General features: G+C 45.8%; 1 protein-coding gene across 1 annotated transcript; it reads left to right on the top strand.

Annotated features, from left to right (window-relative positions):
• Positions 1-25,246: 25,246 nt before the first annotated feature.
• Positions 25,247-47,277, top strand: LOC116967784 (galectin-9-like). The gene is made up of 8 exons (XM_033014393.1): positions 25,247-25,324; positions 28,838-28,926; positions 31,648-31,849; positions 36,070-36,189; positions 39,301-39,333; positions 40,763-40,848; positions 43,555-43,720; positions 46,976-47,277. The coding sequence occupies exons 1-8, from the start codon at positions 25,295-25,297 to the stop codon at positions 47,120-47,122; spliced, it is 873 nt and encodes a 290-aa protein (XP_032870284.1). The 5' UTR covers positions 25,247-25,294; the 3' UTR covers positions 47,123-47,277.
• Positions 47,278-72,089: the final 24,812 nt, after the last annotated feature.

Raw genomic sequence — 72,089 nt, 5'->3', positions numbered from 1 at the left:
AAGACTACAAATAGAACGTGCTAAAAAATGTTTTTACGTACAGTGGAATACTTTGTAACTTTCTTGGTGCCCTTTATGTGGCAACTCTTTGCATACATAGTTATTTAAGAAAGAACTGCAGATGCGGGAAAAATTGAAGTAGACAAAAATGCTGGAGAAACTCAGCAGGTGAGGCAGCATCTATGGAGCGAAGGAAGAGGTGACGTTTCGGGTGGAGACCCTTCTTCACACTGGAGGGTATGCAAAACAAAGAATATCACTGTGACTTGTCACATGTGACAATAAAGTATCATTCATTCATTCATTCATTCATTCATTCATTCATTCATTCATCAGAGCTGTTAGCTGACACCTGTAAGCCAAAGACAATGCAGATACAGTTTGACCTCCTCAACCATGGGCCAGTCCTTTCTCCAAGAACACATATAATTGTATCAAGATATCCCTGCTGAGAAACTCAAAACATAGAAACATAGAAACATCGAAACATAGAAAATAGGTGCAGGAGTAGGCCATTTGGCCCTTCGAGCCAGCACCGCCATTCAATGTGATCATGGCTGATCATCCACAATCAGTACCCCGTTCCTGCCTTCTCACCATATCCCCTAACTCTGCTATTTTTAAGAGCCTTATCTAGCTCTCTCTTGAAAGTATAGAAACATAGAAACATAGAAAACAGGTGCAGGAGTAGGTCATTCGGCCCTTCGAGCCTGCACCGCCATTCAATATAATCATGGCTGATCATCCAACTCAGTATCCCGTGCCTGCCTTCTCTCCATACCCCCTGATCCCTTTAGCCACAAGGGCCACATCTAACTCCCTCTTAAATATAGCCAATGAACTGGCCTCAACTACCTTCTGCGGCAGAGAGTTACAGAGATTCACCACTCTCTGTGTGAAAAATGTTTTCCTCATCTCGGTCCTAAAGGATTTCCCCTCTATCCTTAAGCTGTGACCCCCTTGTCCTGGACTTCCCCAGCATCGGGAACAATCTTCCTGCATCTAGCCTGTCCAACCCCTTAAGAATTTTGTAAGTTTCTATAAGATCCCCCCCTCAATCTCCTAAAACCTCTTGCAATGATGGGCATTGTACCATTTTTCTTATCTGTTTGGATAGAAGCATATAAAATTATGAGAGGCATTGAGAGGAATAGACAGTCAGAACCTTTTTTTCCCAGGTGGGAATGTCAAAGACGAAAGGGCATAGGTGTATGGTAAGGGAAAGAAGATGTGTGGGGGCAAGTTATTTTACACATAGGGTGGTGAGTAACTGGATTATCGTAAAGGATGACTCGTTACCTCAGAGGAGACAAAGACAGCCTCTCCGCGGCCTCCTCCACGAGTAGCTTACAGGCTCATAAGCCCACAAAGCGAAACCAATGTCTTTACCGCGCCTGCAGACCGCTAAAAGCCATGCCTCCCCAAGCCAGGCGGCGCCGTTAAATGCCGCCATCTATCGAGGTTTAGCGGTACTGCAGCTCAATGTTGAAGGCCTTACCACCGCCAAGCTCAACGTCATCGAACAATTACCACGCGATCTCTCTCCCAGTTTCATCTTGTTTAGCACGGAAACAGGCCCTTCGGCCCACCGGGTCCGCGCCGACCAGCGATCCCCACAAATTAACACTATCCTACACCCACTAGGGACAATTTTTACATTTACCAAACCAATTAACCTACAAACCTGTATGTCTTTGGAGTGTGGGAGGAAACTAAAGATCTCGGAGGTCATGGTGAGAAGGTACAAACTGTACAGACAGCACCCGTAGTCGGGATCGAACCCTGGTCTCCGGAGCTGCCTTTGTTGTAAGGCAGCAACTCTACCGCTGCGCCACCTTATAATCTCCAGCCTGTAGGGGGCGCTCCTCTGTGTGCAGCCATGTCAGCAGCGCGTCAGTTTTTCCAGCTTTTTTAAATTTTTTAGTATGTTTTAAAATGTGTATTTTGTGTTTCTTCGTGTGTTTTGTGCGGGGGGGTAAGGGGGAAACCGCTTCGGTCGCCTCCTCCATGGAGAGGCGACTTTTTCCAGGTCGCCTCCCTCGTGGCCTAACATCAAGGATCGGCGCGGCTTTTCCCGGAGACGCGCCCGGGGCTTCAGCGGCGGGCGCAGCGTGGACTCTCGGCGTGGAGCGGGTGAGCCCTCGCTGGGGCTCGCTGGAGGGGAGCGCTCCGTTTCGCTGGCCCGGGGCAGCCGGCAGCCTGAAGTCGCAGCCTGAAGCCGCGGTCTGCAGAGCTCCAGCTGGTGCGGCGTCTACAGCCCGGGATCTCACGTTGGGGACCCGGGGGAAGAAGAAACCATCACTGCCGGCCCGCGGCCAATTTCTACCGCGGGTGCGGCATGGACTTACCATCACCCCTGGAGGGGAGCTTCGACCGCCGGCCCTGCAGTCTACGGTGCTTCTGGCTGCGGCGGGGACTTTAAATCTCGACCGCCGGCCTGCGGCCTACAACAATCTAAAGCCGCGGTCTCTGGTGAGGAAGAGCTGATCCTGGACTGACTGGACTCTGGTCCTGTACACGAGGGGGAAATGGAGGCGGACTGGCCAAATTTTTGTGCCTTCCACCACAGTGATGAATGCTGTGGTGGATGTTTGTGTTACAGTTTTATTGTGGTTGTGTGTTCTTTATTATTGTACTGCTGCTGACAACCCAAATTTCCACCAACCCTGGTTGTGTGGCAAATAAATTATATCTTATCTTATCTTATCTTATCTACTCTACTATTCCTTCATTATCGTTGTGTGAGAGATTGCAACCTTCACATGGCCCACCCTGTTTCGACTAATGCAATCAACCCGACGTGCACAAACAAAAGATCAAATAGAACAAGTTGACCCACAACTTTAGGCTGCGCACGCCATGCGCAAGCAGAAGATTCTTGTACTTTGGTAAGATTGGGCTTTTGTATCGTAAGATTTTACAGAATTATATATAAAAATGTTTCCCTGCATCTCGGTACACATGACAATGTTGTCCCATTGAACCGCTGAACTGTTTGAGGAATTTTGTGATTCAACTCATAAAGTCATAAGTGATAGGATCAGAATTAGGCCATTCGGCCCATCAGGTCTACTCTGCCATTCAATCATGGCTGATCTATCTCTCCCTCCTAACCCCATTCTCCTGCCTTCTCCCCATAACCCCAGACACCCATACCCTGAATCTAGTTTTCACTTGGGGCCACGTTAATTTTAAGTTAAAAGAGTGTGCGGGTGGATAGGATAAAGGGGAATATCTCTGAGAGGTGAGGCTGTGTCGCCCAGGTGATTCCAATGTTTATGATGGCATCTGGTAAGCACTTTAATGAAGATGGTTTAGGTTTATTACGGTAATGTACATGGAGGTATACTGAAAGCTTTATTTTGCATGCTATCCAATCCGATAAGATAATACTTATCTGTATTATTGTGATTATCTGATACTATACAATTAAGTCATACTCAAGTACAATCGATAGAGCAAAATAAATGATAAAGAGTGCAGAATGTAGTTCTTGGTATTGTAGTGCATCATTTCCAAAGACAAAGTCCAATATCGGCAATGGGGTAGAGGTGAATCAGACAGGATCCTAGCTTATGGAACAGTCATTCAGGAGCCTGACAACTGAGGGAAGAAGCTGTTCCTGTTTGGTGGTGCATGCTTTCTAGCTTCTGTATCTTCTGCCTAGAGGAAAAACATGTAAGGGGAATGAAATAAATAGTAGAGACATGACTAGTACACAAATTAAAGACAGAATTCAATTCAAAATGAGGCAATTCAAGCACAGATGAAAAGGGAGGGGGACTTGGGGCTAAGGATAGGCAGAGGTGAAGAGATGGGTCTTGAGGCGGGACTGGAAGATGGTGAGGGACACGGAATTGCGGATCAGTTGGGGGAGGGAGTTCCAGAGCTGCCCTGGAGAAGACTCTGTCCCCAAAACTGCGGAGGTTGGACTTGTGGATGGAGAGGAGACCGGCTGATGTGGATCTGAGGGACCGTGAGGGTTGGTAGGGAGAGAGGAGGTCTGTGAGATATGGGGGGGCCAGATGGTGGAGGGCTTTGTAGGTGAGGACCAGGATTTTGTAGGTGATCCGGTGGGAGATGGGAAGCCAGTGAAGTTGTTTGAGGACTGGAGTGATGTGATGCCAGGATTTGGTGTGGGTGATGAGTCGGGCGGCTGCGTTCTGGACCAGTTGGAGTCGGTTGATGTAGGTGGAGCTGATGCCAAGGAGAAGTGAGTAGCAATAGTCCAGTCGGGAGGAGATGAAGGCATGGATGAGTCTTTCAGCAGCGGGAGGTGTGAGAGAGGGTCTGAGTTTGGCGATGTTGCGGAGATGAAAGAAGGAGGTTTTAATGACATGGCGGATGTGAGGCTCAAGGGAGAGGGTGGAATCAAAGATCACGCCAAGGTTGCGGGCCTGGGGAGATGGGGAGACAGTGGTGCCGTCGATGGTGAGAGTGGGAATGACCGAGGTGGGCCTATAATTTGGTTTTGCTTGCAGCATGACATGTAGATGGAGTCAATGGTGAGGAATCATATTCTGTGTGATGGACTGGGCTGCATCTACATCTTCCTGCAATTTCTTGTGGTCTTGGGCAGAGCTTAGTTGCAAGGTGCAAGCAATCACAGGTTGAAGACTACAAATAGAACGTGCTAAAAAATGTTTTTACGTACAGTGGAATACTTTGTAACTTTCTTGGTGCCCTTTATGTGGCAACTCTTTGCATACATAGTTATTTAAGAAAGAACTGCAGATGCGGGAAAAATTGAAGTAGACAAAAATGCTGGAGAAACTCAGCAGGTGAGGCAGCATCTATGGAGCGAAGGAAGAGGTGACGTGGCGGGTGGAGACCCTTCTTCACACTGGAGGGTATGCAAAACAAAGAATATCACTGTGACTTGTCACATGTGACAATAAAGTATCATTCATTCATTCATTCATTCATTCATTCATTCATTCATTCATTCATTCATTCATTCATTCATTCATTCATTCATCAGAGCTGTTAGCTGACACCTGTAAGCCAAAGGCAATGCAGATACAGTTTGACCTCCTCAACCATGGGCCAGTCCTTTCTCCAAGAACACATATAATTGTATCAAGATATCCCTGCTGAGAAACTCAAAACATAGAAACATCGAAACATAGAAAATAGGTGCAGGAGTAGGCCATTTGGCCCTTCGAGCCAGCACCGCCATTCAATGTGATCATGGCTGATCATCCACAATCAGTACCCCGTTCCTGCCTTCTCACCATATCCCCTAACTCTGCTATTTTTAAGAGCCTTATCTAGCTCTCTCTTGAAAGTATAGAAACATAGAAACGTAGAAAACAGGTGCAGGAGTAGGTCATTCGGCCCTTCGAGCCTGCACCGCCACTCAATATAATCATGGCTGATCATCCAACTCAGTATCCCGTGCCTGCCTTCTCTCCATACCCCCTGATCCCTTTAGCCACAAGGGCCACATCTAACTCCCTCTTAAATATAGCCAATGAACTGGCCTCAACTACCTTCTGTGGCAGAGAGTTACAGAGATTCACCACTCTCTGTGTGAAAAATGTTTTCCTCATCTCGGTCCTAAAGGATTTCCCCCTTATCCTTAAGCTGTGACCCCCTTGTCCTGGACTTCCCCAGCATCGGGAACAATCTTCCTGCATCTAGCCTGTCCAACCCCTTAAGAATTTTGTAAGTTTCTATAAGATCCCCCCCTCAATCTCCTAAAACCTCTTGCAATGATGGGCATTGTACCATTTTTCTTATCTGTTTGGATAGAAGCATATAAAATTATGAGAGGCATTGGGAGGAATAGACAGTCAGAACCTTTTTTTCCCAGGTGGGAATGTCAAAGACGAAAGGGCATAGGTGTATGGTAAGGGAAAGAAGATGTGTGGGGGCAAGTTATTTTACACATAGGGTGGTGAGTAACTGGATTATCGTAAAGGATGACTCGTTACCTCAGAGGAGACAAAGACAGCCTCTCCGCGGCCTCCTCCACGAGTAGCTTACAGGCTCATAAGCCCACAAAGCGAAACCAATGTCTTTACCGCGCCTGCAGACCGCTAAAAGTCATGCCTCCCCAAGCCAGGCGGCGCCGTTAAATGCCGCCATCTATCGAGGTTTAGCGGTACTGCAGCTCAATGTTGAAGGCCTTACCACCGCCAAGCTCAACGTCATCGAACAATTACCACGCGATCTCTCTCCCAGTTTCATCTTGTTTAGCACGGAAACAGGCCCTTCGGCCCACCGGGTCCGCGCCGACCAGCGATCCCCACAAATTAACACTATCCTACACCCACTAGGGACAATTTTTACATTTACCAAACCAATTAACCTACAAACCTGTATGTCTTTGGAGTGTGGGAGGAAACTAAAGATCTCGGAGGTCATGGTGAGAAGGTACAAACTGTACAGACAGCACCCGTAGTCGGGATCGAACCCTGGTCTCCGGAGCTGCCTTTGTTGTAAGGCAGCAACTCTACCGCTGCGCCACCTTATAATCTCCAGCCTGTAGGGGGCGCTCCTCTGTGTGCAGCCATGTCAGCAGCGCGTCAGTTTTTCCAGCTTTTTTTAATTTTTTAGTATGTTTTAAAATGTATATTTTGTGTTTCTTCGTGTGTTTTGTGTGGGGGGGTAAGGGGGAAACCGCTTCGGTCGCCTCCTCCATGGAGAGGCGACTTTTTCCAGGTCGCCTCCCTCGTGGCCTAACATCAAGGATCGGCGCGGCTTTTCCCGGAGACGCGCCCGGGGCTTCAGCGGCGGGCGCAGCGTGGACTCTCGGCGTGGAGCGGGTGAGCCCTCGCTGGGGCTCGCTGGAGGGGAGCGCTCCGTTTCGCTGGCCCGGGGCAGCCGGCAGCCTGAAGTCGCAGCCTGAAGCCGCGGTCTGCAGAGCTCCAGCTGGTGCGGCGTCTACAGCCCGGGATCTCACGTTGGGGACCCGGGGGAAGAAGAAACCATCACTGCCGGCCCGCGGCCAATTTCTACCGCGGGTCCGGCATGGACTTACCATCACCCCTGGAGGGGAGCTTCGACCGCCGGCCCTGCAGTCTACGGTGCTTCTGGCTGCGGCGGGGACTTTAAATCTCGACCGCCGGCCTGCGGCCTACAACAATCTAAAGCCGCGGTCTCCGGTGAGGAAGAGCTGATCCTGGACTGACTGGACTCTGGTCCTGTACACGAGGGGGAAATGGAGGCGGACTGGCCAAATTTTTGTGCCTTCCACCACAGTGATGAATGCTGTGGTGGATGTTTGTGTTACAGTTTTATTGTGTGTTCTTTATTATTGTACTGCTGCTGACAACCCAAATTTCCACCAACCCTGGTTGTGTGGCAAATAAATTATATCTTATCTTATCTTATCTTATCTACTCTACTATTCCTTCATTATCGTTGTGTGAGAGATTGCAACCTTCACATGGCCCACCCTGTTTCGACTAATGCAATCAACCCGACGTGCACAAACAAAAGATCAAATAGAACAAGTTGACCCACAACTTTAGGCTGCGCACGCCATGCGCAAGCAGAAGATTCTTGTACTTTGGTAAGATTGGGCTTTTGTATCGTAAGATTTTACAGAATTATATATAAAAATGTTTCCCTGCATCTCGGTACACATGACAATGTTGTCCCATTGAACCGCTGAACTGTTTGAGGAATTTTGTGATTCAACTCATAAAGTCATAAGTGATAGGAGCAGAATTAGGCCATTCGGCCCATCAGGTCTACTCTGCCATTCAATCATGGCTGATCTATCTCTCCCTCCTAACCCCATTCTCCTGCCTTCTCCCCATAACCCCAGACACCCATACCCTGAATCTGGTTTTCACTTGGGGCCACGTTAATTTTAAGTTAAAAGAGTGTGCGGGTGGATAGGATAAAGGGGAATATCTCTGAGAGGTGAGGCTGTGTCGCCCAGGTGATTCCAATGTTTATGATGGCATCTGGTAAGCACTTTAATGAAGATGGTTTAGGTTTATTACGGTAATGTACATGGAGGTATACTGAAAGCTTTATTTTGCATGCTATCCAATGCGATAAGATAATACTTATCTGTATTATTGTGATTATCTGATACTATACAATTAAGTCATACTCAAGTACAATCGATAGAGCAAAAGAAATGATAAAGAGTGCAGAATGTAGTTCTTGGTATTGTAGTGCATCATTTCCAAAGACAAAGTCCAATATCGGCAATGGGGTAGAGGTGAATCAGACAGGATCCTAGCTTATGGAACAGTCATTCAGGAGCCTGACAACTGAGGGAAGAAGCTGTTCCTGTTTGGTGGTGCATGCTTTCTAGCTTCTGTATCTTCTGCCTGACTGGACCAAGGAGACGAAGGAATAATAATAATAATAATAATAATAATAATAATAATAATAATAAATTTTATTTATGGAAAGCCTGCTTGTGTCCTTGGATGGAAGCTGGGTGACCTGGTGGGGTGTATGTATTGTGCGTGCAGTGTACGTTTAAAACTAATGCCCCTGTTTGAGTTCTTTATGGCTGTGACTCGTTAAAATAGATATGGGGGAACAGTGGATGTGATGTCTTTGGATCTTTGGAAGGCATTGGATAAGGTCCCATGTAAGAAGCCCAGGTTTTTGGACAGTTGTAATTTAGTTTAGTTTAGTTTAGAGATACAGCGCAGAAACAGGCCCTTCGGCCCACCGAGTCCATGCTAACCTATGTTCTCCACACACTAACACTATCCTACACACACTAGGGGCAATTTACAATTTTACCAAGCCAATTAACCTACAAACCTGTGCGTCTTTGGAGTGTGGGAGGTAACCGGAGCACTTGCGGCAAACCCAAGCAGGTTATGGACTATTGTCTATTGTCTATTGTCTATGGGAGGAAGGTACAAACTTTATTCACACAAGATGAATGGCAGTAGACCATTGGAAAGTAATTACCCAGATTAGATTTATCTTGCCTGTTTTTGACAATGACTTACCTAGAAAATGTATTATCAGTGCTGTATGTTTAATCTGGATGAGTATAATAATAATAATAATAATAAATTTTATTTATGGGCGCCTTTCAAGAGTCTCAAGGACACCTTACAAAAATTTAGCAAGTAGAGGAAAAACATGTAAGGGGAATGAAATAAATAGTAGAGACATGACTAGTACACAAATTAAAGACAGAATTCAATTCAAAATGAGGCAATTCAAGCACAGATGAAAAGGGAGGGGGACTTGGGGCTAAGGATAGGCAGAGGTGAAGAGATGGGTCTTGAGGCGGGACTGGAAGATGGTGAGGGACACGGAATTGCGGATCAGTTGGGGGAGGGAGTTCCAGAGCTGCCCTGGAGAAGACTCTGTCCCCAAAACTGCGGAGGTTGGACTTGTGGATGGAGAGGAGACCGGCTGATGTGGATCTGAGGGACCGTGAGGGTTGGTAGGGAGAGAGGAGGTCAGTGAGATATGGGGGGGCCAGATGGTGGAGGGCTTTGTAGGTGAGGACCAGGATTTTGTAGGTGATCCGGTGGGAGATGGGAAGCCAGTGAAGTTGTTTGAGGACTGGAGTCATGTGATGCCAGGATTTGGTGTGGGTGATGAGTCGGGCGGCTGCGTTCTGGACCAGTTGGAGTCGGTTGATGTAGGTGGAGCTGATGCCAAGGAGAAGTGAGTAGCAATAGTCCAGTCGGGAGGAGATGAAGGCATGGATGAGTCTTTCAGCAGCGGGAGGTGTGAGAGAGGGTCTGAGTTTGGCGATGTTGCGGAGATGAAAGAAGGAGGTTTTAATGACATGGCGGATGTGAGGCTCAAGGGAGAGGGTGGAATCAAAGATCACGCCAAGGTTGCGGGCCTGGGGAGATGGGGAGACAGTGGTGCCGTCGATGGTGAGAGTGGGAATGACCGAGGTGGGCCTATAATTTGGTTTTGCTTGCAGCATGACATGTAGATGGAGTCAATGGTGAGGAATCATATTCTGTGTGATGGACTGGGCTGCATCTACATCTTCCTGCAATTTCTTGTGGTCTTGGGCAGAGCTTAGTTGCAAGGTGCAAGCAATCACAGGTTGAAGACTACAAATAGAACGTGCTAAAAAATGTTTTTACGTACAGTGGAATACTTTGTAACTTTCTTGGTGCCCTTTATGTGGCAACTCTTTGCATACATAGTTATTTAAGAAAGAACTGCAGATGCGGGAAAAATTGAAGTAGACAAAAATGCTGGAGAAACTCAGCAGGTGAGGCAGCATCTATGGAGCGAAGGAAGAGGTGACGTTTCGGGTGGAGACCCTTCTTCACACTGGAGGGTATGCAAAACAAAGAATATCACTGTGACTTGTCACATGTGACAATAAAGTATCATTCATTCATTCATTCATTCATTCATTCATCAGAGCTGTTAGCTGACACCTGTAAGCCAAAGGCAATTCAGATACAGTTTGACCTCCTCAACCATGGGCCAGTCCTTTCTCCAAGAACACATATAATTGTATCAAGATATCCCTGCTGAGAAACTCAAAACATAGAAACATCGAAACATAGAAAATAGGTGCAGGAGTAGGCCATTTGGCCCTTCGAGCCAGCACCGCCATTCAATGTGATCATGGCTGATCATCCACAATCAGTACCCCGTTCCTGCCTTCTCACCATATCCCCTAACTCTGCTATTTTTAAGAGCCTTATCTAGCTCTCTCTTGAAAGTATAGAAACATAGAAACATAGAAAACAGGTGCAGGAGTAGGCCATTCGGCCCTTCGAGCCTGCACCGCCATTCAATATGATCATGGCTGATCATCCAACTCAGTATCCCGTGCCTGCCTTCTCTCCATACCCCCTGATCCCTTTAGCCACAAGGGCCACATCTAACTCCCTCTTAAATATAGCCAATGAACTGGCCTCAACTACCTTCTGTGGCAGAGAGTTACAGAGATTCACCACTCTCTGTGTGAAAAATGTTTTCCTCATCTCGGTCCTAAAGGATTTCCCCTCTATCCTTAAGCTGTGACCCCCTTGTCCTGGACTTCCCCAGCATCGGGAACAATCTTCCTGCATCTAGCCTGTCCAACCCCTTAAGAATTTTGTAAGTTTCTATAAGATCCCCCCCTCAATCTCCTAAAACCTCTTGCAATGATGGGCATTGTACCATTTTTCTTATCTGTTTGGATAGAAGCATATAAAATTATGAGAGGCATTGGGAGGAATAGACAGTCAGAACCTTGTTTTCCCAGGTGGGAATGTCAAAGACGAAAGGGCATAGGTGTATGGTAAGGGAAAGAAGATGTGTGGGGGCAAGTTATTTTACACATAGGGTGGTGAGTAACTGGATTATCGTAAAGGATGACTCGTTACCTCAGAGGAGACAAAGACAGCCTCTCCGCGGCCTCCTCCATGAGTAGCTTACAGGCTCATAAGCCCACAAAGCGAAACCAATGTCTTTACCGCGCCTGCAGACCGCTAAAAGCCATGCCTCCCCAGGCCAGGCGACGCCGTTAAATGCCGCCAACTATCGAGGTTTAGCGGTACTGCAGGTCAATGTTGAAGGCCTTACCACCGCCAAGCTCAACGTCATCGAACAATTACCACGCGATCTCTCTCCCAGTTTCATCTTGTTTAGCACGGAAACAGGCCCTTCGGCCCACCGGGTCCGTGCCGACCAGCGATCCCCACAAATTAACACTATCCTACACCCACTAGGGACAATTTTTACATTTACCAAACCAATTAACCTACAAACCTGTATGTCTTTGGAGTGTGGGAGGAAACTAAAGATCTCGGAGGTCGTGGTGAGAAGGTACAAACTGTACAGACAGCACCCGTAGTCGGGATCGAACCCTGGTCTCCGGAGCTGCCTTTGTTGTAAGGCAGCAACTCTACCGCTGCGCCACCTTATAATCTACTATTCCTTCATTATCGTTGTGTGAGAGATTGCAACCTTCACATGGCCCACCCTGTTTCGACTAATGCAATCAACCCGACGTGCACAAACAAAAGATCAAATAGAACAAGTTGACCCACAACTTTAGGCTGTGCACGCCATGCGCAAGCAGAAGATTCTTGTACTTTGGTAAGATTGGGCTTTTGTATCGTAAGATTTTACAGAATTATATATAAAAATGTTTCCCTGCATCTCGGTACACATGACAATATTGTCCCATTGAACCGCTGAACTGTTTGAGGAATTTTGTGATTCAACTCATAAAGTCATAAGTGATAGGAGCAGAATTAGGCCATTCGGCCCATCAGGTCTACTCTGCCATTCAATCATGGCTGATCTATCTCTCCCTCCTAACCCCATTCTCATGCCTTCTCCCCATAACCCCTGACACTCATACCCTGAATCTGGTTTTCACTTGGGGCCACGTTAATTTTAAGTTAAAAGAGTGAGCGGGTGGATAGGATAAAGGGGAATATCTCTGAGAGGTGAGGCTGTGTCGCCCAGGTGATTCCAATGTTTATGATGGCATCTGGTGAACACTTTAATGAAGATGGTTTAGGTTTATTACGGTAATGTACATGGAGGTATACTGAAAGCTTTATTTTGCATGCTATCCAATCCGATAAGATAATACTTATCTGTATTATTGTGATTATCTGATACTATACAATTAAGTCATACTCAAGTACAATCGATAGAGCAAAAGAAATGATAAAGAGTGCAGAATGTAGTTCTTGGTATTGTAGTGCATCATTTCCAAAGACAAAGTCCAATATCGGCAATGGGGTAGAGGTGAATCAGACAGGATCCTAGCTTATGGAACAGTCATTCAGGAGCCTGACAACTGAGGGAAGAAGCTGTTCCTGTTTGGTGGTGCATGCTTTCTAGCTTCTGTATCTTCTGCCTGACTGGACCAAGGAGACGAAGGAATAATAATAATAATAATAATAATAATAATAATAATAAATTTTATTTATGGAAAGACTGCTTGGGTCCTTGGATGGAAGCTGGGTGACCTGGTGGGGTGTATGTATTGTGCGTGCAGTGTACGTTTAAAACTAATGCCCCTGTTTGAGTTCTTTATGGCTGTGACTCGTTAAAATAGATATGGGGGAACAGTGGATGTGATGTCTTTGGATCTTTGGAAGGCATTGGATAAGGTCCCATGTAAGAAGCCCAGGTTTTTGGACAGTTGTAATTTAGTTTAGTTTAGTTTAGAGATACAGCGCAGAAACAGGCCCTTCGGCCCACCGAGTCCGTGCTAACCTATGTTCTCCACACACTAACACTATCCTACACACACTAGGGGCAATTTACAATTTTACCAAGCCAATTAACCTACAAACCTGTGCGTCTTTGGAGTGTGGGAGGCAAGCGGAGCACTTGCGGCAAACCCAAGCAGGTTATGGACTATTGTCTATTGTCTATGGGAGGAAGGCAAGGCAAGGCAAGGCAAGGCAACTTTATTTATATAGCACATTTCATACACGAGGCAGACTCAAAGTGCTTCACATAAAAACATGTCATACAATAAATGAAATAATAAAATGAAATAAAATAGAAGAACTAAAAGAAAAGAAAAACAAAATTAAAAATGCATTATAAAAAGTGCAAAAGTTAAAAGTGCAATGTAGTTAAGATTTAGCTGAAAGCTAAAGTAAACATAAAAGTTTTCAGTCTTGTTTTAAAAGTGGTCAAAGTTGAGGCAAGTCTTAAATCTTCAGGAAGTTTATTCCAGCTATTTGTTGCATAGTAACTAAATCCTGCTTTCCCATGTTTTGTATTTACTCTGGGAATCACTAGCAGATTGGTTTCAGAAGATCTTAGCGGTCTAGAAGGCTTATATAGTGGAAGCATGTCAGTGATATACTTTGGCCCTAAACCATGTAGTGATTTATAGGTGAGCAGCAGGATTTTAAAATCAATTCTCTGACATACAGGGAGCCAATGTAAGGATTTAAGAATTGGTGTAATATGCTCAAATTTTTTGGTCTTTGTTAGAACTCTAGCAACAGCGTTCTGAACAAGCTGTAGCTGCCTGACAGTTTTTTTTGGAAGACCTGCAAGGAGACCGTTGCAATAATCTAGCCTACTATTAATAAAGGCATGTACAAGTTTTTCTAAATCTTGAGCTGACATGAGTCCTCTTAATCTTGCTATGTTTTTGAGGTGATAGTAGGCCGATTTTGTTACTGATTTGATGTGACTGTCGAAATTTAAATCTGAATCCATAATGACCCCAAGATTTCTGGCTTTGTTTGAAGTTTTCAGGGACAGAGAGTGAAGGTGTTGGGTTACTTTAAGCCTTTCTTTTTTAGCACCAAAAACAATTATCTCCGTTTTGTCCTTATTTAGTTGGAGAAAATTTTGGCACATCCAGTCTTTGACTTGCTCAATGCACTGGCACAACAGATCTATGGGGCGATAATCATTTGGTGATAGCGCTACATAGATTTGAGTGTCATCGGCATAGCAGTGGTGGTCAATATTATTATATCGCATGATTTGCCCTAGTGGGAGCATGTAGATGTTGAATAAAGAGGGCCCTAAGATCGAACCTTGCGGTACTCCACACGTCACGTTGGTTGGTTCTGATACAAAGTCTCCAATGGAAACAAAATAGTTCCTATCTTGTAAATATGACCTGAACCAACTTAAGACTGTGCCTGAGAGCCCCACCCATTTTTCCAACCTGTCCAAAAGTATTGAGTGATCAACAGTGTCGAATGCAGCACTGAGATCTAATAGCATTAATATTGAAACTTTGCCAGAGTCTGTGTTAAGACGGATGTCGTTTACAACTTTAATAAGAGCGGTCTCGGTGCTATGAAGAGGTCGAAATCCTGACTGGAAGTTGTCGTAGCAGCCAGTTGAAGCCAGGAATTGATTAAGTTGCTGGAGGACAACTTTCTCAATGATTTTACTTATGAAAGATAGGTTTGAAATTGGTCTATAGTTGTTAATAATAGAGGCATCTAGGCTCCGCTTTTTTAAAAGAGGTTTAATAACTGCAGTTTTCAAGGCTTTTGGGAAATTGCCTGATTGAAGAGAGCTGTTAACTATTTGCAGTATGTCTATTGCTAGGCAGTCAAAAACATTCTTAAAGAAGTTGGTAGGTAAAGCATCAAGGCAGCAGGTGGATGGCCTTAGTTGTGTCACCGTTTCCACAAGAGTTTTAGAGTCTATGACATTAAAGCATGTCATCATTGCCACGTTACCTTTGCCTAAACAGGGTGGTGATCCAACATTTTTGTTTGAAGCAGTGATATTGATGGCACGTCTGATGCCTTCAATTTTATCTGTATAGAATAATGCAAACTCATTGCATTTCTGCGTGGAATGGAGTTCAGGTGGTAATTGTGTTGGGGGGTTGGTCAGTCTGTCAACAGTTGCAAATAAAAGGAAGGTACAAACTTCATTCACACAAGATGAATGGCAGTAGACCATTGGAAAGTAATTACCCAGATTAGATTTATCTTGCCTGTTTTTGATAATGACTTACCTAGAAAATGTATCATCAGTGCTGTATGTTTAATCTGGATGGGTATAATAAAAATAATAATAATAAATTTTATTTATGGGTGCCTTTCAAGAGTCTCAAGGACACCTTACAAAAATTTAGCAAGTAGAGGAAAAACATGTAAGGGGAATGAAATAAATAGTAGAGACATGACTAGTACACAAATTAAAGACAGAATTCAATTCAAAATGAGGCAATTCAAGCACAGATGTAAAGGGAGGGGGACTTGGGGCTAAGGATAGGCAGAGGTGAAGAGATGGGTCTTGAGGCGGGACTGGAAGATGGTGAGGGACACGGAATTGCGGATCAGTTGGGGGAGGGAGTTCCAGAGCTGCCCTGGAGAAGACTCTGTCCCCAAAACTGCGGAGGTTGGACTTGTGGATGGAGAGGAGACCGGCTGATGTGGATCTGAGGGACCGTGAGGGTTGGTAGGGAGAGAGGAGGTCAGTGAGATATGGGGGGGCCAGATGGTGGAGGGCTTTGTAGGTGAGGACCAGGATTTTGTAGGTGATCCGGTGGGAGATGGGGAGCCAGTGAAGTTGTTTGAGGACTGGAGTGATGTGATGCCAGGATTTGGTGTGGGTGATGAGTCGGGCGGCTGCGTTCTGGACCAGTTGGAGTCGGTTGATGTAGGTGGAGCTGATGCCAAGGAGAAGTGAGTAGCAATAGTCCAGTCGGGAGGAGATGAAGGCATGGATGAGTCTTTCAGCAGCGGGAGGTGTGAGAGAGGGTCTGAGTTTGGCGATGTTGCGGAGATGAAAGAAGGAGGTTTTAATGACATGGCGGATGTGAGGCTCAAGGGAGAGGGTGGAATCAAAGATCACGCCAAGGTTGCGGGCCTGGGGAGATGGGGAGACAGTGGTGCCGTCGATGGTGAGAGTGGGAATGACCGAGGTGGGCCTATAATTTGGTTTTGCTTGCAGCATGACATGTAGATGGAGTCAATGGTGAGGAATCATATTCTGTGTGATGGACTGGGCTGCATCTACATCTTCCTGCAATTTCTTGTGGTCTTGGGCAGAGCTTAGTTGCAAGGTGCAAGCAATCACAGGTTGAAGACTACAAATAGAACGTGCTAAAAAATGTTTTTACGTACAGTGGAATACTTTGTAACTTTCTTGGTGCCCTTTATGTGGCAACTCTTTGCATACATAGTTATTTAAGAAAGAACTGCAGATGCGGGAAAAATTGAAGTAGACAAAAATGCTGGAGAAACTCAGCAGGTGAGGCAGCATCTATGGAGCGAAGGAAGAGGTGACGTTTCGGGTGGAGACCCTTCTTCACACTGGAGGGTATGCAAAACAAAGAATATCACTGTGACTTGTCACATGTGACAATAAAGTGTCATTCATTCATTCATTCATTCATTCATTCATTCATTCATTCATTCATTCATTCATTCATCAGAGCTGTTAGCTGACACCTGTAAGCCAAAGACAATGCAGATACAGTTTGACCTCCTCAACCATGGGCCAGTCCTTTCTCCAAGAACACATATAATTGTATCAAGATATCCCTGCTAAGAAACTCAAAACATAGAAACATAGAAACATCGAAACATAGAAAATAGGTGCAGGAGTAGGCCATTTGGCCCTTCGAGCCAGCACCGCCATTCAATGTGATCATGGCTGATCATCCACAATCAGTACCCCGTTCCTGCCTTCTCTCCATACCCCCTGATCCCTTTAGCCACAAGGGCCACATCTAACTCCCTCTTAAATATAGCCAATGAACTGGCCTCAACTACCTTCTGTGGCAGGGAGTTACAGAGATTCACCACTCTCTGTGTGAAAAATGTTTTCCTCATCTCGGTCCTAAAGGATTTCCCCTCTATCCTTAAGCTGTGACCCCCTTGTCCTGGACTTCCCCAGCATCGGGAACAATCTTCCTGCATCTAGCCTGTCCAACCCCTTAAGAATTTTGTAAGTTTCTATAAGATCCCCCCCTCAATCTCCTAAAACCTCTTGCAATGATGGGCATTGTACCATTTTTCTTATCTGTTTGGATAGAAGCATATAAAATTATGAGAGGCATTGAGAGGAATAGACAGTCAGAACCTTTTTTTCCCAGGTGGGAATGTCAAAGACGAAAGGCCATAGGTGTATGGTAAGGGAAAGAAGATGTGTGGGGGCAAGTTATTTTACACATAGGGTGGTGAGTAACTGGATTATCGTAAAGGATGACTCGTTACCTCAGAGGAGACAAAGACAGCCTCTCCGCGGCCTCCTCCATGAGTAGCTTACAGGCTCATAAGCCCACAAAGCGAAACCAATGTCTTTACCGCGCCTGCAGACCGCTAAAAGCCATGCCTCCCCAGGCCAGGCGGCGCCGTTAAATGCCGCCAACTATCGAGGTTTAGCGGTACTGCAGGTCAATGTTGAAGGCCTTACCACCGCCAAGCTCAACGTCATCGAACAATTACCACGCGATCTCTCTCCCAGTTTCATCTTGTTTAGCACGGAAACAGGCCCTTCGGCCCACCGGGTCCGCGCCGACCAGCGATCCCCACAAATTAACACTATCCTACACCCACTAGGGACAATTTTTACATTTACCAAACCAATTAACCTACAAACCTGTATGTCTTTGGAGTGTGGGAGGAAACTAAAGATCTCGGAGGTCATGGTGAGAAGGTACAAACTGTACAGACAGCACCCGTAGTCGGGATCGAACCCTGGTCTCCGGAGCTGCCTTTGTTGTAAGGCAGCAACTCTACCGCTGCGCCACCTTATAATCTCCAGCCTGTAGGGGGCGCTCCTCTGTGTGCAGCCATGTCAGCAGCACGTCAGTTTTTCCAGCTTTTTTAAATTTTTTTGTATGTTTTAAAATGTGTATTTTGTGTTTCTTCGTGTGTTTTGTGTGGGGGGGTAAGGGGGAAACCGCTTCGGTCGCCTCCTCCATGGAGAGGCGACTTTTTCCAGGTCGCCTCCCTCGTGGCCTAACATCAAGGATCGACGCGGCTTTTCCCGGAGACGCGCCCGGGGCTTCAGCGGCGGGCGCAGCGTGGACTCTCGGCGTGGAGCGGGTGAGCCCTCGCTGGGGCTCGCTGGAGGGGAGCGCTCCGTTTCGCTGGCCCGGGGCAGCCGGCAGCCTGAAGTCGCAGCCTGAAGCTGTCTGCAGAGCTCCAGCTGGTGCGGCGTCTACAGCCCGGGATCTCACGTTGGGGACCCGGGGGAAGAAGAAACCATCACTGCCGGCCCGCGGCCAATTTCTACCGCGGGTGCGGCATGGACTTACCATCACCCCTGGAGGGGAGCTTCGACCGCCGGCCCTGCAGTCTACGGTGCTTCTGGCTGCGGCGGGGACTTTAAATCTCGACCGCCGGCCTGCGGCCTACAACAATCTAAAGCCGCGGTCTCCGGTGAGGAAGAGCTGATCCTGGACTGACTGGACTCTGGTCCTGTACACGAGGGGGAAATGGAGGCGGACTGGCCAAATTTTTGTGCCTTCCACCACAGTGATGAATGCTGTGGTGGATGTTTGTGTTACAGTTTTATTGTGTGTTCTTTATTATTGTACTGCTGCTGACAACCCAAATTTCCACCAACCCTGGTTGTGTGGCAAATAAATTATATCTTATCTTATCTTATCTTATCTACTATTCCTTCATTATCGTTGTGTGAGAGATTGCAACCTTCACATGGCCCACCCTGTTTCGACTAATGCAATCAACCCGACGTGCACAAACAAAAGATCAAATAGAACAAGTTGACCCACAACTTTAGGCTGCGCACGCCATGCGCAAGCAGAAGATTCTTGTACTTTGGTAAGATTGGGCTTTATTATCGTAAGATTTTACAGAATTATATATAAAAATGTTTCCCTGCATCTCGGTACACATGACAATGTTGTCCCATTGAACCGCTGAACTGTTTGAGGAATTTTGTGATTCAACTCATAAAGTCATAAGTGATAGGATCAGAATTAGGCCATTCGGCCCATCAGGTCTACTCTGCCATTCAATCATGGCTGATCTATCTCTCCCTCCTAACCCCATTCTCCTGCCTTCTCCCCATAACCCCAGACACCCATACCCTGAATCTGGTTTTCACTTGGGGCCACGTTAATTTTAAGTTAAAAGAGTGTGCGGGTGGATAGGATAAAGGGGAATATCTCTGAGAGGTGAGGCTGTGTCGCCCAGGTGATTCCAATGTTTATGATGGCATCTGGTAAGCACTTTAATGAAGATGGTTTAGGTTTATTACGGTAATGTACATGGAGGTATACTGAAAGCTTTATTTTGCATGCTATCCAATCCGATAAGATAATACTTATCTGTATTATTGTGATTATCTGATACTATACAATTAAGTCATACTCAAGTACAATCGATAGAGCAAAAGAAATGATAAAGAGTGCAGAATGTAGTTCTTGGTATTGTAGTGCATCATTTCCAAAGACAAAGTCCAATATCGGCAATGGTGAATCAGACAGGATCCTAGCTTATGGAACAGTCATTCAGGAGCCTGACAACTGAGGGAAGAAGCTGTTCCTGTTTGGTGGTGCATGCTTTCTAGCTTCTGTATCTTCTGCCTAGAGGAAAAACATGTAAGGGGAATGAAATAAATAGTAGAGACATGACTAGTACACAAATTAAAGACAGAATTCAATTCAAAATGAGGCAATTCAAGCACAGATGAAAAGGGAGGGGGACTTGGGGCTAAGGATAGGCAGAGGTGAAGAGATGGGTCTTGAGGCGGGACTGGAAGATGGTGAGGGACACGGAATTGCGGATCAGTTGGGGGAGGGAGTTCCAGAGCTGCCCTGGAGAAGACTCTGTCCCCAAAACTGCGGAGGTTGGACTTGTGGATGGAGAGGAGACCGGCTGATGTGGATCTGAGGGACCGTGAGGGTTGGTAGGGAGAGAGGAGGTCAGTGAGATATGGGGGGGCCAGATGGTGGAGGGCTTTGTAGGTGAGGACCAGGATTTTGTAGGTGATCCGGTGGGAGATGGGAAGCCAGTGAAGTTGTTTGAGGACTGGAGTGATGTGATGCCAGGATTTGGTGTGGGTGATGAGTCGGGCGGCTGCGTTCTGGACCAGTTGGAGTCGGTTGATGTAGGTGGAGCTGATGCCAAGGAGAAGTGAGTAGCAATAGTCCAGTCGGGAGGAGATGAAGGCATGGATGAGTCTTTCAGCAGCGGGAGGTGTGAGAGAGGGTCTGAGTTTGGCGATGTTGCGGAGATGAAAGAAGGAGGTTTTAATGACATGGCGGATGTGAGGCTCAAGGGAGAGGGTGGAATCAAAGATCACGCCAAGGTTGCGGGCCTGGGGAGATGGGGAGACAGTGGTGCCGTCGATGGTGAGAGTGGGAATGACCGAGGTGGGCCTATAATTTGGTTTTGCTTGCAGCATGACATGTAGATGGAGTCAATGGTGAGGAATCATATTCTGTGTGATGGACTGGGCTGCATCTACATCTTCCTGCAATTTCTTGTGGTCTTGGGCAGACCTTAGTTGCAAGGTGCAAGCAATCACAGGTTGAAGACTACAAATAGAACGTGCTAAAAAATGTTTTTACGTACAGTGGAATACTTTGTAACTTTCTTGGTGCCCTTTATGTGGCAACTCTTTGCATACATAGTTATTTAAGAAAGAACTGCAGATGCGGGAAAAATTGAAGTAGACAAAAATGCTGGAGAAACTCAGCAGGTGAGGCAGCATCTATGGAGCGAAGGAAGAGGTGACGTTTCGGGTGGAGACCCTTCTTCACACTGGAGGGTATGCAAAACAAAGAATATCACTGTGACTTGTCACATGTGACAATAAAGTATAATTCATTCATTCATTCATTCATTCATTCATTCATTCATTCATTCATTCATTCATCAGAGCTGTTAGCTGACACCTGTAAGCCAAAGGCAATGCAGATACAGTTTGACCTCCTCAACCATGGGCCAGTCCTTTCTCCAAGAACACATATAATTGTATCAAGATATCCCTGCTGAGAAACTCAAAACATAGAAACATCGAAACATAGAAAATAGGTGCAGGAGTAGGCCATTTGGCCCTTCGAGCCAGCACCGCCATTCAATGTGATCATGGCTGATCATCCACAATCAGTACCCCGTTCCTGCCTTCTCACCATATCCCCTAACTCTGCTATTTTTAAGAGCCTTATCTAGCTCTCTCTTGAAAGTATAGAAACATAGAAACATAGAAAACAGGTGCAGGAGTAGGCCATTCGGCCCTTCGAGCCTGCACCGCCATTCAATATGATCATGGCTGATCATCCAACTCAGTATCCCGTGCCTGCCTTCTCTCCATACCCCCTGATCCCTTTAGCCACAAGGGCCACATCTAACTCCCTCTTAAATATAGCCAATGAACTGGCCTCAACTCCCTTCTGTGGCAGAGAGTTACAGAGATATTCACCACTCTCTGTGTGAAAAATGTTTTCCTCATCTCGGTCCTAAAGGATTTCCCCCTTATCCTTAAACTATGACCCCCTTGTCCTGGACTTCCACAGCATCGGGAACAATCTTCCTGCATCTAGCCTGTCCAACCCCTTAAGAATTTTGTAAGTTTCTATAAGACCCCCCCCTCAATCTCCTAAAACCTCTTGCAATGATGGGCATTGTACCATTTTTCTTATCTGTTTGGATAGAAGCATATAAAATTATGAGAGGCATTGAGAGGCATTGACAGTCAGAACCTTTTTTTCCCAGGTGGGAATGTCAAAGACGAAAGGGCATAGGTGTATGGTAAGGGAAAGAAGATGTGTGGGGGCAAGTTATTTTACACATAGGGTGATGAGTAACTGGATTATCGTAAAGGATGACTCGTTACCTCAGAGGAGACAAAGACAGCCTCTCCGCGGCCTCCTCCACGAGTAGTTTACAGGCTCATAAGCCCACAAAGCGAAACCAATGTCTTTACCGCGTCTGCAGACCGCTAAAAGTCATGCCCCCCCAGGCCAGGCGACGCCGTTAAATGCCGCCAACTATCGAGGTTTAGCGGTACTGCAGCTCAATGTTGAAGGCCTTACCACCGCCAAGCTCAACGTCATCGAACAATTACCACGCGATCTCTCTCCCAGTTTCATCTTGTCAGTAACTTGCATTCAGTTCCTTCATGCGCAAAACTTTGGTCAGGGTGGCAATTGTTGCAGTTTCAATCACTTCCTCCAAAACCCAAGCAGGTTATGGACTATTGTCTATTGTCTATGGGAGGAAGGCAAGGCAAGGCAAGGCAAGGCAACTTTATTTATATAGCACATTTCATACACGAGGCAGACTCAAAGTGCTTCACATAAAAACATGTCATACAATAAATGAAATAATAAAATGAAATAAAATAGAAGAACTAAAAGAAAAGAAAAACAAAATTAAAAATGCATTATAAAAAGTGCAAAAGTTAAAAGTGCAATGTAGTTAAGATTTAGCTGAAAGCTAAAGTAAACATAAAAGTTTTCAGTCTTGTTTTAAAAGTGGTCAAAGTTGAGGCAAGTCTTAAATCTTCAGGAAGTTTATTCCAGCTATTTGTTGCATAGTAACTAAATCCTGCTTTCCCATGTTTTGTATTTACTCTGGGAATCACTAGCAGATTGGTTTCAGAAGATCTTAGCGGTCTAGAAGGCTTATATAGTGGAAGCATGTCAGTGATATACTTTGGCCCTAAACCATGTAGTGATTTATAGGTGAGCAGCAGGATTTTAAAATCAATTCTCTGACATACAGGGAGCCAATGTAAGGATTTAAGAATTGGTGTAATATGCTCAAATTTTTTGGTCTTTGTTAGAACTCTAGCAACAGCGTTCTGAACAAGCTGTAGCTGCCTGACAGTTTTTTTTGGAAGACCTGCAAGGAGACCGTTGCAATAATCTAGCCTACTATTAATAAAGGCATGTACAAGTTTTTCTAAGTCTTGAGCTGACATGAGTCCTCTTAATCTTGCTATGTTTTTGAGGTGATAGTAGGCCGATACAGTGAAAAGCTTTTTGTTGTGTGCTAACCAGACAACGGAAAGACTATACGTAGACACAAAAAGCTGGAGTAACTCAGCGGGATGTGCAGCATCTCTGGAGAGAAGGAATGGGTGACGTTTCGGGTCGAGACCTTTGTTCAGACTCAACACATCTAAGTCTGAGGAAGGGTCTCGTCCTGAAACTGCACCCTTTTCTTCTCTCCAGAGACGCTGAGTTACTCCAGCACTTTGTATCTATTTTTGGTTTAAACCAGCATCTGCAGTTCCTTCCTACATGAAAGACTATACATGATTGCAATCAAGCCGTCCACAATGTACAGATACATGATAAAGGGATTGACGTTTAAGATAGTCCGAGGATCTCCAATGAGGTAGGTAGTAGCTAAGGACCGCTCTCTAGTTGTTGATCGGATGGTTCAGTTGCCTGATAACATCTGGGAAGAAACTGTCCCTGAATCTGGAGGTGTGCGTTTTCACACATCTGTGCTTCTTGCCTGATGGGAGAGGGGAGTAAAGGGAATGGTTGAGACTCGTCCTTGATTACGATGCTGGCCTTGCCGAGGCAGTGTGAAGTGTAGATGGAGTCAATGGAAGGGAGGTTGGTTTGGTTGATGGTCTGGGCTGCGTCCACAATTCTCTGCAATTTTTTTGCGGCCCCATTCCCAAACCATACATCCCAATAAAATGCTTTAGACAGCACATCTGTAGACATTGATGAGAGGTGTTGGGTACACACCAAACCTCCTAAACCTTATGAGGAAGTAGAGGTGTTTATGTGTTTTAACTTAGAAACATAGAAACATAGAAAATAGGTGCAGGAGTAGGCCATTCGGCCCTTCGAGCCTGCACCGCCATTCAATATGATCATGGCTGATCATCCAACTCAGTATCCCGTACCTGCCTTCTCTCCATACCCCCTGATCCGTTTAGCCACAAGGGCCACATCTAACTCCCTCTTATATATAGCCAATGAACTGGCCTCAACTACCTTCTGTGGCAGAGAATTCCAGAGATCCACCACTCTCTGTGTGAAAAGTTGTGTGTTGAAGTTTTCAACCACCTCTATTTAGGAGCTGTGAATGTATACCGGGGCATGCGTACCACTTTGTTTCCTGAAGTCTGTCACTAACTCCTTTGTCTTGCAGGCATTGAGAGAAGGGAGCTGAGAACGCACCCTTGCCGAGCACCAGTATTGAGGATTATCGTAGAGGATGATTTGTCCACCTTCAACACACTAGGGGCAATTTACAGCAGGCAATCAACCTTCAATATTGCACAACCTGCACATCTTTAGGAGGAGAAGAGGAGGGAAGAGACTGCAGACCTAAGACTTTTGCCTCCATCACAGTGAGGAGGTGCTAGGTGGACTCACTGTGGTGGATGTTAATATGTGTTTATTGCTTTTTTTTAAATTGTATTGTATGTATAACTGCAGGCACGAAATTTCGTTCAGACTTCGGTCTGAATGACGATAAAGGAAACCCTGTAACCCTGTATGTGGGTGGAAACCAGAGCACTCGGAGAAAACCCATGTGGGCACTGGTAGAACGTGCAAACTCCACACAGAAGGCATCCAAGGTGAGGATGAAACCTCAACCCAATAGTTTGCTTTTACATGGAGCATCTATAAAACTTTGTAGAAGTTAAGAATATAAGGCGTGCTGAAAAAATAAGATCTGAGTGGCACAGATGGTAATGAGAACAAAACAAGTTCTTTGGAATCATTGTCAAGTAATCTCTGACTTCCACGAATAGATTGTATCTGCCATAAAAAAATTCCATTCAATCTGCAGAGGTTGAACTTTAAGCAAAACATAAAATACTGGAGGAAATTAACATGTTAGTTCCGGGGATGTTCCCACCCCACGTTTTTTTCTCCTGCTGTACTATATAAGAGATACTACACAATACTCATAAGTTCAATCCGTGTCCCGGAGTCCCCAGAGCAGAAAGAAGGAAGACGAGAGCCAGCAAGATGATGAAACAGCTGCCCATCTATAACCCGGTATGAAACAGCAATCCCACCCTGTCGGACCCTGTCGTTGTTTTGTTCATTGGTTGTTTTCCCTGACAATGTCCGCGATGATTATTTCATTGTTTCTCCCACTTTTTAGGATATTGAGTCAAAGGCTCAAATGGGGATGAGGGTTTGGATGAGGTTCTGGGTTATTGGAGAAGTGTGGGAGAGCTGGGGAATGCAGGGAGTAGGAGCGAGGGAGGGAGTGAAAGATAGTGAGGGGGAAGAGTGTGAGAGGAACATAGGATGTGAGAAATGAGGTAAGGGGGAACAAATTAAGGGAGTGAGGAACAGAGAAAGCTGGGGAAGATTGAGAGGGAGTGGGGAGAGCGAGAGAAATGTGAGGAAGCATGAGAGGGTTTGGGAAATGGACTGGGGAGAATAGGAGGGTCTGGGGAGTATGAGAGTGAGTGGGAGAAATTGGGAGAGTGAGAAGGATTGGGGCAAGTGATAGAGGCTGGGGAGTGTGAGAGGATGATATGCAATCTTCCTATGGAACTGTGGTGAGTAAAACAGCACCAAAGGGGACAGCAGTTAATGAGGAAGGAGCCATTTGCCTGTGCGGTTGGGCTGCCATGTGCTGGAACTCGAGTAGGGTTGCCAACCAAAGATCATAGAGCGGAGCAAGATGGTTCACTCCTGCGAAATCCAATGGACTGACGTGTAGTACGCAACGGAGCGTAACTTCCGCCATTTCAGTAACCCGACCCGACTTCAGTTATGCCTCTCGCAGTGTAATCAGCGTTGCGTGGGAACAGTTTGTGTGTGTGATGTAGCTCATCTACCAAATTCATCATTTTGTTCATTTTCTTTTAAAAAGAAAGTTTAAAAATATATTTTAAATGGCTCATGTCCTGTGTTTGAATTGATTTTTGTATTAAACTTGCACTCTATAATTCATCGAATCCCATTGTTCACAACTGCTTGTATGCACCCTTCAAAGGAAAATGTTAAAACCTCTTCAAGAAACGACAATGCAGAGGTGAGTGGGTGCAGGATTTTCTGGAGCTTCTTCCTAAATGGCTCAAAGTAAAACTAGGCAGGAATATCAAAATGATCACCTGCAGCTGAGAAAAAAAGGATGATTTGTGTGGTATTTGGTAAAATAATAGCAATATGAAGATTCCAGTTGCTCTACTTTTGGATTGTTCATTAATATTTTTTCATGTCTATGGAATTGTTTTGCAAAAAAAAATGGGTTTGGTCTTCCCAATAGCCAGAGAGTGGAATGAGATCTGTCTGTAATAGTGGGGTTATCTAAATGAAGTATTCAACAAACAAAAATTTGTTTTGAGCTAGATTAACAATTGATGTATAACTTAAGGCTGATTTTATTCAGCCACCATACAACTTATTAGATTGTGCGGGAAAGAACTACAAATGCTGGTTTAAATCAAAGGTAGACACAAAATGCTATGATCTTTGGTATTCAGCAAATCCTAATATTGTGAATAAAATATCAATGAATGCAAAGGCTGGTGGGACAGGATCAAGGGTTCCGTTTAGTCCAGGGGTTGGTAACCTTTTTTACATAGGGGCCAGGACCCTCCGAGAAACAACAATTTGTTTTATTAGGTTTACATTTGTGTCTGCTAATAGACAATAGGTGCAGGAGTAGGCCATTCGGCCCTTCGAGCCTGCACCGCCATTCAATATGATCATGGCTGATCATCCAACTCAGTATCCCATACCTGCCTTCTCTCCATACCCCGTGATTCCTTTAGCCACAAGGGCCACATCTAACTCCCTCTTAAGTATAGCCAATGAACTGGCCTCAACTGCCTTCTGTGGCAGAGAATTCCACAGATTCACCACTCTCTGTATAAAAGAGAGTGGTGAATCTGTGAATTCAGAGAACCTGCCTCTACCGCCCTCTGAGGCATTCGAGAAATGTTCGATTTCAAATGGTTTATTAATGGAAAGGGTGTGGCTCCCAAAGCAATCTTAGCCAAAATAGCATTGTTTTTTCTCTCTCTCATCACAACTTTCTTGTAGCCTAGTACTAAGTTATTACCAATCATAAAAGTAATGCTTGCTAAGCAATCTTCATAAAAAACAAAATTTGTCAAGTGAAATACCTTGTTGTTATAGCAGAGACTGCGACCCATGAGAGCAGGTTGAAAAATGAATGAATGAATGAATAAATAAGTTTATTGGCCAAGTATTCACATACAAGGAATTTGCCTTGGTGCTCCGCCCACAAGTAACAACATGACATACAGTGACAGTTACGAATGACACATAACATACTCACATTAATAATAGAACACCATTGATCAAACATGTGAACCAAACAAAATACCAGAACAAAAGGAGGCTACAGATTTTTGGCTGTTGAGTAGAGCTACTACTTGTGGATTAAAACTGTTTTTATGTCTGGCTGTGGCAGCTTTGACAGTCCGGAGTCGCCTTCCAGAGGGAAGTGATTCAAAGAGTTTGTGGCCAGGGTGAGAGGGGTCAGAGATATTCTTGCCTGCTCACTTCCTGGCCCTTGCAGTGTACAGTTCGTCAATGGAGGGAAGGTTGCAGCCAATAACATTCTCACTGATCGGACAATTCGCTGCAGCCTCTAGGTGTCGTGCTTGGTGGCTGAGCCAAACCAAACCACGATGGAGAAGGTGAGGACAGACTCTACGATGCCCATGTAGAATTGGACCATCATTGCCCGTGGCAGATTGTGCTTCCTCAGCTGCCTTTTTGGCTGTGGAGTCGATGGTAGCCCCCTACTTAAGGTCCTTGGATATGATGGTTCCTAAGAAAAAAGACTCCACAGATGTGACTGTGGTGTTGTTGATGGTGAGTGGGTTGAGGGGAGCGGGAACTCTCCTAAAGTCTGCAATCAATTCCACTGTCTTAAGAGCACTGAGCTCTAGGTTGTTGCGATGGCACTAGGACGCCAGCTGTGACACTTCCTGTCTGTAGGCAAATTCCTCCCCATCCTGGATCAGTCCAATCAGGGTTGTGTCGTCCGCAAACTTGAGAAGCTCGGCAGAGGAGTCTGTGGAGGTACCGTCATTGGTGTAGAGAGAGTAGAGGAGGCAACGAAAGCTGTGGGAGCATGCGTTCATGCGTGCGCAACTGATCCGGCCCAGCATGAAGTCACATTTTGCCCAATCCGACCAGTGACCGAAAATGAGTTTGACACCCCTGAACTAGACCAAGCGTGGACCCGATGGGTCCCCTTCCCCCAACACAATATTCCCCCAGTAGCAATCACCTATACAGAACGCTGGATGTTAAAATGCCGATCCCAACCCAGCAACCCTCCCCCAACTACGCAGGCGTGGCTGATGAATCCCCGTTGTGATGCCAGAGATCGCCATTGTGACGCGTGTCAAAATGGCGATTTCAAAATGGCGGCGGGCCCAGGTTCCCTGAGACATGAAAATTATTTCAGGGGTTCCGCAAGGGTAAAAAGGTTGAGAAATGCTTCTGTAAACACTGACTCTTTGGGATAAAATGAGACTTTTATTATTCTAAGTATATTTGTTCCTCTTTCAGATAATCCCCTTTATTGGGAGAATATCGGGCGGACTTCAGGATGGGAAGGTGGTGATAATTCAAGGACAAGTGCCAGAAAAAGCTGTGAGGTAACATAGTTAGCAGTTTGGTAAAGAGTGTGACACCTTCTCCCACCAACATTCCTGGAAGGATTCTATATTACATTTTTCTAGTTTCCCTAGCTTTGACACCTCCCACACCATTTGACATCTTCTTTGCTAAAGGAGCAACAGCAACTTATCCATTTTCTCCAAGCTGACGTGTGCCTATTTCTTCCCACCACTCCCCTTCCACCTATATTCCTTCCTCTGGCTCCACAATTCGCAACTCTTCAATCCTCTTGTTTCACACCATCCTTTTTTCTCATCTTTGGTCTTTATGGAACAATCAGTCTATTAATACCCTCCTTCACCTGTGTTCACCTATTACCTGCCACGCTATATCCTGTCCTTTCTCACTCCGAGCTTTCTTCCCCCTCCCCCACACACACAATCAGTCTGTAGAAGGGTCTTGACCCAAAATATCACTAAGCCATGTTCTCCAGAGAAGCTGCCTGACCCGCTGTTACTCCATTACTTTGTGTCATTTTAACTGACAGGTAGATACAGGTTTAGTTTATAGTTTAGAGATACAATAGACAATAGATAATAGACAATATATAATAGACAATAGGTGCTGGAGTAGGCCATTCGGCCCTTCGAGCCAACACCACCATTCAATGTGATCATGGCTGATCATCCACAATCAGTAACCCGTTCCTGCCTTCTCCCCATATCCCCTGACTCCACTATCTTTAAGAGCTTTATCTAACTCTCTCATGAAAGCATCCAGAGAACCTGCCTAGACCACCTTCTGAGGCAGAGAATTCCACAGACTCACAACTCTCTGTGTGAAAATGTTTTTCCCAATCTCCATTCTAAATGGCTTACCTCTTATTCTTAAAATGTGGCCCCTGGTTCTGGGCACCCCCAACAACGGGAACATGTTTCCTGCCTATCCAAACCCTTAATAATCTTATATGTTTCAATAAGATTTCCTCTCATCCTTCTAAATTCCAGAGTATACAAGCCCAGCATCTCCATTCTATCAACATATGACAGTCCCGCCATCCCGGGAAGTAACCTGGTGAACTCCCTCAATAGCAAGAATGTCCTTCCTCAAATATGGAGCCAGAAACTGCACTCAATACTCCACGTGTGGTCTCACTAGGGCCCCGTACAACTGCAGAAGGACCTCTTTGCTCCTATACTCCACTCCTCTTGTTTTGAAGGCCAAAATGCCATTCGCTTTCATCACTGCCTGCTGCACCTGCATACTTACTTTCAGTGACTGATGAACAAGGACCCCCAGATCCTGTTGTACTTCCCCTTTTCTAAACTTGACACCATTTAGGTAATAATCTGCCTTCCTGTTTTTGCCACCAAAGTGGATAACCTCACATTTATCCACATTAAACTGCATCTGCCATGCATCTGCTCACTCACCCAACCTGTCCAAGTCACCCTGCATCCTCATAGCATCCTCTTCACAGTTCACACTGCCACCTAGCTTTGTATCATCTGCTAATTTGCTAATGTTACCTTTAATCCCTTCATCTAGATCACTAATATATATTGTAAATAGCTGTGGTCCCAGCACCGAACCTTGCGGTACCCCAGTAGTCACTTCCTCCCATTCTGAAAGGGGCCCGTTAATCCCTACTCTTTGTTTCCTGTCTGCCAACCAATTTTCTGTCCATATCAGCACACAACCCCCAATACCATGTGCTCTAATTTTGCCCACTAATCTCCTATGTGGGACCTTATTAAATGCTTTCTGAAAGTCCAGGTACACTACATCCACTGGCTCTCCCTTGTCCATTTTCCTAGTTACATCCTCAAAAAATTCCAGAAGATTAGTCATCCTGCTACTGCTATCCAAATATGCCGCTATTTAATCTTTTATAATTGACTCCAGCATCTTCCCTACCCCCGATGTCAGGCTAACTGGTCTATAATTCCCTGTTTTCTCTCTCCCGCCATTTAAAAAAAGTGGGATAAAATTAGCTACCCTCCAATCGACAGGAACTGATCCTGAATTTATAGAACATTGGAAAATGATCACCAATGCGTCCACGATTTCCAGTGTTACCTCCTTAAGTACCTTGGGATGCAGACCATCAGGCCTTGGGGATTTATCAGTCTTCAGTCCCATCAGTCTACCCAACACCATTTCCTGCCTAATATGCATTTCTTTCAGTTCCTCCATCACCCCAGATCCCCTGGCCACTAGTACATCAGGGAGATTGTTTGTGTCCTCCTTAGCGAAGACGGATCCAAAGTACCTGTTTGTACAAATTCGGATCCAAAGTACAGCACGGAACCCTTCGGCCCATCGAGTCGGCACCGACCAGCGATCCACGCACATTAGCACTATCCTACACACACTAGGGACAATTCACATTTATATCAGGCAAATTAACCTACAAACCTGGAGAGTGGGAGGAAACCAAAGATCTCGGAGAAACGCACGCTGGGCACAGGGAGAACATGCAAACTCCGTACAGCCAGCACCCGTAGTCAGGATCAAATCCAGGTATCCGGCGCTGTAAGGCAGCAACTCTACCGCTGCGCCACCGTGCTGCCCCTGAAAGGGAAGCTTCCAAATGACCTCCCTTCAATAACTGTATTAGATATAGGTACATTCTTCAAATGGCAGTCTGCCTTTGGGAAACAGTTCCACATCCCAGCCAGAGCTATTGCTGGTGACCAAAGCTGTGTGGGAGTTATGAGCGTCTCAGAGAAGCTGATTGATTGAACTTTGCTTTGCAGATTCGAAGTGGCCTTTGTGTGCAGCAACTCCAAACATTCGGACATTGCTTTTCACTTCAACATGCGTTACGATGAATCCACCGTGGTCTGCAACACGCTGGAGAATGCCAATTGGGGAACTGAAGAGATAAAGCACCAGGTTCCCGTCAAAGCCAGATCATACTTTGAACTCATCATTAAAACATGCAATGATCATTTCCAGGTATGTAAGCTGGCTCCACAGTTATAGTCGCACCCTAACCTTGGCCTGAAAAACTGTAACCTAGAGCGGGCCAATGGATTAAGTTTAGTTTTATTATTATCGTCACATGCACAGAGATACAGTGAAAATGTTTTGTTTGTGTGTTGTTCCATCAAATTCGATAATACTACACATGAATACAATTATGCCAAACACAAGTATAATAGGTGGAGCAGCTAAAATAACATGGGACCTCAGTACTTTTGAACATTTAGATCATCACCATCAACACGGGGCTAATGTTGATGGGCATCTTTGCCAAGTTGGGCCAAAGGGCATTTTACCTTGCTATATGACTTTATAACTCGATACCATACTTACAGATGAAAAATAGGCCATTCAGCCCATTGGGTCTACGCAAGCTCTCTGGGCAAACCCTCATTAATATAATTTGTTTAGAGATATTTCTTACACTTATTTCCATTGTTCCATTGACCACAGTTGAGTCCCTCAAAAGGAGGATTAGCGGCTTTCTCCACAGGTGGCTTGGCCTTCTCCGCAGCCTCAACAGTGCTGCACTGTATGGGACCAGTAACATCTTGCAGCTCCCATTCAGTGGCCTCACGGAAGAGTTCATGGTGGCGCGAACAAGAGAAGCTCTGCAGTACAGGGACTCCAGTGACCAGAAGGTGTCATCGGCTGGCATTGAGCTGAGAACAGGGAGGAAATGGAGGGTGGAGAAAGCAGTGGAGGTGGCAGAGTCACGCCTAAGGCAAAAGATATTGGTGGGAGTCATGGCAACTGGCAAAGCGGGATTGGGATACTTCCCTAAGACAAGGCCCGGGGCAAGGAGAGACACCATCTAATCCAGGAAGAGGTCCGAGCAGGAGTGGAGGAAGAGCATGTGAGCAGGACGGTGGGGCTCAGGCAGCAGGGAGCGTGGACAAGGTGGGGGAGCATACCGCAGCACAGGATTACCTGGTCAAACATCATGCAGGCAGGCTTCCAGCGCGTCCAGTTCCTTGTTCACGCTGTCTACGATGCCCTACCAAGCCCAGAAAACCTCCACGTCTGGGGCAAGAGCGAGACACCTTCCTGCCCACTTTGCCCTGGAAGAGGATCATTAGAACATCTCCTCGGCAGCTGCCCAAAGTCTCTTGGAGAAGGTCGCTATCGGTGGTGCCATGACCAGGTGCTCAAGGTGGTGGCTGAGAGCATAGCCACTGCCATCGGTAACAGCAAACACCACCCTGCCCCAAAGAAATCAATCACTTTTGTCAAAGCTGGAGAGAAGCCCCGACCACAACCAAAAACAAGGACGGGCCTCCTCTACACAGGCACTCACTGGCAGCTGCACATCGATCTGGGCAAACAGCTGAAATTTCCACAGCACATCACAGCAACATCACTCCGGCCAGACATGATCATCACCTCCAAAGTGACAAAATAGCTGATCGTTCTGGAGCTGACAGTGCCCTGGGAAGAGCGTATTGAAGAGGCTAAGGAGAGGAAACGCGCAAAGTACCAGGAACTGGTGGAGATGTGCCAGGACAGTGGCTGGGAGACATACTATGAGCCCATAGAGGTGGGCTGTAGAGGCTTTACAGGACACTCACTCTGCAAAGTCCTCAACCAGTTGGGCATTACGGGGCTGGCAAAGAAGAGGGCCATTCGTTCCGCAAGCGAAGCCGCAGAGAAAGCCACTAGGTGGCTTTGGATTAAGAGGGCTGATCCGTGGGCAGTTGCTGCTGGGACGCAAGTCGGGGCTTGATCAACCCCGGCTGGGTCGCCTGGGCAAGGGTGTCTGATGTTGTGAGACCCGAAACACCCGATGACCCCAGGTCACATCACTGAGGATGCGTCCCACCGCATATAGAAGTAAGGGTTTCTACAGCTATATTAATAGCAAAAGGATAACGAGGGATAAAATTGGTCCATTGGAGAAACAGAGTGGACAGCTATCTGCAGAGCCAAAAGAGATGGGGGAGATATTGAACAATTTCTTTTCTTCGGTATTCACCAAGGAGAAGGATATTGAATTATGTGAGGTAAGGGAAACGAGTAGAGTAGTTATGGATACTATGAGTTTCAAAGTAAAAGAAGTACTGACACTTTTGAAAAATATAAAAGTGGATAAGTCTCCAGGTCCTGACAGGATATACCCTAGGACATTGAGGGAAGTTAGTGTAGAAATAGCCGGGGCTATGACAGAAATATTTCAAATGTCATTAGAAACGGGAATAGTCCCCGAGGATTGGCGTACTGCGCATGTTGTTCCATTGTTTAAAAAGGGTTCTAAGAGTAAACCTAGCAATTATAGACCTGTTAGTTTGACTTCAGTGGTGGGCAAATTAATGGAAAAGATACTTAGAGATAATATATATAAGCATCTGGATAAACAGGGTCTGATTAGGAACAGTCAACATGGATTTGTGCCTGGAAGGTCATGTTTGACTAATCTTCTTGAATTTTTTGAAGAGGTTACTAGGGAAATTGACGAGGGTAAAGCAGTGGATGTTGTCTATATGGACTTTAGTAAGGCCTTTGACAAGGTTCCTCATGGAAGGTTGGTTAAGAAGGTTAAACTGTTGGGTATAAATGCAGGAATAGCAAGATGGATTCAGCAGTGGCTGAATGGGAGAAGCCAGAGGGTAATGGTGGATGGCTGTTTCTCGGGTTGGAGGCAGGTGACTAGTGGGGTGCCTCAGGGATCTGTGTTGGGTCCTTTGTTGTTTGTCATGTACACCAATGATCTGGATGAAGGGGTGGTAAATTGGATTAGTAAGTATGCAGATGATACCAAGATAGGGGGTGTTGTGGATAATGAAGAGGATTTCCAAAGTCTACAGAGTGATTTAGGCCATTTGGAAAAATGGGCTGAAAGATGACAGATGGAGTTTAATGCTGATAAATGTGAGGTGTTACACCTTGGCAGGACAAATCAAAATAGGACGTACATGATAAATGGTAGGGAATTGAAGAATACAGTTGAACAGAGGGATCTGGGAATAACCGTGCATAGTTCCTTGAAGGTGGAATCTCATATAGATAGGGTGGTAAAGAAAGCTTTCGGTATGCTAGCCTTTATAAATCAGAGCATTGAGTATAGAAGCTGGGTTGTACTGTTAAAATTGTACAAGGCATTGGTGAGACCAAATCTGGAGTATGGTGTACAATTTTGGTCGCCCAATTATAGGAAGGATGTCAACAAAATAGAGAGTACAGAGGAGATTTACTAGAATGTTGCCTGGATTTCAACAACTAAGTTAAAGAGATAGGTTGAATAAGTTAGGTCTTTATTCTCTGGAGCGCAGAAGGTTAAGGGGGGACTTGATAGAGGTCTTTAAAATGATGAGAGGGATAGACAGAGTTGATGTGATCAAGCTTTTCCCTTTGAGAATAGGGAAGATTCAAACAAGAGGACATGACTTCAGAATTAAGGGACAGAAGTTTAGGGGTAACATGAGGGGGAACTTCTTTACTCAGAGAGTGGTAGCGGTGTGGAATGAGCTTCCAGTGGAAGTGGTGGCGGCAGGTTCGTTGGTATCATTTAAAAATAAATTGGATAGGCATATGGATGAGAAGGGAATGGAGGGTTATGGTATGAGTGCAGGCAGGTGGGACTAAGGGAAAAAAGTTGTTCGGCACGGACTTGTAGGGCCAAGATGGCCTGTTTCCGTGCTGTAATTGTTATATGGTTATATGGTTATATGTATCTTTCACACCATGTATCAATAAGCGAGTTCGGTATTCTGACTGTGCATGCCCAGGTCATAGGTCACTCGCGATAAACACTCTTGGCAACCGTGCCACAGCATGCATACAGACCTGCACCTCATCCGGGACCACAGCCAGGATCGAGCCAGGGTCTCCGCTGCCACAAGTGTTGCCGAACCGCCACTGGACCATCCCCGTCCCTACCGAGTGCCTCTCCCTCGTCCGGGGGCGGCTAGAGACGTCGGGAGTCAGACTGGAGCAGCGCTCCATACACACGGCCAGCACGGAGAAGCAACACTAACTCCAGCTCAACTCTGCCTGTCCCGTCGGGTTAATCTACAGCCATGGACTGACGGGACACCAGGCCGGAGCAGTGAAGTTAGCGCTTCTTCTCCACACTGGCTGTAAGCCTGGGCTACCACTCCCTTCTGACTCCCGTCAGTCCAAGGCTGTGAGTTAATCCCGGCAGTACAGGCAGAGTCTGGCTTTCTTCTAAGTAACACGGATGTTCTCTTCTTCCACAGGTCTCTGTGGACGGGCAGCATTTCCTGGAGTACAGGCACAGGTTGCCCATGACGAGCGTCGACACCCTGGAGGTTTCCGGAGATGTTCATGTGAATGCCATCACCTTCAAAGAACCAGACGTGGGTATCACACTGTTTACTTGCCGAGCCCAAGCCCATTGTGGAAGGGCAGAGACTGAGGCAACCAGACCCATCACTCGTCTTCAGCACTGCCTCTGCTAACGGTGGGAGTTTGGTTGCAAATTTGCACAGGCTGCCTCCTCACACAGCAGGAGTACGCACATAGGAGGCCCAGATGGTCTGGCATCCAAATTAGTAGGCCATTTGGCCCCTCAAACCTGCTGCCCCATCTCTAAATTAGATCAATGCCAACCTGCTCGTAACTTCAACCCCACATCCTTGCCCACTCACGGTGACCTTCCACACCTCAATCCTCAAGATCCTCTCAACCTCAGTCTTAAACATATTCAAATAATCTGCTTCCACAGCTCTTTGAAGAAGAGTTTTAAAGACTCACAGAGAAAATAAAGAGTTTAGTTTTGTTTATTGTTACGTGTACTGAGCTACAGTGAAAAGCTTTTGCTGCGTGATAACCAGTCAGCGGAAAGACTATACATGTTTACAATTGAGCCATCCACAGTGTACAGATACAGGACAAAGGGAATAACTGAGTGTAAGATAAAGTCCGATTAAAGATAGTCCAAGGGTCTCCAATGAGGTAAATAGTAGCTCAGCACTGCTCTCCAGTTGTTGATAGGATGGTTCAATTGCCTGATAACAGTGTCTGGTCTTGTGTCGAACTTTATTTGAATGCATTGGGTTTTGACTCCTAACTTTGTTGAAGAATATTACCAACATAGGATACGGTCCAAATGCAGGTAAATGGGAAGAGTGTAGATGGGCAATAAAAGGTTGGCATTGATGTGGTGGGCCAAAGGGCCTGTTATTGAGCTGCGTGTCTCTATAGTGTTAATTTGCCTTCTGATTTTGGACTGGACTACTGCCATGTGTTTCAAGAGTCTGAAACCTTTTCTTTATTTATTCATGTGTGTATATATTTATATTATGGTATATGGACACACTTATCTGTTTTGTAGTAAATGCCTACTATGTTCTGTGTGCTGAAGCAAAGCGAGAATTTCATTGTCCTACACAGGGACACATGAGAATAAACTCACTTGAACTTGAACTTGGATTTCACAAGTGATGACAAGTCCAATTCATTCATGTGCTTGGAGAACCTATACCCCCAACACATTTACTTTTAGAATTTCCCGCCCCTCCCCCCCTGTTCAAACACCTCCTGGGATTTATCACTCCCAAAATGTAACCCCTCCCAGCCCCACAACACTCTGAGGCATTCATTCACCTTGAGGTCTTCCCTTTGTCCATCCCCAACCCGGCTCCAAACTTCTTTAAACCCCTCATCAATATTATGACTTCCACCAGTCCCTGCACACATCAAACGTACCAGGTCCTGCACTTGCAATCTTCCCAGAGAGTAACATTGAACATAGAATACTACAGCACAAGATTAGGCCCTTCAGCCCTCAATGTTTGTGCTAAACATGATGCCAAGTAAACTAATCCCATGTGCCTACTTGTAATCCATATCCTTCCATTCCCTGCATATCCACGTGCCTGTCTACAAGTCTCTTAAATGTCACAAACTGCAAGAAGGTGGGAAGACTTGGTACAAATGGTGTGTTTTAAGGTCTAATAATAATAATAATAAATTTTATTTATTGGGCGCCTTTCAGACATCTCAAGGACACCTTACATAGGTTAACAGGAATATAAACATATAATCAGAATAAAATAAATAATAAAGGCATCACAGAAACACAAATTAAAAACAGAATTCAGTCCAAAAACAAAAATCAAAAATGTGAAGAGAGAGCAGCGGCAGCTAAAGCGCGCCAGCGTCCACTCTCTCTTCACGGCAGCCATCATGGACAAAGACTAACAGGATTACCTTACAGACAAAAAAATCATCCCCCCACAATGGATACCACTGTGGGGGAAGGCACAATGTCCAGTGCCGCAAAGTACCAAGACTCCACATCCCGTTTGCTGCATTTGGACAAGGAATGTAGAGCATAGAACAGTACAGCAAAGGAAAAGATTCTCCAGCCCACAATGTCTGTGTCAAACACACCAGAACCAACTCTTATCTATCAACACATAATCCATGTCCATCCATTCCCTATCCAAAAGTCTTTTAAATGCCAATATCCATCTGTTTCCACCAGCTCTGGCAGTTCCAGCCACTCACTACCCTCTGTGTAAAAAATCCTCTTGTCTTTGTCCTTGGTTGGATTTCCAAATTAGTTTGGCTAATCCTCTCTTCTGGTTCTTTTACTAAGGAGAGCTGGGAAAGTTGTTGAACCTTCACTGTCCTGTGTATACAGGTACCATAGAATCATACAGCATGTAAACAGGCCTTTTGACCCAGAGAGTCCACACCAGACATCAACCACCCAGTTGCACTAACACTACATGAATCTCGTTTTATTCTCCGCATGTTCTCATCAGCTCCCACCAGGTTTTACCACACGCCTACATATGAATGGCAGTGACCATGTAACCTATCTACCCGCGTGTCTGCGGGAAATAGGAGAGAACTGGGGGATTGGTTCCAACAGGGAGAACATGAGAACTCCACACAGACAGCTCCCGAGGCCAGGACTGAATTCTACTACCAGATGCGCCAATGAGATCTCGTTAATCGCCGCTACTGCTCGAGCAGGGGTTATCACTTATCTTCCCGGCTGATGCAGGTCCTGTGATCTCAGTGGGCATTTTATCTTCAACACAGCTGTCTGCTTGCAGGAAAGCATCGGGAGAGATGGTTCGAGTCCAGGGTGCGGTGTTAGGTAGATTTGGAAACCTGGGATGTCAGGCTAAAGTGGTGTTCACTGGATGGGTACTAAGGAACATCACAGTCACACGTGGCTTGGCCTGGCACGTCTTCTTATTACCTTATCAGTCTGAAGAAGGGTCTCGACCCGAAACATCACCCTTTCCTTCTCTCCAGAGACGCCGAGTTACTCCAACATTTTGTGTCTACCTTCTTAATACTTTTTTGAAATTTCCCAAGGAAAATCAATCCCTTGCTGCTTCATAGTGTTTCTTAGTGATGGTATCCAGTTTTTGTGGCTTTGTTTAAGGGTTGTAGTAGAGTGCTAACCCATGGAGTAAGTACTAACATTTTATGTTATTGTTTTACAGAGCACACCTGTCCCAGTGACTGTGTCTAATCCAGTAAGTATTTGTTCAAGAAAGAACTGCAGATGCTGGTAAAATCAAAGGTAGACACAAAATGCTGGAGAAACTCAGCGAGTGAGGCAGCATCTATGGAGAGAAGGAAAAGGATTTGAGTATAGGAGCAGGGAGGTTCTACTGCAGTTGTACAGGGTCTTGGTGAGACCACACCTGGAGTATTGCGTACAGTTTTGGTCTCCAAATCTGAGGAAAGACATTCTTGCCATAGAGGGAGTGCAGAGAAGGTTCACCAGACTGATTCCTGGGATGTCAGGACTTTCATATGAAGAAAGACTGGATAGACTCGGCTTGTACTCGCTAGAATTTAGGAGATTGAGGAGGGATCTTATAGAAACTTACAAAATTCTTAAGGGGTTGGACAGGCTAGATGCAGGAAGATTGTTCCCGATGTCGGGGAAGTCCAGGACAAGGGGTCATAGCTTAAGGATAGAGGGGAAATCCTTTAGGACCGAGATGAGAAAAAACATTTTTCACACAGAGAGTGGTGAATCTGTGGAATTCTCTGTCACAGAAGGTAGTTGAGGCCAGTTCATTGGCTATATTTAAGAGGGAGTTAAATGTGGCCCTTGTGGCTAAAGGGATCAGGGGGTATGGAGAGAAGGTAGGTACGGGATACTGAGTTGGATGATCATCCATGATCATATTGAATGGCGGTGCAGGCTCGAAGGGCCGAATGACCTACTCCTGCACCTATTTTCTATGTTTCTATGTCTCTATGTGACGTTTCAGGTCGAGACCCTTCTTTAGACTGATGTCAGGGGAAGGGGTGAGACAAAAGAAAGTAGGCGGAGACAGTGGGACTAGTGGGAGAATTGGGAAGGGGGAGGGGATGGAGAGAGAGAGCAAGTGCTATCACATTTGCCATTGTTTATTTGTTTCCTCATCATTTTCTCCCTCCCCGTTTAATTCTATGCCAACATATAACCTACAAATCCCCTCCCCCCTTCGCTCCCTTTTTCCCCTTCTCAACCCTGTGTCCCATTTGGATGCTCCCCATTTCTCCCTTTCCCTCTCCCTCCATTCCCTTCCACCTAGAGTCCTGCCTCTGGCTTCACACTTCATGCCTCTTCTGTCCTCATCTCCTAAACTCACACTTTATGTCGTTTTGACACAATCATAGGGAAAAAACATGCAAACTCCACACGGACAGCTCCCAAGGTCAGGATTGAAATCATTTTCTCTGGTGTCGAGAGGCATCAGCGCCAACTGCCACACCACTGTGCCGCTACATTTTATATGAATGATCGCACATCCTTTATGAACACACACACCCTCTCAATGATACAACGTGATTAACTCTCTCCCTCGCCCCAGCTCTCCGTATTGCTGTCATCTCCTCCAGCCCTACAGACTTCAGCTGCCCACACTGTTGAGCTCATTGTGATGGATATCTTGGGTCATTCCTTAGGTTGTTCCGTACAAGGCCTATATCGGAGCCATCCGTCCACAGCAGCTGATAAGGATTGTTGGGACTGTGAACACCAATGCTACCAAGTAAGTTCTGACAAGTGTCTTCAACCTGAAACATTAACTCTCTCTCTCTTGGTAGATGCTTCAGTTGTTCGGGCATTTTCTGTTTTCTTTAAGCTGTGTGTGTGTGTGTGTGTGTGCGCCTGTGTGTGTGTGTGTGTGTGTGTGTGTGTGTGTGTGTGTGTGTGTGTGTGCGCCTGTGTGTGTCTCTGTGTGTGTGTGTGTGTGTGTGTGTGTGAGTGTGTGTGTGTGTGTGTGTGTGTGTGTGTGTGTGTGTGTGCGCCTGTGTGTGTGTGTGTGTGTGTGTGTGTGTGTGTGTGTGTGTGTGTGTGTGTGTGTGTGTGTGCGCCTGTGTGTGTGTGTGTGTGTGTGTGTGTGTGTGTGTGTGTGTGTGTGTGTGTGTGTGTGTGTGTGTGTGTGTGTGTGTTCGCCTGTGTGTGTGTGTGTGTGTGTGTGTGTGTGTGTGTGTGTGTGTGAGTGTGTGTGTGTGTGTGTGTGTGTGTGTGTGTGTGTGTGTGTGTGTGTGTGTGTGTGTGTGTGTGTGTGTGTGTGTGTGTGTGTGTGAGAGACAACTGTGGCCCAGCCTTAAGAAGAAAACCTCTCATGTGAGCACTCCAGTCTTACTGGTGTCTCCCATGTTTATATCTCGTTACGTCTGCGTCAGGTTGTGCTCAAACCGTTTCTGTGAAATAACTTTGAATCTTTGAATATGTTTTACTAACATTCTTAGTTTAACCTCGTGCATAAAGTCTGGGTTTCAAAAATCCTGAGTCTTTTTTAAACCCTTGTATAATTCCGCCTGAATAATCACCATCTCACCCATAGGGGCAGGTTAGGAGATTATGAGAGGCATCTATCGACTTCTTCTTGTCTTCTTCTATCAAATCTTTCTGCAAAGTGGTGACCAGGATGAGAGTTTATTTAAAGTGTGTAAGAGTTTCTTCTCACAGAGGGTGATGAATGTCCAGAGGTTTTTACCCAGGAGGTTGTAAAGGTTAGATTGTTGGAGGTGTTTAAAAAGGAGATGGATAGCAAAAGATTGATGAGGGCAGAGCTGTAGGTTGTATATGTGGATTTCAGCGAGGCATTTGACAAGGTTCGAGATGGGACGGTGCTCTGGAAGGTTAGATCGCATGGTATTCTAGGAGAGGCTAGCTGACTGGATGAAAACATTGGCATCATGGAAAGATGTAGGCCTGTGACTCGTGGTGTGCCTCAGGGTTCAGTGCTGGGCCAATTACTGTGTGTCTTCTATATACAGGGACCTGAGGGGTAGCTTTTTTACACAAAGGGTGGTGGGTATATGGAACGAGCTGCTGGAGGAGGTAGTTGAGACAGGGACTATCATAACCTTGTAGTAATTCACTAGTTGTGAAGAAAATGATCTTTATTGGCAAATACAACTGTTAAACAAACGCATGGTAAGTGAGAACTCTGAACTTCCCTAGCAAACGCCCGCCAAACTCAGTCACGTGACCATTTTACCTCTCTGACGAGGGTTCGATCCACAAGTGGCTCAACCACCAGATGGCGCCACAATGTTTAAGCGACATTGGGACAGGTACATGGATAGGATATGTTTAGAGGGATATGGGCCAAACGCAGGCAGGTGGGACTTGTTGATGGGGCATGTTGGTTGGCGTGGGCAGTTTGGGCCGAAGGGTCTGTTCCCACACTGTATGACTCTCTTCCCTCCAATCCCTCTCTCAATTCCTCTCATGCCTCCACACATAATAATAATAATAATAAATTTTATTTATGGGCGCCTTTCAAGAGTCTCAAGGACACCTTACAAAAATTGAGCATGTAGAGGAAAAACATGTAAGGGGAATTAAATAAATAGTAGAGACATGACTAGTACACAAAGTAAAGACAGAATTCAATACAAAACACAGTATGAGGCAATTAATGCACAGATGAAAAGGGACGGGGACGTGGGGCTAAGGATAGGCAGAGGTGAAGAGATGGGTCTTGAGGCGGGACTGGAAGATGGTGAGGGACACGGAATTGCGGATCAGTTGGGGGAGGGAGTTCCAGAGCCTGGGAGCTGCACTGGAGAAGGCTCTGTCCCCAAAACTGCGGAGGTTGGACTTGTGAAACATCTCCTATGACTCTGTGATTCTATACATTTTTGAAATATTGGGGTACTGAGGGCACAAATGCATGATGAAGCTATAAAAATACAAATGGATTACTAAGGTAGACAAAAATGCTGGAGAAACTCAGCGGGTGAGGCAGCATCTATGGAGTGGAGGAATAGGCGACGTTTTGGGTCGAGACCTGTCTTCAGACTGTTGTTGGGGCGGAAGCGGGTAAAAGAAAGGAAGAGGCGGAGACAGTAGGCTGTGGGAGAGCTGGGAAGGGGAGGGGAAGGAGGGAGAAAGCAGGGGCTACCTGAAATTGGAGATCAATGTTGGGATGTAAACTCGCCAAGCGAAATATGAGGTGCTGCTCTTCCAATTTGCGGTGGGACTCACTCTGGCCATGGAGGAGGCCCAGGACAGAAAGGTCGGATTCGGAATGGGAGGGGGAGTTGAAGTGCTGAGCCACCGGGAGATCAGGTTGGTTATTGCGAAGTGAGTGGAGGTGTTGGGCGAAGCGATCGCCAAGCCTGCGCTTGGTCTCACCGATGTAGAGCAGTTGACACCTGGAACAAATGTCTAATGCAACAAATTACTAATGTCCTCAAACCAAATTACTTACCGTCATGGATGTTTTCTTTTTTTCAAGGTTTTCCATTAATCTGATGGCGAACTGCTGGGATAACATTGCCCTGCACATCGGTCAAAGATTCAATGATAAAGTTGTGGTGCGGAACAGCAGAATCCAGCAGGAATGGGGTACAGAGGAGCGAGCTTTGCCCTTCCACCCATTTGTGCCTGGCCAGACGTTTGAGGTACGTCATCCTCCTGGGCAGGACCCAGGCTCGGAGTTTGCAGGCATGCTGTAGATTAGGCGGCTGCCCTCGAGTCAGCAGCTTTTACCCTGGTTACGCTGTTGTTGACTATTTCCAGCTCGGGAAAGATATCCAGAGTGTGGTAACCGTGTCCTTACGGTATTTAACGTGAAACGGTAGTCCTTGTGCGATTGTCACAAATAAAAAGGGCATCACACTGGTGCAGCTAGTAGAGCTGCTGCCTCATAGCACCGAAGATCTGGGTTCTATCCCGACCTCAGGTGCTATCCATGCAGAGTTTGCACCTTATCCCTTTAACCTTGTGGGTTTCCTCTGGGTGCTCTGGTTTCCCCCCACATCCCAAGTATTATGTGTTTGTAGATTAATTGATATCTGTAAATTGCCCCGTGTGTGTGTGTGTGTGTGTGTGTAGGAAGTGGATGAGAGAGTGAGATAACATAGAACTGGTGATCGATGGTTGCCATGGACTCAGAGGGGCTGATTCCATGCTGTACCTCTGAACTAAACTAAGAGATCATTCTTCATATCTCACCATGGCATTTTGGTTATTAGTAGCAGAAATTGAATGAGATTCAGTCAATGATTCCATGACATTTAATTGCCACTCTACCTAGGTACAGTGAAATTATTTGTTTTACATACACTTTGGTAAAATCATATGGTAGATCTCACAAAGTGTTGCCATGTTTCTGATGCCAACAAAGTTACAAAAAGTTCAATGACCAGTCTTACCTTTTTGCAGTGGCGAACCAAATTAAATTAAATTAAATGTCTTTATTTACATAGCACATTTTTAGTCAACTTGCATTGACCCCAAAGTGCTTCACATAATTACATCCACACACACACAGGCAAAGGTGGGTGAAGTGTCTTGCCCAAGGACACACACAGGCAAAGGTGGGTGAAGTGTCTTGCCCAAGGACACAACGACAGTATGCACTCCAAGCGGGATTCGAACCAGCTACCTTCCGGTTGCCAGCCGAACACTTAGCCCATTGTGCCATCTGAACCAAGCTTGCGGTTGCATGTGGCCCCTTCACTGGGTCCCCCGACAGTCTCGGCGGTCCCCTGCTAGGTCCCCCTGTGTTCTCAGTGAACAGTCCACTATGTTCTCGTTTTTTTTTGTTGAGTGCCACCCAGTCAGCGGAAAGACTAAACATCAAGTTCAAGTTGAATTTCACATTTAGTGCGCCCATTAAGGTACAGTGCAATTTGATTTACCACATAATCAAAAAGAGCACAATACACAATAGAATATAACATGAACATCCACCACAGTGGAATCAACATTCTTCACTGTGGTGGAAGTCAATAACGTTCAGTCAAACATGATCACAATCAAGCCATCCACAGTGTACAGATACAGGATAAAGGGAATAACATTTGGTGAAATTCAAATACAGTTCAGTAAAGTCAGATTGAAGATAGTCTGAGGGGTCTCCAATGAGGTAGATAGTAGTTCTGGACCGCACTCTAGTTCGTGATCAGAAGGTTCAATTATTTGATAACAGCTGGGAAGTAACTATTCCTGAATCTGGCGGTATTCGTTTTACACACTTCTGTATCTTTTGTATCTGTATCTGTATCTTTTGCCCATTGGCAGAGGGTTGAAGAGGGAGTGACTGGGATGAGACTGATCCTTGAATATGCCGGTGGCCTGGCCAAGGCAGTGTGCGAAGTATAGATGGAGTCAATGGAAGGGAGGTTGGTTTGGGTAATGGTCTGGGCTGCATCCACAATTCTCTGCAATTTCTTGCGGTCTCGGATGTAGCTGTTCCCAAACCATGCTGTGGTGCACCCTGATAAAATGTTTTCTATGACTCATCAGTAGAAACTGGTTAGAGATGTTGGGGACATGCCGAACATCCTAAGCCTTCTAAGGATGTAGAGGCGTTGGTGTGCTATCTTGGTCATTGCTTCGATATGCCTGGACCAGGGCATGTTGCTGTTGATATTTACTCCTAAGAACTTGAAGCTTTCAACCTTTTCTAATTTGGCGTCGTCAATGTAGGTGTACCGCATTGCTTCCTGAAGTCGATCACAACCTCCTTTGTCTTGCTGACATTGAGGGAAAGGTCGTTGTCTAGGCACCAGGTTACGAGGTTCTCAAACTCCTTCCTGTACTCAGTCTCGTCAGTATTTGTTATCCGGCCTACTGATGCATGATACAATTGATACAATTTATTTGTTGTCATTTGAACCTCATTGAGGTTCAAACGAAATTTGGTTTCTGCAGTCATACACACAAGAAAAAGAACCAAGACACAACACAATTTACACAAACATCCGTCACAGTGAATCTCCTCCTCACTGTGATGGAGGCAAAGTCTTATCTCTCCCCTGCACTCCTCATTCTCCTCCCGATGTCAGAGTCAAAGCCCCCGGCGGGTGATGGTAAGTGTCCCGCGGCCATTAAAACTGCGCTGGGTGATGCAAGGCCGTGCTCCGGGTCTAGGTGTTGGAGCCCCCGGCGTGCACTAACAAGTCCCACGGCCGTTAAAGTCGCGCCGGGCGATGTAAGGCCCCGCTCCAGGTAATTTTCAACTCCGCAACTCGGACGGGAGAAGTCGCCGTTGCGGAAGCCCCGAAAAGCGGTCTCCCAGCAGGGACCCGCGGGCTCCCGGTGTCACCGTCCACCAGACCTGCGGTTGGAGCCTCCGAATATCCGGGGTCGGGTCGCAGCAGCGCGCCAACACTGCTCCTCCCGCTCCGAACTCGGCCAGCTCCATGATGGTAAGTGGGTCCGCAGCTCCGCGACTGGAGCCCCAGGTCGTTCCGGTTGGAGGCCGCTCCATGGTGCTAGGCCCCAACGACAACGGAGACCCGACAGAGAAAAGGTCGGGCTCTCCGTGCAGGGGAAATATTTTAAAAGTTTCCCCACCCCCCGCCCCCCACACACATACCCAGTTTTAAAAAAAACTCTTTAAACTACATTCAAACGAGACAAAAATTAAAAAACGACAGACGGACTGCAGAGGCCGCTGCGACATGAGTCGCACCGCGCACCCATTCAACTGCAGTGGTGTCGTCTACGAACAATGTTTAGGGTTGGAACCCTTCTTCGGACTCAAAGTCTGAAGAAAGGTTCCCTTCACAGATGCTGCTTGACCTGCTCAGCTATTACAGCACTCTGTGTTTTGTTCCAAATTCCAGCATCTGCAGTTCTTTCTTTCTCAAGAAAATGTTCTTTAAGTTAAAGACCTTTATGATTTATCTGTAATTCTTTCTTGGCAGATGCAGATCATGGTTCAATCAAGCTGCTACGCAGTCTCTGTCAATGGAAGGCACCTCTTCAACTACAACCACAGGCTGGAGCCCCTGAACCAGATTAATCAACTGGAAGTCATTGATGACATCAGCCTTTCTTTAGTGCAGTACTAATGTTTTGAAGTAAACAATCTGCTTTATCCAGAAAACAAAATCAGCATAATCTTCCCAAATTCTCATTTTTAACCCTCTACTTATTTGGTGATCAATCCTGTAGATTGGTTATTGCATGTGAACCAATCAGAATAATGTAGCATCATTAACCCCACCTTACTGTCCACTTTATATTAACACCCACTTCCTACATTAAGTAGTCTTGGAAGCAGTAGTGATGAACTAACAACTTGCTGTACCGCTCTGCTATATGTTATAATTAAAGATGACTTAAACTCGAGATCCGTGGTCTTTCCATCATTTACAAATACATAGTTGAACATCCATTTCACATCAATCAACGGAATCCATTTTGTTGAGTGGGTGAAGGTGAGGAAATATATAATAAAATTGCTCAAACGATAAGTTCTTAAGGAACTTGTGTTAAGTTGCAAGAGGAGAGCTTGGAGTTGGGGCTTTCAGAAATACATGCCTCCACAAAGAAATAAAGAACAAAGAACACACACACAGGAGAACAGATGGCTTATCATAACATGGAAAGGTTGATCTGAATAGGCATATCTATATTTATTGCTTTGAAGCAATAATCATGCTGTGAGAAGTTGTAGTTGGTTTAGGTTGGTGTTTATAATAGAGGTTGTTAATGGGCTTTCTCCATGACATGGGCACCATCCTTCTTCCTTTGTGACACATATCAGAGTTTGGCTGTGTCATTTAAGGCGATTTATGGTTGCCTATGTTGGATTGTAGGCACCAAGGGTAGATACTAGTCTGTGAGATGGTTTGTGCTGTTTAAATGTGTTTATGTTGGGATAAGAGATAAGGCATATGTGATGGTTGTGTGACCTTTGCTAAAGGATTTCTTAGGGTTACCAGAAACTGAGAAAGTAACTCTGTTTTGATAATCTTTCATTTGTTGTGAGGAATGCTTTTAGTGAAGAGGCTTTTATATTATTTTCTTCCAGAGATAGAAGGGGGAGGTTGTAATACAAAATGAAATTAGACCCGAGCTTGGGACGTAGCAATCAAGACAATTAATGGCCTTTATGTGGCTGGAGTTGGGAATTGTGTGATTAGCAATAACTTAAGTCTTTACCACTTTGTAAGAATGGGACAAAACTCATCTTTAATCTTTGTAATCCATAAGTAACTGTATTTTAACTATGTGGTTGTAAGGAAATTAATTGTGAAGTGTATTGTGTTTAATTACAATTGTAAGTATTAGACTTTGTTTAAATCGGAAGTTTTAGAAATAACTTTCTTTTCCAAAAGTAAAAATATGTTTTGTATGTATGTGTTGTGTGATTGCTATATTATGTGTATATTCTGAAAAGTATTCTGTGAGAATTAGTTTTATATCTGTGGTTTTACTTTATTGAAATAAAATGATTTTGAGCAAAGAGGTTGAAGAAACCACAGAGGGGAAGAAGGTTGTAAAGGGGCTGGAAAAGGGAAAATCATGTGACTATATGTGTTGTCAATCAATGGAAAGGATTTAGTTTATTGGTTAATGCAAATAAGTTAAATGTATGGTCAAAGTCAAAAGTCAAAAGTCAAAGGTTATTTATTAGTCACATACACCTAGGTGTAGTGAAATGCTTCTTGCCAGTGCAGCACATAAAGAAAGAATACAGACATAACATTAATAAGAGATTAAACATAAAGAACATCCCCCCACAATGGCTCCCACCATGAGGGAAGGCACAAAGTCCAGTCCCCAACCCCAGTTCACCCATAGTCGGGCCCATTGAGGCCTCCACAGTTGCCTCTACGGAGGCCCGATGTTCCTGGCCGTTCTCGCCGGGTGATGTTGCTCCGGCGTCGGGAGAATCCTCGCAGCGGCTTGGGACACCTGGAACGGCCGCTTCCGTACTGGAGGCCGCGGCTTCCGAAGCCAACAAGGCCGCGCCGGTTGGAGCTCCACAACTGGCGATCTCGTCGCGAGATCCCAGGCTCCCGGTGTACAATTCGGCGCCGCCGCCCGCAGCTGGCCGCTCCTCAAACCCGCAGCTCCGTGATGTTGTACTCGGCGGTCTTCAGCTCACCGGAGCTCCAGCACGGCGACCCAGGCAAGGCATCGCCCGCTCCACGATAGCGCTCCAGCGCTGTGCCGCTGCCGAAGCCGTGGTTCTGGGCAGTGCCCGACAGGAAACGCCGCTCCAGGCCCGCTGGTAGGCCGCGAGGACGGGTCGAAGCTGCAGCCCGGAGAAAAGCTGCCTCTCCGACCAGGTAGGGACCCTGAAAGGTAGTTTCCCCCTTCCCCCCCCCCCACCCCCCACATATAAAAGTCTAGAACTCCAGAAACAAAAACACTTTAACTAACTAAAAAAAAAAAAAAAAGATGAAAAGACAGACAGCTGCAGGTAAACCATAATGATTGGTTAATAGTTTGCTACTCCTTTTGTACTATCCTTGTCTTTTACCTATATAATGTGTTACATTTATGCCAAAGTCAGTAGTTCTTTCGACCTGCTCCAGAGTTTCTAACTCTGTGTTGGAAGGTTTAAAGAATTATCCAGTGCTGTCAGAATAAAGAATTGATTTTAGCAGCAATGGTTTGAATCAAGTTTTCTTGAATTAGACTGGCAAAAATAACTCATTTTAACATTTGGCGACGAGGATGGGATTCAGACGGTTCACCGACAACACGAGGAACGAAAATAAGCGTCAAACTGCGCACTGATTGGATCAGAGGAATTGGCCAAGCAGAAGTGAGTAGTTAAACACCACTCTGTTTTCCTCTTCTCCGTATATCGCTACGTAGTCGACCCTTCATTCTTGTGTTGAACGGGATCCTGACAGAATCAGGTCAGTCTAACAAACCTTGTTGATTGGTAAGATAGACTTTTGAACAGACTCGTCCATTGGGAATGGGGAGACTTAGTCATTGGGAATGATTCATTGGGAATGATCAATGGTAAATGATGGCTGAACTGGATAAATTTATCCTGACAATTTGGAATAGCAGGAGATAGTTAAAGATTTGGAAACAGGGTCGGCTAAACACTGACAGTGCTAAATTAATCTCGACCATTTGGAATGGTGCGAAGTAATTAAAAACAATTGAATTCGGATCCAGTGAAAAGCCATGGATGCTAAATAAGAAATAGTATAACGTTAACGTCATTATTATATTGTTGTAAGAATAAAGTATAAGAATATTAATACTGTGTATGGAATAAGTGCTTGTGAATATAGTAGTAATAAATTGATTGAATTATGGCGAAATTGGCGTGAGGAGGAATTAGATATAAATTTAATGTTGAGGTATTGAGACGAGAGTGTGCACACAAAAGGAATAAACGACAGGAGAAAGAGAGAGAGAAGGAAAAAGGTTAAAAAAAAAAGGGACTGCACAGTTTAAATGGTTGGCCTTCAATTAGCAGAGGGAGACGAAAGGGAGGCATGGGAAAATCAGAAAAGTCTGAGCCCCAGTCAGTGGTGACAGGAATTTAACCAAATTTACCTAGGACAGAATCAGAAATCGATAGTGCACCAAGCCCAGGCACCAAAAAAAAAAAAAAAAAGGAGAAGCCCCAGTTTAGACTCTGTAGCATGCCATACATGGTTAAAGCCCCAGAGACATAGGAAATCGCCTTGCCGATGAGGCGGCTAAGAAAGCTTTTAGGAGTCACCAAATTGTTGGGCCCCACATGATGAGGCAGACTAAAAATTATACTAGGAATAAGTCTCCCTCGAAAAAAGGAATGCCAACCATCCAAGAAGTACTTCAAATACAGGAGGACGCTCCTGCAAAGGTAAAACAGCTGTGACAGGACCAGGGTTGTCTGTACGATCCTGTCACTAGCTTATGGGTTACGCCTGCCAGACAGACTTGCATGTCTGACGAGCTTGCGTTGTGGGTTATTGAATTTGTACACTTTGCAACTCATTGTGGGACCAAGGCTGTAAGTGATATGCTTTTAGAGACCTGGTGGCATCTGAAACTTCTGACTTGTCCCAGCGTATCAGCCAGCGATGTCTGATTTGCTAGCAGCATAATCCAGGTAAAGGCTTGCCCTGTGAACCAGTTAAGACTCCTTTACCAGCAGGTCCCTTTGAGACCTTTCAAATGGACTACATTGAGTTGGAAAGATGTCAGTGTTATAAGTATGTTTTTGTAATTATTTATGTTTTTAGTAAATGAATAATTAGTGTAAACGTCTCTCATGTGGGTGGTAGCATTATGTTTTTGAATGAATGCTGAAGTTAAGTCTTTTATTTGTTGTAAATCACATGTTATAAGTGTAGGTGTGTGTCCCTTTAAAAAAACTGTAAGCAGGGGGGTGAAGTTTTTTACAGCTACCCTCGGCTGTGAGGTTAATAATAAATCAATGGAGCCAGGGAAGAAGGCAACTGATTGATAATGGGTTAGTCATGAGTTAAAGTGATCTTTTGCTAAATCACTGGAATATAACATCTTTGATCACTCCTGTTTGACAGAAAAATTGAAAGTTTGTTGGGTTTATTTTAATCCGTCGTATTTTACCTGTTTTTAAGATGCAAATAGTATTATGTGACAATCCAGCTGAGATTTCAAAGTGGATTGATTGGATTGTTTGCTGAAATTTTCAGAAACAGACAGTGTATTGGATAGTATGGAGAACTATAGAAGATGGGCAGAATAAGAATACAGACCACTCCATCTGGTACAGCAAGAATAACGCCTGCGGAAATCCTATGTATTAACTCTAACCTGTGCTTTGCGAACTACTTATTTACAGGTCAGGGTTGCATATGGTGTGGCACCAGCACTCAAAGTTCCATCTAATACTGAGCCAGGTTGCTATGTGTAGCAATGTTACAAAATTTTGAGATTTAAAAAATCAAGTCTGTAATTTATCCCATCAGATAAAGCATAAAAAGAAGTTTAATTTGACACCTAATTCACTTTCATATCTCATGTATTTAAAAAGTTATGGCCATTTTCATACTCGGAAATTAGCATCTTGTTCCCTATTGATTTTCTATGGACGTAACAAAAAAGCTGTGATCGTGGACAGTCAAAAGCCCATAACTTTCTTAAAAATTAAGAGAACTGAATGAAATTTTCAGTTATCATAGATTGAACCATTCTGAAACAAATATAAAATAATCTTACTTGGATGACCTGAAATTAAAGCATATAATTAGTTAGTTACCCAAGTGTAGCTAATTTCAAACTTCAATTACTAGATCTAAACATCTATCCATTTCTTAATAAATGATTAACATTTTTAAATAGCCTAAGTGTGCAAATAATATTCATAAATAATTCACAATAAAACATGATTTTTAAATCTCATTTACATTAATTTATAGGCCAAATGGACGGAAATTAGTGTTCAATTGCTGTAAATTAAAGCCCATTTTAAATCAGCTTTCTAGTGGGATCCTGTGAACGCGCTGGTTTAGAACGTTCACATTGCGGTAGATTTGTGCCCTCAAATGCCCAGAAAAATACTGCGGGATATAATGGGCTCAAAATGAGCTTCTCGCAATATTAAACTTTGTATAAAGGGATCTTAAGAAGCCCTTTTTAATGTAAAAATAAGCTACATACCTTCTGTGGTTTGCTCTATGGGACCCTGACGGCTGTCGGTGGTCGCGGGTTTAGAGGTTGATTTTTAAACTACTATAACTATTATACGAGGCCTTTAAAACTAATAATAGCTTTTGCGACGGGGTCTTCCAGCAATTTTTCGTTAATAATTAACTAGGCTGAACATCTTCGATTTGAACAGCCTAGAGAAAATCGCGTTTTAAACCCGCCCCCCTCTAAACGGCGCCAAAATCGCGCACACCCGCAGCGACAGATTTTCAGCGACGCTTCAGGTAGGCTTTGCAACATACCTACTATGTGCTGATCAGGAACTGGATGCGTAAGCACTTGGACCCACATTGGGATGGTCCCTTCTAGGTCATCCTCACCACTCCGACCGCTGCCAAGGTCGAGGGTCGTGCTGCATGGGTTCAACTGCACCACTGCAAATTGATTGGGGAGCCCAATCAAAAGGGGGGGAAGAAGAGTAATTTTATTTTCAACTCAAGAGTTTTTTAGTTTTTACATTTCTGCTTTGCTTGGAAGTTGTATCATTATAAGTTTAGTTGTATCATTATAAGTTTAGTTTTGAATCTTAATAAGTTTAGTTTTTGAATCCTTATTTTGCCATATGGTTACGAATATGAGACTGATTACTGGACTGACTGACTGAAGGACGTTTAAATTGAGTGAATAGTTGTTTAAGCTAATTAAGTAAGAAATTAGCTTTTTGTGAGCCTTTGCTTATTCCAGATAAATTAAAATGAGGCGATTCATCCTGCTCTGCATCCTGATGCTACAACAGATGGAGGGAAATGAAGGAAAAATTTGACGATGTGTCCTGGGACAATTAAGCAGAATCTTTCACCTCTGCAAAGGAGATGTGGTACAGTGCAATGGCCCGGATGCCTTTGGAATCTGAAATGTCACCAAGATTGACTATTGCAATGGGATACTGCGTCAGCCCGATCGGCAGGTAGACTTAGATAACCGACACCTGTGGGAATTACCCTGTTAGTTTCGAGGGTGCAAGTTTGACTTTTTCTGCAGACGGAATCCCTTGGAAGAAAACTCGGCAAAGGGACATTTGTATGATGGACTATGCTATCGAGAAGCATTAGAGGTATACCTTTGGTTACAGAAGAAAGGACATGAGCAAAAGAGACAGTAAAAACGGGCATTGGAAGAAAGAGAGTCTATCATGTTTGGACAAGCCCATAATGAATTATTTGGTAAAGGACAAACTGTGTGTGACCCTGCTATGAAATCAGTCAATAGCCTATTTGCAGTGTCTCCAGAAGGGAGGAGGACTGAACGGTTAGTAATATGTCAACTGTTAGTAACTGTCACCATCCCTTATGATGAGACCTTAGCCCCACCGGCTAACTGTTTGCCACTACCTCGTGACAATGAGCATTCTTACCCGGGTTGTGAGGCTACGCAATGTACAATTTTGGTCGCCTAATTATAGGAAGGATGTCAACAAAATAGAGAGAGTACAGAGGAGATTTACTAGAATGTTGCCTGGGTTTCAGCAACTAAGTTACAGAGAAAGGTTGAACAATTTAGGTCTTTATTCTTTGGAGCGCAGAAGGTTAAGGGGGGACTTGACAGAGGTCTTTAAAATGATGAGAGGGATAGACAGAGTTGACGTGGATAAGCTTTTCCCATTGAGAGTAGGGAAAATTCAAACAAGAGGGCAAGACTTGAGAATTAAGGGACAGAAGTTTAGGGGTAACATGAGGGGGACTCAGAGAGTGGTAGCTGTGTGGAATGAGCTTCCAGTGGAAGTGGTGGAGGCAGGTTCGATTTTATCATTTAAAGATAAATTGGATAGGTATATGGACGGGAAAGGAATGGAGGGTTATGGTCTGAGTGCAGTTAGATGGGACTAGGAGGGCTGATATGGCCTGTTCCCGTGCTGTAATTGTTATATGGTTATAGAATTGGATCATTGGTATGGCCATGTGAGCAGCAATAGTGGTTTTGTGTTTGTTCGTGGGAATTGTTATTGTTAGATTATTAGTGCTAGACTAATGACAGCCTTGGGTAATGTGGAAACTGGTGAGAAAATATTATTGCAACATCTAGAAGAAGAAGAAATTCCAATGTTGAAGGATGAGGATGTTGAAAGGATGGTAAATGCGCAGGTTGAAAAAGAATTGTTAGAAGATAAATGTATTAGAATGAATAAATTGGAGATGGACTAGTGGTATGAAGCCTAGAATAGTTGAGCACCCTAAGGGCTAGGGTATGAAGCACAGCCGAGAAGTAGGGAACAGCATTGGTGTCAACAAGCCAACCTGTCGACCTAAGTGGTCCGGGTTTTGGGGGCTATAAAGCATCTGAGGTTAGGAATAAACTTGGATGACTAATAAGCCAATGCTGATGAATCTATGCTGTGTTATTATCCTATTAGTGGTCATAATATGACCAGAAGAGGGAATGATGAAATATATAATAAAATTGCTCAAATGATAAGTTCTTAAGGAACTTGTGTTAAGTTGCAAGAGGAGAGCTTGGAGTTGGGGCTTTCAGAAATACATGCCTCCACAAAGAAATAAAGAACAAAGAACACACACACAGGAGAACAGATGGCTTATCATAACATGGAAAGGTTGATCTGAATAGGCATATCTATATTTATTGCTTTGAAGCAATAATCATGCTGTGAGAAGTCGTAGTGGTTTAGGTTGGTGTTTATAATAGAGGTTGTTAATGGGCTTTCTCCATGACATGGGCACCATCCTTCTTCCTTTGTGACACATCTCAGAGTTTGGGTGTGTCATTTAAGGCGATTTATGGTTGCCTTTGTTGGATTGTAGGCACCAAGGGTAGATACTAGTCTGTGAGATGGTTTGTGCTGTTTAAATGTGTTTATGTTGGGATAAGAGATAAGGCATAGGTGATGGTTGTGTGACATTTGCTAAAGGATTTCTTATGGTTACCAGAAACTGAGAAAGTAACTCTGTTTTGATAATCTTTCATTTGTTGTGAGGAATGCTTTTAGTGAAGAGGCTTTTACATTATTTTCTTCCAGAGATAGAAGGGGGAGGTTGTAATACAAAATGAAATTAGACCCGAGCTTGGGACGAAGCAATCAAGACAATTAGTGGCCTTTATGTGGCTGGAGTTGGGAATTGTGTGATTAGCAATAACTTAAGTCTTTACCACTTTGTAAGAATGGGACAAAACTCAACTTTAATCTTTGTAATCCATAAGTAACTGTATTTTAACTATGTGGTTGTAAGGAAATTAATTGTGAAGTGTATTGTGTTTAATGACAATTGTAAGTATTAGACTTTGTTTAAATCGGAAGTTTTAGAAATAACTTTCTTTTCCAAAAGTGAAAATATGTTTTGTATGTATGTGTTGTGTGATTGCTATATTATGTGTATATTCTGAAAAGTATTCTGTGAGAATTAGTTTTATATCTGTGGTTTTACTTTATTGAAATAAAATGATTTTGAGCAAAGAGGTTGAAGAAACCACAGAGGGGCAGAAGGTTGTAAAGGGGCTGGAAAAGGGAAAATCATGTGACTGTATGTGTTGTCAATCAATGGAAAGGATTTAGTTTATTGGTTAATGCAAATAAGTTAAATGTATGGTAAACCATAATGATTGATTAATAGTTTGCTACTCCTTTTGTACTATCCTTGTCTTTTACCTATATAATGTGTTACATTTATGCCAAAGTCAGTAGTTCTTTAGACCTGCTCCAGAGTTTCTAACTCTGTGTTGGAAGGTTTAAAGAATTATCCAGCGCTGTCAGAATAAAGAATTGATTTTAGCAGCAATGGTTTGAATCAAGTTTTCTTGATTTAGACTGGCAAAAAGAACTCATTTTAACAAAGGTCAACGTCACTTTTGCATTGGTACATGAACCAACGCCATTGATTCCCAGCAGGTTGGCTTTGGCTGGTCCTAGTGCACCAGAGTAGTTTGCAGGTCCAGCTGTAGTTTATAGTGACCCAGTGTATTAGTATCATGCAGTTCTATATTAGTTATTATATGCAGTGGGTGCCAACCTGATCGCCACTCGGTTCCCAGTTTGATGCTGTTAGTGTTGGGCAAGAGGCCAACCATTCCCTAGTTTTCCTCTACCCTTGATAATTAACATGACGAGACACTCAATGTAAAGTTGAACCACAACATGTACCTCTCTGGGCAACCTGGCAGGTTATAGACACATGATGCAACAAAGCTGGGCAGTCTGTAACACCAAGATGAAAATCAGTCCCAAGTTCAATCCATTATCTGTGTTGTGTCTTAAACGTGGGTATAATTCATGTAAGTCAGTGATACGCAACACTTGTGGGGCTGCCCAGAACTGTGGTCGAAATCTGGACATCCATTTAGACACCAGCTTATCCACTTGCTGCCCCACCATCAAGATTATATGAACAGGAAAAGACAGGTAGACACAAAATGCTGGAGTTCAAAGGTTATTTTATTAGTCACATACACCTAGGTGTAGTGAAATGCTTCTTGCCATGCAGCACATAAAGAAAGAATACAGACATTACAGTAATAAAGAAATTTGAACATAAAAACATCCCCCCACAATGGTTCCCATTATGAGGGAAGGCACAAAGTCCAGTCCCCATCCAATGTCCACCCATAGTCGGGCCTATTGGGGCCTCCACAGTTGCCTTTACGGAGGCCCGATGTTCCAGGCCGTTCTCGCCGGGTGATGGTGCTCCGGCGTCGGGAGAATCCTCTCAGCGGCATGGGAACCCTGGAATGGCTGCTTTCCCTTACCGGTGACCGCAGCTTGCAAAGCCGACAAGGCCACGCCGGATGGCGCTCCACCACTGGTGATCTCGCTGAGAGATCCCAGGCTCCCGATGTAAAGTTCAGCGCCGCCACCCGCAGCTCCGCGATGTTTTTATCGCGGTCTTCAGCTCACCGGAGCTCCAGCGCGGCGACCCGGGCAAGGCATCGCCCGCTCCGCAATAGCGCTCCAGCGCTGTGCCGCCGCCGAAGCCGAGGTTCTGGGCAGTCCCCTCAGGAAACGCTGCTCCAGGCCCGCTGGTAGGCCGCGAGGACGGGTCGAAAGTGCAGCCCGGAGAAAAGCTGCCTCTCCGACCAGGTAGGGACCCTGAAAAGTAGTTTCGCCCATCCTCCCCCCCACCCCCCACATAAAAAAGACTAGAACTCCAAAAACAAAACACTAAAACTCACTAAAAATAAAAAAAAGAGTGAAAGACGAACAGCTGCAGACGAAAAGAGTGAAAGACAGCAGCCGTACCACACAGGACGGCGCCCCCTAACTCAGCGGTTGAGGCTGCATCTATGGAGAGAAGGAATGGGCGATGTTTTCAGGTTGAGACCCTTCTTCAGTCTTAGTCTGAAGAAGGGTATCGACCCGAAACATCGCCCATTCCTTCTCTCCATAGATGCTGCCTCACCCGCTGAGTTACTCCATCATTTTGTGTCTACCTTTGATTTTACCAGCATCTGCAGTTCCTTCTTACACAGGAAAAGACAGTGTTCAGCTCTGTGCTAAAATAGGTCCAATCTAATCTCCCTGGCCTTTCCACAAAAGCGGAGACCTTGATTTCATGATGCAGGTGTGATGATTCTCAAATTGATACCTTGCATTTAATTCAGATGTGTAGAATGCGATATTACTGTATAAAACATTACAGCGTTGGCGATCAATTTCCTTCTGCTGGCATTCAAAATTAAGTTTAATTAGCAGTGCTTGTGTATTAGTTGCTGAAAAGATGCATCCTGGCAGAGACAGAGACTGGCCTTGTAAGAAGAATTCACCCTTTCACCTGATTTATCTGTTGTTAAACTATATCAAAGCAATTAACATTCCCTAACTGGATTAGTAACGCTCCCTAACTGGATCCATAATCATAATTGCTCGCTGAAACAAGATTACTAAGAAATGTACACATAAAATATTATTTATATCTTGCTCGTTGAATACGTTTTATATGATTGCAAAAAAACAACCTGCTTTATTGGTTTTCTTGCAGGGAGGTAAAACAGCCCAGATCATTCAGGAGGGACAAAAGCATCTGGAATTGGAAGGTGCGGGTGACACAGGGCCCTTAGTAGGAAATAGAGTCATGCAGCGCAACAACTGCCCCTGCAGCCCAATTCATCCATGCCAAGACTGTGCATGAGTTTGCATTCACCCTATCTATTCCCCCTCATAATTTTACACACCTGCAAGATCAACCCAACTATCTACACTCCAAGGAATAAAGTCCTAGCCTGACTAATATCTTCCTATAGCTCAGGTCCTCATATCCTGGCTATTTTCTTGTAAACCTTTGCTGAATACTTTCCAGTTCAGGCCAAAGGCTTTTCTGACAAGAGATTTAAGTGATATCCCACAAAGACAAAACTCTCTGGCTGTTGCCTTGTGTTCTCAGCCAGGGGAAAGTTCTGTATGATTCTAAGGTCCAACAAAACTGAACTCAGTGCAATGGTTACAGTAAATGCTGTTGAATTCCCCACTAAATATTTAATTAACTCAGTCCCTACAGAGTAGAAGGGGACTGGGACTTGTTTTTGTTATCTTTGAGAGATCATTTTGGTGAGTTTGCAAGCCATTACCTCATTACAGGAAACAGACCTAATGATGAATAGGACAGTCAAAGAGGGTATAGACTAAAGATAAGAGGAGAGAAATTTAAAGGTGATCTGAGAGACATGTTTTTTCACAGAGGATCGGTGATTACCTGGAATGAGCTGCCAGAGCAGTTAGTAGCGGTAGATGCAATTACAATGTTTAAGAGAAATTTGGACAGGAAAGTTGAGGATTATGAGCCTAGTGGAGGTAAATAGAATTAGCATAGATAGGCATCACGGTGGTATGGATGCGGTGGATTGGACTGTTTATTTCTGCTCTTCATGATTCTATGAATATTTGTTCTATCGCAACTTGTTTCAGTGATTGCATCAACATCCCAAGTTCATGAAACATGCATGGTCAGCTGTTGAGATATTTGACCATCAAGAAACACATTATTAACCACGTTCAGCATCTTTGATATTCTATTATCACAAGAATTGCTGATTAGTTGCTTAGAAAAGTTTTAACACCCCTTCCATGGCTACCTGGATAAATAAAAGAAAAAGCTGACCGGAGTATCAAAACAAAATCAAAGAATTAAATAACATGATATGATAGTAATTATCTATCTATCTATCTATCTATCTATCTATCTATCTATCTATCTATCTATCCATCTATCCATCTATCCATCTATCCATCTATCCATCTATCCATCTATCCATCTATCCATCTATCCATCTATTCATCTATCCATCTATCTATCTATCTATCTATCTATCTATCTATCTATCTATCTATCTATCTATCTATCTATCTATCTATCTATCTATCTATCTATCTATCCCCATCCCCCCTCCCCCACATCTCTCTCCCCATCCCTCACCCCCTACCCCGCTCTCCTTTCCCTCCCAAATCTCTCCCGTTTCCCCCCCCCCCCCCCCCCCCCCCCCCACAAACGGCGTTGGGGAAACAGACCCAACGGGTCTGCGCTTGGTCTAGTCTATCTATTATATAAAAGTCTGTGCCTGTCGCCTGCGGCCCGTCCGGCTGCCTTTCTGCCTTTTGATTCGTTTCCATCGTGTGATGTCACAATGCCCAATGCTCGCAGATGTCCAATCGGAATGGATCATTTACATATGCCTTTGCAGGAGCCCCAGCCAATGGTGAACGTTCCATTGTGTGATGTCACAATGTCCAATGTTCACACATGTCCAATCGGAACTTAAGAGGGAGTTAGATGTGGCCCTTGTGGCTAAAGGGATCAGGGGATATGGAGAGAAGGCAGGTACAGGATGCTGAGTTGGATGATCAGCCATGATCATATTGAATGGTGGTGCAGGCTCAAAGGGCCGAATGGCCTACTCCTGCACTTAATTTCTATGTTTCTATGTTTCCCTCTCCTCACCCCTCTCCCTCTCCCACCCATCCCTCTCTCCCCATCCCCCCCATCCCTCTCCCCATCCCCCTCTCTCACCCCCTACCCCACTCTCCTTTCTCTCCCAAATCTGTCCCGTTCCCTCCTCCTCCTCTCCCCTCCCTCCCCTCTTCTCACCCCCATCCCCCCACCTGTGTGATTGGGGGGTGGTTAATGTGAGTGTGATGCCGCAGCCCCCCTCACCCCCCCCCAATATTTCAAAAAATACTGGCTTCTCACCCATAGAATCAGCCCCAGCCCCAGCCCCTGGTGAACGTTCCATTGTGTGATGTCACAATGCCCAATGCTCAAATATATTCTTGCCATAGAGGGAGTACAGAGAAGGTTCACCAGACTGATTCCTGGGATGTCAGGACTTTCATATGAAGAAAGACTGGATAAACTCGGCTTGTACTGGCTAGATTTTAGAAGATTGAGGGGGTATCTTATAGAAACTTACAAAATTCTTAAGGGGTTGGACAGGCAAGATGCAGGAAGATTTTTCCAGATGTTGGGGAAGTCCAGAACAAGGGGTCACAGTTTAAGGATAAGGGGTAAATCTTTTAGGACCGAGATGAGAAAAACATTTTTTCATTGGCACAGAAGGTAGTTGAGGCCAGTTCATTGGCTATATTTAAGAGGGAGTTAGATCTGGCCCTTGTGGCTAAAGGGATCAGGGGGCATGGAGAGAAGGCAGGTACAGGATACTGAGTTGGATGATCAGCCATGATCATATTGAATGGTGGTGCAGGCTCGTAGGGCCGAATGGCCTACTCCTGCACTTAATTTCTATGTTTCCCTCTCATCACCCCTCTCCCTCTCCCACCCATCCCTCTCTCCCCCAGCCCCCTTCCCTCTCTACCCCACCCCCTTCCCTCTCTCCCCCCGCCCCCTTCCCCCATACCGCTCTGTCCCTCTTCCACCACTCCCCCTATCCCTCCCTCCCCACTCTTCCACTTCTCTCCCCTTATCCCACCCCTCTTCCTCCTCCACCCCTCTCTTCCCTTCCCTTCCCCTCTCTCCCCCACCCCTTCCCCTACCCCTGTTCCTCTTCCACCACTCCCCCGTCCCTCTTCCACCACTCCCGCTACCCCTCTACCCCTCCCTCCCCACTACTCTCCCCCTCTCCTCATCCCTCCCCCACCCCCTTCCCTCTCTCCCCCACCCCCTTCCCTCTCTACCCCACCCCCTTCCCTCTCTCCCCCCGCCTCCTACCCCTCTGTCCCTCTTCCATCACTCCCCCTATCCCTCTCCTCCTCCCTCCCCACTCTTCCTCTTCTCTCCCCCCTTCCCCCTCCTCTCTCCCCACACCTTCCCCTCTCCCCCCACCCTACTCCCCGTCCCTCCATCCTCCCCTCCCTCTCCATCACCCCCTCCCCCACGTCTCTCTCCCCATCCCCCTCTCTCACCTCCTACCCCGCTCTCCTTTCCCTCCCAAATCTGTCCCGTTTCCTCCTCCTCCTCTCCCCTCCCTCCCCTCTTCTCACCTCCCCTCCCCCCACCTGTGTGTTTGGGGGGTGGTTAATGTGAGTGTGATGCCCCCCCCCCCCCGCAAACGCCGTTGGGGAAACAGACCCAACGGGTCTGCACTTGGTCTATTTAATATATAAAACTGTGTGCCTGCAGCCCGGCTGCCTTTCTGCCTTTTGATTCGTTTCCATCGTGTGATGTCACAATGCCCAATGCTCGCAGATGTCCAATCACAATGCCCAATGCTCGCAGATGTCCAATCGGAATGGATCCATTTACATGGACGGCTGCCGGCTGCATTTCTTCCTTTGATTCACTGCAACTCCGAAACCAGACGCAGAATCGCCGACATCTTTTCCATTTCGGTAGAGATTCAGATTCAGATTCAGATTCAGATTCAGAAAACTTTATTGTCTGTCGTAACAGAAAATCTTCTTTGACGTGGCTCAACATACAACCAGGACAATGTACTGATAAGCAGTCATACAACACAGATTTCTGCGAGCACACAGTGTGTATAGATCTTAAAAGCAAGTATAAAGATTAAAAACTGTAAATATAGACAAGATAAAAGTTGTGGATACGTGTAAAGTGACAGTGCGTCAGGGTTAATTTGTCCCTTGTTCATTTTTTATTTAAACTGTTTATGGCAATGGGTATGAATGAGTTTTTGTGGATGTTTTTCTTGGATAGGGGGACTTTATATTGGCGGCCTGATGGCAGAAGTTGGAAGGACTTGTGCAGGGGGTGGGTGGGATCCTGTGTAATGAGGTTGGCTTTCCTTTTAACTGCCTGGGTGTGGAGTACTGATAATTGATTTTGAGTTTTGCCAGTTATTTTGCTTGCTTGATTAATGATCCGGGAAAGCTTTGATTTGTCTTTGACAGAGGTGAGGGTGAACCAGGATGTGATGTTAAAGGTGAGTACAGATTCTATAAGTGATTTATAGACAGCTGTTAAAATGTCCTGTCTGACATCAAAGCTCCTGAGTTTCCTCAGCAGGAACAGGCTTTGCTGTGCCTTCTTGTACACAGAGTCTGTGTGCTGGGAGAAGGACAGGCGGGTGTCAATCTCTGTGCTCAGGTATCTAAAGGCCTCTACCTGCTCAACTGTCTGCCCATTCAGCCTCAGAGGTTCAAAGAGAGGTTGGGGGGAAGATGTTCGCCTCCCCCCACAACACAGCTCCTTGGTCTTGGAGATGTTAAGCTCCAGAGAGCTCTCTTTGATCCACAGCATCAGGGTGTTGACCTGCTGATAGTAGGCAGCCAGAGAAGTGTGATCCTTGATGTGGGCCACCAGGGCCATATCGTCTGCATACTTAAAAAGTGAAATGTCACAGATTTCACTTTTCTTTCTAAGTATCCGCACCTCATTACATTTCGTCGTGTTTAAATACACGTTTTTAATCAAATCCTTCCCCCCCCCCCCCCCCCCCCCCCAATATTTCAAAAATAAACTGGCTTCTCACCCATAGAAGCTGCACCAGCCCCAGCCCCTGGTGAACGTTCCATTGTGTGATGTCACAATGCCCAATGTTCACATATGTCCAATCGGAATGGATTCATTTACATATGCCTATGCAGGAGCCCCAGCCCATGGTGAACGTTCCATTGTGTGATGTCACAATGCCCAATGTTCAAATACATTGTTGCCATAAAGGGAGTACAGAGAAGGTTCACCAGACTGATTCCTGGAATGTCAGGATTTTCATACGAAGAAAGACTGGATAGACTCGCCTTGTACTCGCTAGATTTTAGAAGATTGAGGGGGCATCTTATAGAAACGTATAAAATTCTTAAGGGGTTGGACAGGCTAGATGCAGGAAGATTGTTCCGGATGTTGGGGAAGACCAGAACAAGGGGTCACAGTTTAAGGATAAGGGGGAAATCCTTTAGGACAGAGATGAGAAAAACATTTTTCGCACAGAGTGGTGAATCTCTGGAATTCTCTGCCACAGAAGGTAGTTGAGGCCAGTTCATTGGCTATATTTAAGAGGGAGTTAGATGTGGCCCTTGTGGCTAAAGGGATCAGGGGGTATGGAGAGAAGGCAGGTACAGGATACTGAGTTGGATGATCAGCCATGATCATATTGAATGGTGTTGCAGGCTCGAAGGGCCGAATGGCCTACTACTGCACTTAATTTCTATGTTTCCCTCTCCTCACCCCTCTCCCTATGCCACCCATCCCTCTCTCCCCCACCCCCCTTCCCTCTTTACCCCACCCCCTTCCCTCTCTCCACCTGCCCCCTTTTCTCCTACCCCTCTGTCCCTCTTCCATCACTCCCCATACCCCTCTCCTCCTCCCTCCCCTCTTCCACCTCTCCCCTTCCCCCTCCACTCTCCCTCCCCACTCTTTCCCCTCTCTCCCCCCACCCCTCTCCCCCTCCCTCCCTGCTCCCCTCCCTCCCCATCACCCGCCTCCCCCACATCTCTCTCCCCATCCCCCTCTCTCACCCCCTACCCCGCTCTCCTTTCCCTCCCAAATCTGTCCCGTTTCCTCCTCCTCCTCTCCCCTCTTCTCACTCCCCCTCCCCCCACCTGTGTGTTTGGGGGGTGGTTAATTTGAGTATGATGCCGCAGCCCCCCCTCCCCACCCCGCAAACGCTGTTGTGGAAACAGACCCAACGGGTCTGCACTTGGTCTAGTTAATATATAAAATTGTGTGCCTGCAGTCCGGCTGCCTTTCTGCCTTTTGATTCGTTTCCATCGTGTGATGTCACAATGCCCAATGCTCGCAGATGTCCAATCACAATGCCAAATGCTCGCAGATGTCCAATCGGAATGGATCCATTTACATGTACGGCTTCCGACTGCATTTCTTCCTTTGATTCACTGCAACTCCGAAACCAGACGCACAATCGCCGACATCTTTTCCATTTCGGTAGAGATTTCTCTTTTCTTTCTCAGTATCCGCTCCTAATTACATTCCGTCGTGTTTAAGTACACGTTTTTAATCAAATCCTTCCCCCCCCAATATTTCAAAAATAAACTGGCTTCTCATCCATAGAATCAGCCCCAGCCCCAGCCCTGGTGAACGTTCCATCGTGTGATGTCACAATTCCCAATGCTCACAGATGTCCAATCGAAATGGATTCATTTACATATGCCTTTGCAGGAGCCCCAGCCCCTAATGAACGTTCCATCGTGTGATGTCACAATGCCCAATGCTCAAAGACATCGTTGCCATAGTGGCAGTACAGAGAAGGTTCACCAAACTGATTTCTGGGATGTCAGGATTTTCATACGAAGAAAGACTGGATAGACTCGCCTTGTACTCGCTAAATTTTAGAAGATTGAGGGGGTATCTTATAGAAACGTCCACAATTCTTAAGGGGTTGGACAGGCTAGATGCAGGAAGATTGTTCCGGATGTTGTGGAAGACCAGAACAAGGGGTCACAGTTTAAGGATAAGGGGGAAATCCTTTAGGACAGAGATGAGAAAAAAATGTTCACACAGAGAGTGGTGAATCTCTGGAATTCTCTGCCACAGAAGGTATTTGAGGTCAGTTCATTGGCTACATTTAAGAGGGAGTTAGATATGGTCCTTGTGGCTAAAGGGATCAGGGGGTAAGGAGAGAAGGCAGGTACAGGATACTGAGTTGGATGATCAGCCATGATCATATTGAATGGTGGTGCAGGCTAGAAGGGCCGAATGGCTTACTCCTGCACTTAATTTCTATGTTTCAATGTCTCCCTCTCCTCACCCCTCTCCCTCTCCCACCCATCCCTCTCTCCCCCACCCCCCTTCCCTCTCTACCACCACCCCCTTACCCCTACCCCTCTGTCCCTCTTTCACCACTCCCCCTACCCCTCCCTCACCACTCTTCCACTTCTATCCCCTTACCCGACGCCTCTCCCTCCCCACCCCTCTCTCTTCCATCAGTCCCGCTACCCCTCTCCTCCTCCCTCCCCACTCTTCCACTTCTCTCCCCCTTCCCCTCCTCTCCTTCCCCACTCTTTCCCCTCTCTCCCCCCACCCCTCTCCCCATCTCTCCCTCCTCCCCTCCCTCCCCATCCCCCCTCCACCACATCTCTCTCCCCATCTCTCACCCCCTACCCTGCTCTTTTCCCTCCCAAATCTATCCCGTTTCCTCCTCCTCCTCTCCCCTCCCTCCCCTCTTCTCACCCCCCCCCCCCCCCCGCAAATGCCGTTGGGGAAACAGACCCAACGGGTCTGCACTTGGTCTAGTCTAATATATAAGACTGTGTGCCTGCCGTCTGCCATCCGTACGGCTGCCTGTCTGCCTTTTGATTTGTTACCATCGTGTGATGTCACAATGCCCAATGCTCGCAGATGTCCAATCACAATGCCCAATGCTCGCAGATGTCCAATCGGAATAGAACCATTTACATGGACGGCTGCCGGCTGCATTTCTTCCTTTGATTCACTGCAACTCCGAAACCAGACGCAAAATCGCCGACATCTTTTCCATTTCGGTACAGATTTCACTTTTCTTTCTAAGTATCCGCTCCTCATTACATTTCGTCGTGTTTAAGTACACGTTTTTAATCAAATCCTTCCCCCCCCCCCCCCCCCCCATCCCAATATTTCAAAAATAAGCTGGCTTCTCACCCATAGAAGCTGCACCAGCCCCAGCCCCAGCCCCTGGTGAACGTTCCATCGTGTGATGTCACAATGCCCAATGTTCACATATGCCCAATCGGAACTTAAGAGGGAGTTAGATGTGGCCCTTGTGGCTAAAGGGATCAGGGGATATGGAGAGAAGGCAGGTACAGGATACTGAGTTGGATGATCAGCCATGATCATGTTGAATGGTGGTGCAGGCTCAAAGGGCCGAATGGCCTACTCCTGCACTTAATTTCTATGTTTCTATGTTTCCCTCTCATCACCCCTCTCCCTCTCCCACCCATCCCTCTCTCCCCCACCCCCTTCCCTCTCTACCCCACCCCCTTCCCTCTCTCCCCCCGCCCCCTTCCCCTACCCCTCTGTACCTCTTCCACCACTCCCCCTACCCCTCCCTCCCCACTCTTCCACTTCTCTCTCCTTACCCCACCCCTCTCCCTCCCCCACCCCTCTCTCCCCCACCCCTTCCTCTTACCCCTCTGTTCCTCTTCCACCACTCCCCCGTCCCTCTTCCACCACTCCCGCTACCCCTCTACCCCTCCCTCCCTCCCTCCCCACTCTTCCACTTCTCTCCCCTTCTCTCCTCCCCCTCCCTCTCCTCACCCCTCTTCCTCTCCCATCCCTCTCTCCCCCACCCCCTTCCCTCTCTCCCCCCGCCCCTTCCCCCTATCCCTCTGTCCGTCTTCCATCACTCCCCGTACCCCTCTCCTCCTCCCTCCCCACTCTTCCACTTCTCTCCCCCCACCCCCTCCACTCACCCTCCCCACTCTTTCCCCTCTCTCCCCACCTCTCTCCCCCTCCCTCCCTCTTCCCCTCCCTCCCATCCCCCCCTCCCCCACATCTCTCTCCCCATCCCCCTCTCTCACCCCCTACCCCGCTCTCCTTTCTCTCCCAAATCTGTCCCGTTTCCTCCTCCTCCTCTCCCCTCCCTCCCCTCTTCTCACCCCCCTCCCCCCACCTGTGTGTTTGGGGGGTGATTAATGTGAGTGTGATGCCGCAGCCCCCCCTCCCCCCTCCAATATTTCAAAAAATACTGGCTTCTCACTCATAGAATCAGCCCCAGCCCCAGCCCCAGCCCCAGCCCCAGCCCCAGCCCCAGCCCCAGCCCCAGCCCCAGCCCCAGCCCCAGCCCCTGGTGAACGTTCCATTGTGTGATGTCACAATGCCCAATGCTCAAAGACATTGTTGCCATAGAGGGAGTACAGAGAAGGTTCACCAGACTGATCCCTGGGATGTCAGGACTTTCATATGAAGAAAGACTGGATAGACTCGGCTTGTACTCGCTAGATTTTAGAAGATTGAGGGGGTATCTTATAGAAACTTACCAAATTCTTAAGGGGTTGGACAGGCTAGATGCAGGAAGATTGTTCCAGATGTTGGGGAAGTCCAGAACAAGGGGTCACAGTTTAAGTATAAGGGGTAAATCTTTTAGGACCGAGATGAGAAAAACATTTTTCACACAGAGAGTGGTGAATCTCTGGAATTCACTGGCACAGAAGGTAGTTGAGGCCAGTTCATTGGCTATATTTAAGAGGGAGTTAGATCTGGCCCTTGTGGCTAAAGGGATCAGGGGGTATGGAGAGAAGGCAGGTACAGGATACTGAGTTGGATGATCAGCCATGATCATATTGAATGGTGGTGCAGGCTAGTAGGGCCAAATGGCCTACTCCTGCACTTAATTTCTATGTTTCCCTCTCCTCACCCCTCTCCCTCTCCCTCTCCCATCCCTCTCTCCCCCACCCCCCTTCCCTCTCTACCCCACCCCCTTCCCTCTCTCCCCCCGCCCCCTTCCCCCTATCCCTCTGTCCCTCTTCCATCACTCCCCCTACCCCTCTCCTCCTCCCTCCCCACTCTTCCACTTCTCTACCCCCTTCCCCTCCTCTCCCTCCCCACTCTTTCCCCTCTCTCCCCCCACCCCTCTCCCCCTCCCTCCCTCCTCCCCTCCCTCCCCATCCCCCCTCCCCCACATCTCTCTCCCCATCTCTCACCCTCTACCCCGCTCTCCTTTCCCTCCCAAATCTATCCCGTTTCCTCCTCCTCCTCCTCTCCCCTCCATCCCTTCTTCTCAAACCCCCACCCCCCCGCAAACGCCGTTGGGGAAACTTGGTCTAGTATACTATTAAAACTCTGTGGCTGCCGCCTGCCGTCCGGCTGCTGCCTGCCGTCCGGCTGCCTTTCTGCCTTTGATTCATTGCCACGCCGAATCCAGACGCTCAATCGCCGAGATCTTTTCCATTTCGGTAGAGATTTCACTTTTCTTTCTAAGTATCCGCTCCTCATTACATTTCGTCGTGTTTAAGTACACATTTTTAATCAAATCCTTCTCCCCCCCCCCCCCCCACCCCCCAATATTTCAAAAATAAACTGGCTTCTCACCCATAGAAGCAGCCATTTCGGTAGACATTTCACTTTTCATTCCAACTATCCACTCCTCATTAGATTTTGTTATGTTTATGTCCACATTTTTCATTAAATCCTTCTCCCCTCCCCCCCCCCCCCCCCACTCACTCATTTTGTCGCCTCCTGCTGGCCGGCGACCATAACGGCTGCTGGCGCCCGCATCTCGCCTCAAAGATGCCATTTAAAACCAGCCGCACTGCTCATTCCTGAGCCGCTTGAGTTGGAGGACCACGTCTCCCGTGGGGGCTACGGGTAGGGAACGGCTGCGTTGGGGGGAGCAGACCCAACGGGTCTGCCCTTGGTCTAGTGACTTAATAAAACTCTAAGCAAACATTTACTGCCCCAGCCAAGCCCTAAACCTCCACAATAATAAATTGTTGGTGGATTCTTTGGAAAAATAAATAATTAATATTTCGGTCTGGATTTATGCCAGAAATGAGATGTTACCAGAAAAGGATAAGCAAACTAGGATGATTTAGGATGAGACAGTGATCCATCTTCAGCCCCGACCCCGCACTTTCTACATCCCTTCCTAAAAGCCTTTTAAACAGCACCACTATATCTGCTTCCAGTACCACTTCTGGCAGCGTGTTGCAAGCACCCACCACGCTCCGTGTAAAAAAATCTGCTCCGAACATCCCTGTCAACTTTGACCCTCTCACATTGGTCATACCAAGATAAGGACTGCACAGGGAGAAGGGAGTCATCAAGTATGTCAATTTACATGCGGTGCAAAACGAGGCCATATCAGTCCATTGAATCCATGTAACTTTATGGAGCAATCTTATTCCCCCATTAATTTTCCATCTCCCTATTCTCCCCACTTTTCCAAAATGGGTGAACAAGAGGAAGATGCAAAAGATGCATCCTGGCAGAGACAGAGACTGGCCTTGGAAGAAGAATTCACCCTTTCACCTGATTTATCTGTTGTTAAACTATATCAAAGCAATTAACATTCCCTAACTGGATTAGAGTTCCATAATCATAATTGCTCGCTGAAACAAGATTACTAAGAAATGTACACATAAAATATTATTTGTATCTTGCTCGTTGAATACGTTTTATATGATTGCAAAAAAACAACCTGCTTTATTGGATATCTTGCCAGGTAGGTAAAACAGCCCAGATCATTCAAGAGGGACAAAAGCATCTGGAATTGGAAGGTGCGGGTGACACAGGGCCCTCAGTAGGAAATAGAGTCATGCAGCACGAAAACTGCCCTTGCAGCCCAATTCATCCATGCCAAGACTGTGCATGAGTGTGCATTCACCCTATCTATTCCCCCTCATAATTTTACACACCTGCAAGATCAACCCAACTTTCTACACTCCAAGGAATAAATTCCTAGCCTGACTAATATCTTCCTATAGCTCAGGTCCCCATATAACCATATAACCATATAACAATTACAGCACGGAAACAGGCCATCTCGACCCTTCTAGTCCGTGCCGAACACGTATTCTCCCCTAGTCCCATATACCTGCGCTCAGACCATAACCCTCCATTCCTTTCCCGTCCATATAACTATCCAATTTATTTTTAAATGATCAAAACGAACCTGCCTCCACCACCTTCCCTGGAAGCTCATTCCACACAGCCACCACTCTCTGAGTAAATTCCTAGCCTGACTAATATCTTCCTATAGCTCAGGTCCCCATATAACCATATAACCATATAACAATTACAGCACGGAAACAGGCCATCTCGACCCTTCTAGTCCATGCCGAACACGTATTCTCCCCTAGTCCCATATACCTGCGCTCAGACCATAACCCTCCATTCCTTTCCCGTCCATATAACTATCCAATTTATTTTTAAATGATAAAAACGAACCTGCCTCCACCACCTTCCCTGGAAGCTCATTCCACACAGCCACCACTCTCTGAGTAAAGAAGTTCCCCCTCATGTTACCCCTAAACTTCTGTCCCTTAATTCTCAAGTCATGTCCCCTTGTTTGAATCTTCCCTACTCTCAGTGGGAAAAGCTTATCCACGTCAACTCTGTCTATCCCTCTCATCATTTTAAAGACCTCTATCAAGTCCCCCCTTAACCTTCTGCGCTCCAAAGAATAAAGTCCTAACTTGTTCAACCTTTCTCTGTAACTTAGTTGCTGAAACCCAGGCAACATTCTAGTAAATCTCCTCTGTACTCTCTCTATTTTGTTGACATCCTTCCTATAATTAGGCGACCAAAATTGTACCCCATACTCCAGAATTGGCCTCACCAATGCCTTGTACAATTTTAACATTACATCCCAGCTTCTATACTCAATGCTCTGATTTATAAAGGCCAGCACACCAAAAGCTTTCTTTACCACCCTATCTACATGAGATTCCACTTTCAGGGAACTGTGCACAGTTATTCCCAGATCCCTCTGTTCACCTGCACTCTTCAATTCCCTACCATTTACCATGTACGTCCTATTTTGATTTGTCCTGCCAAGATGTAGCACCTCACACTTATCAGCATTAAACTCCATCTGCCATCTTTCAGTCCACTCTTCCAACTGGCATAAATCTCTCTGTAGACTTTGAAAATCTACTTCATTATCCACAACCCCACCTATCTTAGTATTATCATCTTAATATATCCTGGCTATATTCTTGTAAACCTTTGCTGAATACTTTCCAGTTCAGGCCAAAGGCTTTTCTGACAAGAGATTTAAGTGATATCCCACAAAGACAAAACTCTCTGGCTGTTGCCTTGTGTTCTCATCCAGGGGAAAGTTCTGTATGATTCAAAGGTCCAACGAAACATAGAAACATAGAAAATAGGTGCAGGAGTAGGCCATTCGGCCCTTCGAGCCTGCACCGCCATTCTATATGATCATGGCTGATCATCCAACTCAGTATCCTGTACCTGCCTTCTCTCCATACCCCCTGATCCCTTTAGCCACAAGGGCCACATCTAACTCCCTCTTAAATATAGCCAATGAACTGGCCTCAACTACCTTCTGTGGCAGAGAATTCCAGAGATTCACCACTCTCTGTGTGAAAAATGTTTTCCTCATATCGGTCCTAAAAGATTTCCCCCTTATCCT

This window comes from Amblyraja radiata, chromosome 41 (genome assembly GCF_010909765.2).
Source record: "Amblyraja radiata isolate CabotCenter1 chromosome 41, sAmbRad1.1.pri, whole genome shotgun sequence".
NCBI classification, from domain to species: Eukaryota; Metazoa; Chordata; class Chondrichthyes; order Rajiformes; family Rajidae; genus Amblyraja; species Amblyraja radiata.
The sequence above is the reverse complement of the archived record's forward strand: the minus strand, read 5'-3'. Positions and strand labels throughout refer to the sequence as shown.

Bases quoted from the DNA above. Each gene is read 5' to 3' on its own strand.
- LOC116967784 (XM_033014393.1), top strand. From the start codon at position 25,295: ATGATGAAACAGCTGCCCATCTATAACCCG. The intron at 31,850-36,069 runs GTATGTAAGCTG...CTTCTTCCACAG, and splicing joins CATGCAATGATCATTTCCAG to GTCTCTGTGGACGGGCAGCA. The intron at 39,334-40,762 runs GTAAGTATTTGT...GTCATTCCTTAG, and splicing joins CAGTGACTGTGTCTAATCCA to GTTGTTCCGTACAAGGCCTA.